Raw genomic sequence first — 72089 nt, 5'->3', positions numbered from 1 at the left:
CTACAGCACACAATGGGAGCGCGCCTGCTCTAAATTCCAGGCATGGGGCGAGGCGCGGCTTTCTCCCAGCTGGCTCGCCGCCACTACGGTTTTGGTTTCGTTGGCGCAACACGCTGCTCCTGCTTTCTGTCATCCGCACAACCCACTGTTGCCGGTGTCTTCGCACCGCGTGCAACTTACCGGAAGAGTCGTCTTTATCCTGTAGCCGACAAAGGCTGCGTTAAACATTCTCGGCGTCTCACCGAAGTGGCGTTCACATCAATGAAATTTTGGGAGATGTGATACCGCGAGGAGAACCTGAAAGAGCTCTAAGACCTAAGCCGAAACAAGGCCTCTGGAATAGACGACATTCCCTCAGAACTACCGATATCGTGGGAAAGCTAGCCGCCGGCCGCGGTGGTCTCGCGGTTCTAGCCGCGCAGTCCGGAACCGCGCGACTGCTAGGGTCGCAGGTTCGAATCCTGCCTCGGGCATGGATGTGTGTGATGTCCTTAGGTTAGTTAGGTTTAAGTAGTTCTAAGTTCTAGGGGGCTGATGACCACAGCTGTTAAGTCCCATAGTGCTCAGAGCCATTTGAACCATTTGAAAGCTAGCCATGACGTACCTTTTCCACCCGGCATGCAGGATATATGCTGCATGCAGACATTCAGACTTCAAGAAAAATTCGATGATTCTAATTCCAAAACAGACAGGTGCTGGCAGGTGTGAATACAGCCGAACCATCAGTTTAATAAGTCACGGCTGCAAAATACCTACACAAATTATGTATAGAAGAATGGGGAAACTGGTAGAAACTGTCTTCAGGCAATATGACTGTTGTTGTTGTGGTCTTCAGTCCTGAAACTGGTTTGATGCAGCTCTCCATGCTAATCTATCCTGTGCAAGCTACTTCATCTGACTGTGTTCCGCAGAAATGTAGGAACATGCGATGTAGTGCTGCCGTGTGACTTAACTTTGAAGATGGACTGAAGGAAATCGAACTTACGTTGATAGCATGTGTAGAATGTTTTTGACAGTGTTTACTGGATCAGACGATTTCAGATTCTAAAGGTAGCAGGGATGAAATGCAGGTGCGAAAGGTTATTTAAAACTGGCAAGATAGACAAATTGCAGTTGTAAGATTCGGAGAACATATAGGGGAAGCAGCAGTTGAGAATGGAGTGAGACAGGGTTGTGGCCTACCCCCCTTGTTAGTAAATCAGCGATATGAGCAAGCAATAAAAAAAAGCAATTTCAAATTTAGAATGGGAATTAAAGGAAAGGTAAATAAAAGAAAAAAGACATTGAGGTTTGCTGATGCTGTTCTAATTCTATCAGGGATAGTAAATCACTTGGAAGAAGAGCGAACAGAACAGATAGTGTCTTGAAAAAATGTAACATGAACATAAGTTAAATAAGAGTAATGGGATATGATTGAATTAAATCAGACGCTGCTGAGGGAATTAGATTAGGAAATGAGACAATAAAAGTAGTAGATGAAGAGTGATATTTGTACATCAAAGTATCTAATGTTGGACAAAGTAGAGAGGATATAAAATGAAGACTGGCAATAATAGGAAAAACATTTCTGAAGAAGAGGAATTTATTAACATCTAATATAAATTTATGTGTTAGGTTCGCCTCCGTAGCTGAGTGGTCAGTGCGTCTGACTGCTTCCGGAGGATCTGGTTTCGATTCCCTGCAATGCTAGGGACATTTCCTTCTCGTGATTCCAACTGAAGAGCTGCTTTAGTGTGAAGTTGGTGCTCCAAGGTCTGGGAAGCTGACACCATGCCCGTCCATACTATTGGTAGAGGGTGTCACGGCGGCTGGTCGGTAGTGAATGATCCAACAGGGTCAGTAGGGAACGTGGACGACAAGCAGTTGAGACAAGAAGAGCACAGAAGCTTTCGAAATGTGGCCCTACAACAGAATGCTGAAGATTATGTGGGTAGATCGAATAACTAATGTGGATGTACTGAATGGATTGATGAAAGAAGAAATTTATGGCTCTAATTAACTAAAAAGAGGAATCGCTTGATAGGACATATCCTCAGGTATCGTCCATTTGCTGATGGAGGGAAGCGTGGGTATAAAAATCGTATAGGAAGACCAAGGCATGAATACACAAAGCAGGATCAAATGGATGTATATTGCTGCAATTATTCAGAGATGTTCAGATCTGCACAGGGTAGACTAATGTGTAGAACTGCATCAAACCAGTCTTCGGACTGAAGACCACAACTAGAGAAACAACAACGTAAGCAACGTGTCAACATGATTTGAGAGATAGTTTTATTTTTACACCTTTTTTTACGGTTCCCATTTCGTGTGTGAGTGATCTGAGTAAACGAATAAATAGAAATATTTTTCCAGCATAAGATTCCTTCTTTTGGGTGCTTTATCGTCAACAGAATTTCATCCAAAGTTGGTAACGTTGTTCAAGGAGCTAGTTACTTCATTTTTAAAAGTTAATACATTGACCTGTGAATTCATCTTGAAGATGATCTTCGTGACGAGCTTGAGAAAACTGGAAAAGTTGATGAAAATGTCCAGAAAGGGCACAGTTTGGCACTGGGCGATAGGCGATTAAAGGTATGTGAAACATCTGACAAGATAGGCACATCAGAAGGAAGAATAAGGTATAGTTTACTTTTTGAGTAATTTTTGGGCAAGATTGTCGCTGCATTTTCTGGCTGCTGATCACAAACAAGTGAATAAATGAATTTCTTGCCAGTATCTGAAAGTTTCGAAAAATACTTATGAGAGCAATGAAACAGAACCCAAACTTGGGGATGGAAGCTGATGCCCCTGCACCAGAAATGGCGAAGTCAGTTTTAGTTGCCGGAGATTATGGGAAGAATTTTGTCAGATGTAAAATCACATCTTACTAATTACCATACAAATGGAAAAACAGTAATTTACAATGACTTCATTTCTTTTCTTTCTGGCACAACTTACGAAAAAAAAAAAAATAAAGCAGGAAGTGATTTGGATTCCAAAAGAAAAATAAATCAGGACAAAGTGCCTGCCCACAAAAGGATATGGGAAATAGCGAAACTGAGTGATTTGTAGCACAAATTGCTGGAACATGTAGCCTGTTGAAGCAGATTTAGCACCCTCTGACTTTCATCGATCTAGACAAGTAACTAAATTTGTGTCTGGGAAAGATTTTGGGGTGAATGCAAAGCTTATGACCGCCATAGATTGGTATTTTGAAGACATTCCACAATCGCACTTCAAGAATCAAGCATACTGACTAGAAAGGGCTAAATCAATTGTATGGGCCTAAAAGGCGACTGCGTCAAGAAATATATGCAGTTTTGACGCAAAAACTGCAGTCCTTCGCAGGCAAGCCGAGAAATTTTCACTTTGCCCTCACATATGGAGAACTTTGCACCTTGTCCTCGTTTCTACACTGGTGTACAAAATTAAATCAACAAAAAGAAAATTTTGCGAGGTTGCGTTTATTTTGCCACAAAACAGTATAAACAGGTAATAGTAAGGTAGAAACAATGTAAAGAATACAGAACGTAATCAAATGCAACATGCTTTTTTTTTTTTTTTTTTTTTTGCACCCTAACGGATTTGCACACACACACTGACAACCGGTTAACGTGCTCAGTATGGGATGTGATCACCTCTAGCATCAATACAGGCCTGACAACGACGGGGTATGCTGTGAATGACTGCATCAATCTCATTTTGAGGTAATAGATTCTATTCTTCCTGCACAGCCGCTCAAAAGTCTTGGAGAGTGGCTGGTGGGTGCTGACGTGAAGCAACCCGTCTCCCTAGTGCATCCCAGACGTGCTCTGTGGGATTCAAATCGGGAGAACGAGCAGGCCATGCCATGAGTGCAATATCTTCTGTTTCCAAAAAACATCAAAATTGAGGGTTATCGTCCATGAGTACGAAGTGTGGGCCCACAGCACCTCGCAACAACCTCGCATGAGATCCCAAGATCTCCTCACAGTACGTGACAGCATTTAAATCTTGTTGATTCGCCTGTACAATTTCATGAAGAGATGTTCGAGTAGTCAACATAATCTTTGCGCACACCACTAAGGATACTCCTCGATATCGGTCTCTTTCCGGAATTTTTGGGTTCAGAAAACGTGTTCCAACTGCCCTCCAGGTGCAAATCCTTCGAGAATCACTGTCCAGACCAAATCGGGACTCACCTGTGAAAAGAACATGGACCCACCGCACGACCGTCCAGGTGGCATGTTGACGGCTCCATTCTAAACGTTCCCTTCTGTGAAGACACGCCAGAGGTAAACAGGCAGCAGGTCTCCAACAATAAAGCCACTCTGCTGAAACCTTCTGTACACCGTTTGCTTCGATAAAACACGTCCAGGGAATGTTGCGAGTTCAGATGCCACTTGCAGTGCAGTAGTAAGGTGATACCGTGTTGCCCTTTCAGCCAAGTAACGGTCCACTCTTTCGGATGTCAGACGTGGTCGGCCCTGTTCTGGTGTCAGGGATACAGTTTCGGTCTCTATAAACTGTCGCCTCATCCGAGAAACAACAGGACGATTCACATGAAGCCATCGGGCTACATTAGTTTACGACTCTCCTGCTTCCATTCTTCCTATGAGAGTCTGTAGGCGTCTTCTCTGTGCCATACTGCACAGTCTGTGATTGTGTACACAGAGACTGTGGATGTGGGACTACCCTGCAACCACTACTCCGCTTGATAGGTCATTGCTGGCGTGGTTGTCCGTTGATCGGAATGCCGCCTTCCGTGCAGAACACGATCGTAACGACATCTGTTGACAGTTCGTCTGATTAAATCGTGAATTAGACACAGGACGGGAAAACAGCAGTTTGTTGCTTTAATTTTGGACACCAGTGTAGTAGGCTGACTTCTTTAACAATGTATGAAGATGGTATCTGTTCTTTCGGACATGTCCGAAGGAACAGCTACCATCGGTGACCATTCAGCGCTCTAGAATGAAATGACAATTAAATCAATACCCTACGCTGCCGACAGGCGTTGATATACATCAACGGGGACAGTTTAAAATGTGTGCCCCGACCGGGACTCGGACCCCGGATCCCCTGCTTACATGGCAGACGCTCTATCCATCTGAGCCACCGAGGGCACAGACGATAGTGCGACTGCAGGGACTTATCCCTTGCACGCTCCCCATGAGACCCACATTCCCAACTTACTGTCCACAAAATGGCTCTGAGCACTATGGGACTTAACTTCTGAGGTCATCAGTCCCCTAGAACTTAGAACTACTTAAACCTAACTAACCTAAGGTCATCACACACATCCACGCCCGAGGCAGGATTCGAACCTGCGACCGTAGCAGTCGCTCGGTTCCAGACAGAAGCGCCTAGAACCGCTCGGCCACCGCGGCCGTCTTTACTGTCCACACACTATATTCGTAGTGCCCCTGCCCATTACCCTGCCCGGATACCATCTTCATATAGTTAAGGCTAACCGGCCATTGACCTTCTTTTTCTTGCGGATGCAAACGTATTGCCCGAACTCTTACGGGACACGGTAAGATTGTCTGCCGTGAGTAATGAGTGTAATGGGCAGGGGCACTACGAATGTAGTGTGTGGACATTAAGTTGGAAATGTGGGTCTCACGGGGGGCGTGCAAGGGATAAGTCCCTGCAGTTGCACTATCATCAGTGCCCTCGGTGGCTCAGATGGATAACTGGCACAGTAGCTCAGCGTATTCAGTCAGAGGGCTGCGTGCTCTCTGTAATAAAAAAACTGAGTCAAGGAATCAACGATCAACTTGAACGGTTGTCTTGTGACGTACGCCCAGACCAAATGCAACGAACTATACCGAAAATAAAGATGGATAGAGCGTCTGTCATGTAAGCAGGAGATCTCGGGTTCGAGTCCTGGTGGGGGCACACACTTTCAACTGTACCCGTCGATGTATATCAACGCCTGTCGACAGCGTAGGGTATTGACTTAATTATCATTTCATTTCCTTAACAATGTGTGAAAGTCAAACAACATGAAGTTCGTAGTTATAGGTAACAACGGAAATTGCAGCTGGGTATACATTCAGCTTTCGTACTGATTGGGGGCTTTTAGCATGAGGTTTTTAGTACTCGTAAATGTGTAATTCGAAGCAATTTCAACATCAATAGCGCAGACATTTGCATATATGCTACTCTAAAAATTTCCTCATAATTTGCACACATCAAAGAAATTTTTCATCTCTCCAGTTCCCAGAACTCTTGAAGACAGACGATGACTGGGGGTATCGTATCATAGATACAGACCCTTTGACTGTTCAGAGATGTCTCTACTCCCGCCCAAAATTGTAAACAACGATGCATGAGCAGCGCATATTAGACGGAGGGGGTCCGACAGCCGATTAATTCCAGTCATTCCAACAGGAAGGAGGTACACGGCTCGTGTTGTCTGTAGTTCAACCATGCCTAGTTGGTCAATACCGCGGTTCGATCGCGTCCGCATTGTTACTTTGTGCCAGGAAGAGCTCTCAACAAGGGAAGTGTTCAGGCGTCTCGGCGTGAACCAAAGCGATGTTGTTCTGACATGGAGGAGATACAGAGAGACAGGAACTGTCGATGACAAGCCGCGCTCAGGCCGCCCAAGGGCTACTACTGCAGTGGATGACCGCTGCCTGCGGATTATGGCTCGGAGAAACCCTGACAGCAACGCCACCATGTTGAATAATCCTTTTCGTGTAGCCACGGGTCGTCGTGTTACGACTCAAACTGTGCGCAATAGGCTGTATGATGAGCAACCATGACAACATGCAGCGTGGTGCAGATGGGTCCAGCAACATGCCGAATGGACCGCTCAGGATGGGCATCACGTTCTCTTCACGGATGAGTGTTGCATACGCCTTCAAAAAGGTAATCGTCGGAGACGTGTTTGGAGGCAACCCGGTCAGGCCGAATGCCTTAGACGCACTGTCCAGCGAGTGCAGCAAGGTGGAGGTTCCCTGCTGTTTAGGGGTGGCGTTATGTGGGGCCGACGTACGCCGCGTTTGGTCATGGAAGGCGCCGTAACGGCTGTACAATATGTGAATGCCATCCTCCGACCTATAGTGCAACCATATCGGCAGCACATTGGCGAGGCATTCGTCTTCATGGATGACGATTCGCGCCTCCATCGTGTACATCTTGTGAATGACTTCCGTCAGGATAACGACATCGCTCAACTAGAGTGGCCAGCATGTTCTCCAGACATAAACCCCATCGAACATGTATGGGATGGATTGAAAAGGGCTGTTTATGGACGACGTGACCCACCAAACACTCTGAGGGACCTACGCCTAGTCGCCGTTGAGGAGTGGGATAACCTGGACCAACAGTGCCTTGATTGACTTGTGGATAGTATGCTACGACGAATACAGGCATGCATTAATGCAAGAGGACTTGCTACTGGGTATTAGAGGTGCGGGTGTGTACAGCAATCTCGACCACCACCTCTGAAGTTCTGTATGGTGGTACAACATACAATGTGTGGTTTCCATGAGCAATAAAAAGGGTGGAAATGATGTTTATGTTGATCTCTATTCCAATTTTCTGTACAGGTTGCGGAGCTCTCGGAACCGAGGTGATGCCAAACATTTTTTGATGTGTGTATGTTTTACTTCATTCTTTTCCTTACGCCATACGAATAATTTGATCAACAATCCGTATGCACACACGTTTATACATGTCTTTCGTTAAAAGTACTCATAGATCTTTTCGTTTTCTATCGCTATCTCCGCGATTATGCAAGCTCACTTAAATATTTAGTTTTTATTGACGTAGAATATTTTATTTTGTGGTCCGGTGATCGTCTTTTTATCATATCGTCACCTAGACCTAAAATGCATCACAAGTCACATACGTCAGCCGTCTTCTATTCGCGTAAACTCTGTACTGCGTGACAGCGTAAATATCAAAATTATAGTTTAACGGCCCGTTGACATAGACACTGTTCAAGACTGAATAGTCGACCAGATATGTAAGGAAATCAGCTGCGGCCTTGTTGAATGAATCATTCAGGACTGGGCATATCTTATTCGGGGAAAGCAAAATTAAGACTCCTTGCAAGAGATATGCACCCTACTTCTTTTGAGCACAGTTCCGGTGTTGCAAACGTTATCTCATCTTGCTGAGTACGTGTGCTTTACGCACAAGCGCGAGTGTGTGGGTGTGCGTGTGCGTACGCGTGTGCATGTGTGTGTGTGTGTGTGTGTGTGTGTGTGTGTTTGTGTGTGTGTGTGTGTGTGCGTGTTTGTTGCTGCTGAAATAGTGAACCACAGTATTTTATTGGATAAAAACTTCAATAGGGCTGCCCATTGTATATGTGTCGCAAAGACTACTTCTTTCGAATAACATTAGTAGTATTTGCTGCTCCCAGTTCACTCCGCTGCGAAAAGATGTGAGATTTAACTGAGGGAACTCGTTCACATCACGAACTGAACAGTATCATCCATCTGCTCCCAGCTGGCGAACCACTGGTAATTAAAATTTCTTCCGCCTTCAGGATTCGATTGGATTAGGCGTTCATGAAATGCCATCACACAAGATTGCGTCAGAGACTTCGCTGAGCTTATTAAATTTTACTTAATTTAACTTATTAAACTATATATAGTTCTTTTTACATTAAAAAGTGATGGATTTTTTTAACTATTAAAATTGTGGAGAGTCTTGTTTGTCATTCACTGAAAGCACAGCTGTCCGACTTAGTATTCTGCAAAAGAAGTAAAACAACAACTTCTAGGAGAACTGTCTTGCTCTCTTCGACAGAAGTAATTTCTACCAGGCAATTTTAACAAAATGGTTCAAATGGCTCAAGCACTATGGGACTTAACATCTGAGGTCATCAGTCCCCTGGAATTAGAACTACTTAAACATAACTAAACTAAGGACATCACACACATCCATGTCCGAGGCAGGATTCGAACCTGTGACCGTAGCAGCAGCGCGGTTCCGGACTGAAGCTCCTAGAACCGCTCGGTCACAGAGGCTGGCCAATTTTAACATATTTAATCTGCTGTACCTCGGCACTGCGCCCATCATCTGAAATTTTCGAGTAAGACCTTTCCTTTTTATGGAAACAAAGTCATTCATTTGAATGCTCCGTGAAAATCATTCAGACGTTGGGACTGGTAGTTCAGTCGGTTATGGCGTTGACGTAGAGAAGGGAAATGTTTGAATTAGAGTGTGTTCTGCCATATTCTAACGATCCGTGTACCAGCCTTGCCTTGTGTTTGTTAACCTAGGCAGGCGAAAAGGAAACAAATATATTCCCTCGTTCAGACTCGAACCGATGTTCCTAAGAACTGTGGCACGACGGGAAGAGTACGAGAAGGTATCGGTGCAGGAATGAATCTCAGGACATCAGAGGTTATTCAGTTTCACGACTGATGCTTTCAATATAGAAAGACAGTAATAAATACTTCCACACACTGTATAGAAATTTATAGAATTTTATTTATTTAAAAAAAATTCTTTATTCAAATAACAATTCATACATAACCAACTCGCTACGTTACTCATTAGTGGGTCCTAATTCTACATTTACATTACAATTGCTGCAGCTACATTATTTACTACAGGTTGTGTGTTGTCTATGTTATTATTCCACTATGGGCGTCTTTAGATTATGCCATTGTTATTGATTCTAGATGTTGCCTCGCTGAGCTACCTACAAGGATAAATCATTGATGTCTGTTTCTAATTTTATACTACGTTGTGCCACTACTTGAACTAGTCTACACTACCTGCAGCGTACCAAGTGTGCTGCATGATGTACAAACCTACATTATCGGCCGTGGCCACCGAGCTAATCCCAGTGGGCATGTCCCTCGCACCGGGCTGGCCCAAGATTTTGAATTCGCTGCAGTTCTATACTAACAGTTTATCCTATCTTAACATATATATAACCTGAAATTCTTATTACTACTATCATATCTGGTGCTTTGTCATAATCTGTGATTTATACATCCTCCCCCCTAAATCCGAGACGTGGCGGATCCCAGCCGTGAGGCGGCTAGCCAAGTAAACTCACCGGCGGAACAGGACGGGTGCATGGAGTCTAGATTGATTTGCTATATTAATTATGGTTGTTCCTTTGGAATTTCTTTAGGACTTTACTTAAGATTTCGTTTGATAGTTCGTTAAGAATTTAGAATGTGTCCTCTTGCCTGAGCAGATGGTACGTGTTGCGATTGGGTAAGTGTTGCCTTAGTTGTGATGCAACGTCATCGAAAGGGGCACTCGTACACCACATGGTCTGGAGTGCCCTGTTTGGCGCCACAGTCACTCAATGGCGTAGCCTGCTTCCCTAACCGGCATAGATATACCGGATACGGTCCATGTCCAATAAGAAAGTACAGCGGTCCTCTGGTTTGTTTGAAATACCTGAACTGCAGGCTCTCCTTGATATTTGGCAGCAACTAATAAGTTCTGCGCTCAGTTTTATCCCCATCCCACTGCTCCTGCCATAATTCCTCACCCCTTCTTTTAATTTCGGCTTTATCACCTATGTGGACTCCCATTATTAGAACCATTTTCTCCCTTTCTCCTTTCTTTACCCAGTACCAAGCTGCCTGCTCCCTGATCCATATATCAAGCGGACAGAGTCCCATTAACACTAACAGTGCCCCCCCCCCCCCAGGAGTTGTTCTGTATGCCCCTACCGAGCGCAGGAGCTTATTCCGCTGCACCCTTCTCATGGCCATGGCAGGCATGAATCTCGTGAGTCTGTGTGCTCAGACTCCTGAACTGTACCCTACGTTGGAAGTTTGGATGCTGTTATGTTACAGCTTTATTAGGCCCGCTGGTAGGTGGAAACGTTTATGGACAATTCCAATTAGATTATTAAGTGTTTCCACGACTTCTGTGTCACGGTGGCAATGGATGTCGCGTAGTTTCACCTCTCTACGACGACTACTCCCAAGTATCGGGCCTCGCGGCGCCAAAGAACTGGTGAGCCGTCTACTCTGACTGTGGGATTTCTGATGAGTTGTCTTTTTAGTAGTAGATAAGTGGACTTGCTAGGTACTATCGTCATCTTTGCTCTGCAGCACCATGCTGTCATGATTGACATGGCTCTTTACATTTTTGACTCCAAATCTTTGCGGCTACGACCACCAACCAACAGGAGGACTTCGCCTGTGTAGGCTATGACCCCTAGCACATCATCACTACTCTTCAATCTGTCCAGAAGAGGTTCCATGTTAACATCCCAAAAGAGTGGTCCCAGGACAGAGCCCCTGTGGACACTCCATTGTTATCCTTTTTACCGATTTTCCCGCCAGAGGACGATAGCCAGAGATGTGTCAGCACAGTATGGAATTCAACTTTTACACAACGACACAGGTTCAGCACAATAGGCTGTGGGGTGTTAGGACTGGACCAAGTGACACATCAGGCAGTCACCATCGATAGTTGCACTGAATATTTATTTGGCACATTTAAACAAGACAAATAACAAATAAAACCATCAACACATTTTTAAAATTACCATTTAGGTGTGAGCAAGTTACTTCAAAATTTAAACATTCATAAACCACGTCACTTATGGCCTATTACACATTTAGTGAAATGAGTTAAAAATTGTTTACTCAAAAGCTATGATCAACATGTTCTGAGGCATCAAGGGATCACAAATTTGGCATTGGAGGGCAGCGTGGAGGGTAAAAATCGTAGAGGGAGACCAAGAGATGAATACACTAAGCAGATTCAGAAGGATCTGGGTTGCAGTAAGTACTGGGAGATGAATAAGCTTGCACAGGATAGGGTAGCATGGAGAGCTGCATGAAACCAGTCTCAGGACTGAAGATCACAACAACAACATGATCAACCTGAAGAACAATTTACTAAAAGTTGACGAGGAAATGTAGTCTTTCGTTACTGCAGTGACTGGTATTACCAAAGCAATTCAGAGTACAGGCAACAACAAATCAGATACCATGTCGTTACTTAAATGGCAGGCACCCTGCCACGTTGGATATAAAATATCAAATTTCATGTGACCAAGCAACCTCGTAGGATTCAACAAACTAGGCCCAGAGGCGGACGCCCGCCCACTCAGCTGTTTCCAATACACGCTCGGCATGGACCCCCAAACGGGGGCAGCAACGGTCACGAATAGGCACGAAAAATCCCAGAACTAGTGGGTATCTACAACAGACTGACATTTGCCTTAAGCAACTAGAAATACAATAATTCATTACAACACATCATCTGTAGAATTAATCAACCTATTAATGAACATCGGCTAAGCAGTACAAATCTATTATCTTATGTGCTTAAGGCCAATTATACATTAAGCCGCGACCGAACTAGATACACGGCCAGCAGGCACGCGCGGGCAAAGGGGGCGGAAAATACACAACAACACAAGCAGGACGAAACCCAGGACCTCGCACCCGCTACCGAGACAAACAGCAGAAGTCCCGATAAAACGAAATCAAATGCAATTAACTAGCGTGCAGGCTAACGGTATATCGAGATCACCCCCGTCCTCCCCTCCCCTCCCCCCCTCCCCACACCCCCTTCCCGATGCGAAACACAAGGCGACTTACAGCAAACAGCCACACTTAAATTTGTGATTAAAGCAGAGTTAATTACCATATCCACATACTGTCATTGAAGGAATTATTGTACTTTCATTAATAGAATCAGTTTCAGACTATTTAAACATACAGTAACAACTGGCCTCTCAGTAACTTGTAAGAATTTATGAAACTACTCATTTAGAGTTAGGCACGTGTCTCTCAGACACACTATCACTTCAGATAGAAACGTAACAATAATGTTATTGCAATTCGCAGCAAAATGTATCCAGGGAAAATTTTATCCAAGTATATCTACAGCAATTGGCCAGCTTAACTCCGTCGTGTGATATAAATACCGGGTGATCAAAAAGTCAGTATAAATTTGAAAACTGAATAAATCACGGAATAATGTAGATAGAGAGGTACAAATTGACACACATGCTTGGAATGACATGGAGTTTCATTATAACCAAAAAAATACAAAAGTTCAACAAATGTCCGACAGATGGCGCTTCATCTGATCAGAATAGCATTAATTAGCATAACAAAGTAAGACAAAGCAAAGATGATGTTCTTTACAGGAAATGCTCAATATGTCCACCATCATTCCTCAACAATAGCTGTAGTCGAGGAATAATGTTGTGAACAGCACTATAAAGCATGTCCGGAGCTATGGTGAGGCATTGGCGTCGGATGTTGTCTTTCAGCATCCCTAGAGATGTCGGTCGATCACGATACACTTGCGACTTCAGGTAACCCCAAAGCCAATAATCGCACGGACTGAGGTCTCGGACCTGGGAGGCCAAGCGTGACGAAAGTGGCGGCTGAGGACACGATCATCACCAAACGACGAGCGCGAGAGATCTTTCACGCGTCTAACAATATAGGGTGGTGCGCCATCCTGCATAAACATCGTACGCACCAGCAGGTGTTGATCAGCCAGGCTGGGGATGATGCGATTCTGTAACATATCGGCGTACCTCTCACCCGCCACGGTAGCAGTTACAAAACCAGAATCACGCATTTCCTCGAAGAAAAAAGGTAGATGTGGTAAATCCAACCCATACCGTGACTTTCTCGTCGTGCAATGGAGTTTCCACGACAGTTCTAGGATTTTCGGTACCCCAAATTCTGCAGTTGTGGGCGTTGACAGACCCTCGGACCCTGAAATGAGCTACGTCGGTCCACAACACGTGACTCAACCAATCGTCATCTTTCGCCATCTTTTGAAACGCCCACACCGCAAATACCCTTCGCTTCACTAAATCACCAGGTAACAGTTCATGATGCCGATGGATTTTGTACGGATAGCATCGGAGGGTACGCCTCAGTGCCAACCAAACAGTAGTGTATGGAATGCCGGTGCGACATGCGACTGCACGAGCGCTGACTTCCCCGTGCATAGACGAACCCGCTATAGTCTCCATTTCTTCCTGAACTGTCTCAGCAGCATTACACCTTGTGCTCGGTAGGCCACTACGGGTCTATCATCTAAACAACCCGTGGCTTCGAACTTCGAAATGATTCTCGCCACAGCTGCATTTGTCAACGGAACTTTACCCGTTCGAATCCCCTTCCTGTGGCGATAGGATCGTAACGCTGAACTAGCACATTTCCCATTCTGATAATACAGCTTCACTAAAAGCGCCATTTCAGGTATCGTCAACATGCTGCGACTGCTGGCGCATCTGATTCACTCTCTTTTTTCTTTTTTTTTTTCTTTATTGTAATTTGAACACCCCATACAAGGTGGGCTGGCAGCGGAAAAGTTTACTCCGCTCTTCAGCCATAAGCATGACAATAAAAAAGAAAGGGAGACATATAAGGAACAGATTGGCGGTTAAAAAACAGTAGATACAATAATTAAAAAACATGAAGCCGTTCACACTCGACGAAACAAACAAGAAAACTGTCGGCACTGTGCACAAACACTGACGAGTTAGACGACACATGTGAACGAAGGAGCGTGGACGGCGAAAAACACTGATGCACAAACACGACGGCACAGACACTAAACCGAGGGCGATGATCTCCGGCGCGCGAATGTTCACTTTGCGTGTGCGAGTCCGGGGACCTGCCAAGAGAGGAGGAGGAGGAGGAGGAGGAGGGGGAGTGGGAGAGCGAGAGGGGAGAGCAGAGACGCCACGGGCAGGGGAGAGAGGGAGGAGAGAGGAAGGGGGAGGGGAAGCCCGGGGGAAGAGGGGTGGAGGGAGGGGACGGGGTAAAAGGAAAGAGAAGGGAAGGGAAGAGAAGGGAGGGAGGGTGCCTAAGGGAAAGGACATCGGAAGTGGGGGGGGCAGGGTCAAAGTTGATAAGAGGGGTAGATGGAGGGGACGAGGACATCATCAGGGTGGGGGAAGGGGATGAGATCATACAGGATCCGCGTGGAGGAGGGGAGACGGATGCGATAGGCAAGGCGGAGAGCATGGCGTTCAAGGATTTGGAGGGATTTATAGAAGGTAGGGGGGGCGGAGATCCAGGCTGGATGGGCGTAACAAAGGATAGGGCGGATGAGGGATTTATAGGTGTGGAGGATTGTGGAGGGGTCCAGACCCCACGTGCGGCCGGAAAGGAGCTTGAGGAGACGGAGTCGGGAACGTGCCTTGGCTTGGATCGTCTGGAGATGGGGAGTCCAGGAGAGGCGACGGTCGAGGGTGACGCCAAGGTACTTAAGGGTGGGAGTGAGGGCGATAGGACGGCCATAGACGGTGAGATAGAAATCAAGGAGGCGGAAGGAAGGGGTGGTTTTGCCTACAATGATCGCCTGGGTTTTGGAGGGATTGACCTTGAGCAACCACTGGTTGCACCAAGCGGTGAACCGGTCAAGATGGGATTGGAGAAGGCGCTGGGAGCGTTGCAGGGTGGGGGCAAGGGCGAGGAAGGCGGTGTCATCGGCAAACTGGAGGAGGTGGACGGGGGGCGACGGCGGCGGCATGTCCGCCGTGTACAAAAGGTACAGAAGGGGGGAGAGGACGGAGCCTTGGGGCACACCGGCGGAGGGGAAAAAGGTGTAGGAAGCTGTGTTATGGATGGTGACATAGGAAGGACGGCGGGAGAGAAAGGAACCGATCAGACGGACGTAGTTAATGGGAAGGGCAAAGGTTTGGAGCTTGAAGAGGAGACCGGAATGCCAGACGCGGTCATAAATTCACTCTCTCATTGCAGCTCCTTTTATACACAATTGTCATGCGCAGTCACTGACGTTTTGCTGTCCAGCGCCATCTGTCGGACAATTGGTGAACATTTTTTTTTTGTTCTAATAAAACCCCATGTCATTCCTAGCATGTGTGTCAATTTTTACCTCTCTATCTACATTATTCAGTGGTTTATTAAGTTTTCAAATTTATGCTGACTTTTTGATCACCCGGTACAATAACCAGGCGGCACTTAGACAAAAACCAGCCGAACTGTTTTCAATGGTGGTGAACACTGACAGTAGCAATCTACAAACAGAATGTATCAGCACTCCACACCTTTGTAAATGTTAATCATCACATCACATACAGCTCTCACTAGAACCTTGCGTACTAAGCAAGTTGACATTAACACATTCGAGGACAGAATCAGTAGGAGTAGCAACGGCCGGCCAAGAAAATGAAGTCAACAGCACTGAAGCCAGTAGCCGATTCCGGCCACAATTTACAGCACAGGCAAGGCCCTTACCCTCTTGTTTGTTCGACGAAGCCTGCCGCCGCAGATCCCGGTGCCAGGAGACATGCAGCAAGCGAAATACACCAACGGCTTCCCAGTAACGTGACTACTTCCAAGCCGGCAATATTTGCTACGGTGCCGTCACCCGGGTAAACAGCCCCATTTACATGTGCTCTTCCTGCTGCCTCGCGCGGCGCCTGTACTGTCCGCCAGACTTCCCAAACGACGTTGCTGCTAGGCGTCCCAAAGCAAAATCCTCGCTACTTGCTAGAGCTTACCCCTCGCTCCCCGATCGCCCGGGCAGGTGGCGCCACCGTGCGCTCTGCGCACACCACCGGAAAGATGACGCATACCGGCGGTGGGAATATCACTGATCGAGTCACACGGCTCATCCAGACCTCTCTTTCTTCAGAATAACTCCTAAAAAAGCCATATAGCGGCCCTGGACACTCCTTCGCTCGTAGGCAGGAGGCGAACTGTCTGTCAAATGGTTCAAATGGCTCTGAGCACTATGGGACTCAACTGCTGTGGTCATAAGTCCCCTAGAACTTAGAACTGCTTAAACCTAACTATCCTAAGGACAGCACACAACACCCAGCCATCACGAGGCAGAGAAAATCCCTGACCCCGCCGGGAATCGAACCCGGGAACCCGGGCGTGGGAAGCGAGAACGCTACCGCACGACCACGAGATGCGGGCCGAACTGTCTGTCATTCATCCCCCCACAGCACACGGTGCGTTGTCAGTCTGTCTACCAACAGCCTCTCAAAAAGTTCCCCCAGAAAGTCAGCAAGCAAGTGAACCGATATGATTTTTCCTCACTCGGGTCTTCGTCTGAAACTTTCTTTATTATCACCACATTTGCCTTTTTCCATATCGAGGGGAATTTTTTGAGCCTCAAACGCTCTTTATACATCTCAGTGAGAGGCCCCACCAACCGGGGGGGGGGGGGGGGGGCGGCGAGGAATTGCACCACATCCGCTATAGTGCCGTCCGGGCCAGACTCTTTGTCCCTCTTTAGTGTTTTCAATTGGGCAGCAACTTCTTCCTCCGAGAAAGGATAAACCGACGTGTTATTCTCATATTCTTGCCGATCCTCCATCGTAATTTGGCGCTGCTCATTGTGTCATCCTCCACGTCCAAATCACACAAAAGGACTCGGAGGAGGACCTCGGCGGTCTCCCGCCAAGATTCCGTCATCCTGTCCCCATTCCTGGCGGTGGACAACTTGTACAGAATGCCCCACGGATCGGTAGCCGATTGGCTTTGTACATACTTCTCCCAGCTCCTTAACCTGACTGCCTGTAGCTCCTTCTGAAACTGTTCTTTCGCTTCTCGATAAAATACAACCAACACTGCTTTTCCTCCCAGACGACACTTCGCGGTAGTACCTCCTTGCCCTCCATACAGACTGACGCATCTGCCCTAGTTCATCTGACCGTGGTGATGGAGAAGCCGTAACGGCTCTCTTCCTGGTTGGTATGGCTGCCTTCACTGACCTGGTAACTGCTCTCACCAGACCCGCCTCGTATTTCTTTACGTTTTCGTCCCCCTCCAGCAATGTCGATATGTCGCACTCCCTCGCTAGGCGGACCCAATTAGTCCTAATCTGTATCTCGCACCCTATGTCCCAGTGGCACTCCTTATTACATAGTGAAAAGGTTATTAAATTATGGTCACTGATGGTAATTTTATCCAAGATCATGCAGTCCTTTACTTTATTCACAAGGTTTTTGTACCCTCGGCTCTTCCACCATTGTGGGTGCGGGCGTCCCCTTGTCTACTGGCGACCATGAGTTTTGGCTCAAATGGCTCTGAGCACTATGGGACTCAACTTCTGAGGTCATCAGTCCCCTAGAACTTAGAACTACTTAAACCTAATTAACCAAGGGACATCACACACATCCATGCCCGAGGCAGGATTCGAACCTGCGACCGCAGCGGTCTCGCGGTTCCAGACCGTAGCGCCTAGAACCGTTCGGCCACTTCGGCCGGCCCATGAGTTTTAGCTCCATGATTGTCTCCTCCGCTTTTTCTCCCCTTTCGTCCCGAGTGCCACTGAAACATAAAGGAGACTAGACATTTATATCCGCCATTACAAAGAATCTACGCCCCCGCAACGCCATGGCCACCTGAACCAGCTTATCTAAAAACTCGTCAATTTCTCTCCTGTACTGAAAGTACATATTAATGAGGCATAATACCCCAACAGGTGATTGAAGCTCCAGGACGTTGCAGTGGTCGTCAGAAAGCTGTGAGGGGGTCGTGACTCTCAGCGCCGTATTTATTACTACACTACTGGCCATTAAAATTGCTACACCAAGAAGAAATGCAGGTGATAAACGGGTATTCATTGGACAAATATATTATACTAGAACTGACATGTGATTACATTTTCACGCAATTTGGGTGCATAGATCCTGAGAAATCAGTGCGCAGACAACCACCTCTGGCCGTAATAATGGCCTTGATCCGCCTGGGCATTGAGTCAAACGGAGCTTGGATGGCGTGCACAGGTACAGCTGCCCATGCAGCTTCGACACAATACCACAATTCATCAAGAGTGGTGACTGGCGTATTGTGACGAGCCAGTTGCTCGGCCACCATTGACCAGACGTTTTCATTTGGTGAGAGATCTGGAGAATGTGCTGGCCAGGACAGCAGTCGAACATTTTCTGTATCCAGAAAGGCCCGTACAGGACCTGCAACATGCGGTCGTGCATTATCCTGCTGAAATGTAGGCTTTTGTAGGGATTGAATGAAGGGTAGAGCCACGGGTCGTAACACATCTGAAATGTAACGTCCACTGTTCAAAGTGCCGTCAATGCGAACAAGAGGTGACCGAGACGTGTAACCAATGGCACCCCATACCGTCACGCCGGGTGATACGCCAGTATGCCGATGACGAATACACGCTTCCAATGTGCGTTCACCGCGATGTCGCCAAACACGGATGCGACCATCATGATGCCGTCAACAGAACCTGGATTCATCCGAAAAAATGACGTTTTGCCATTCGTGCACCCAGGCTCGTCGTTGAGTACACCATCGCAGGCGCTCCTGTCTGTGATGCAGCGTCAAGGGTACCCGAGGCCATGGTCTCCGAACTGATAGTCCATGCTGCTGCAAACGTCGTCGAACTGCTCGTGCAGATGGTTGTTGTCTTGCAAACGTTCCCATCTGTTGACTCAGGGATCGAGACGTGGCTGCACGATCTATTACAGGCATGCGGATAAGATGCCTGTCATCTCGACTGCTAGTGATACGAGGCCGTTGGGATCCAGCACGGCGTTCCGTATTACCCTCCTGAACCCACCGATTCCATATTCTGCAAACAGTCATTGGATCTCGACCAACGCGAGCAGCAATGTCGCGACACAATAAACCGCAAACGCGATAGGCTACAATCCTACCTTTATGAAAGACGGAAACGTGATGGTACGCATTCTCCTCCTTACACGAGGCATCACAACAACCTTTCACCAGGCAACGCAGGTGAACTGCTGTTTGTGTATGAAAAATCGGTTGGAAACTTTCCTTATGTCAGCTCGTTGTAGGTGTCGCCACCGGCGCTAACCTTTTGTGCATGCTCTGAAAAGCTAATAATTTGCATATCACAGCATCTCCTTCCTGTCGGTTAAATTTCGCGTCTGTAGCACGTCATCTTCGTGGTGTAATATTTTTCATGGCCAGTAGTGTATAACTGCTGCTTTTGGCTCCGCTTCACTGTAAATCACTTGCCAATTTGCCGCCGTGAAAGGGATCCGCCCAGAGAGCGAGTACGGCACCTGCAGAGCACGTCCAGACTCCTCTCCTCCACCAGTTTACTGCTGCATTGCATGTTACAAGTTTGGCTACACCCCCAAACCTCACTGAGGGGGTGAGTCTGTTAATTTACATGTACTATGGTTCAAATGGCTCTGAGCACTATGGGACCTTACATCTGTGGTCATCAGTCCCCTAGAACGTAGAACTACTTAAACCTAACCAACCTAAGGACATCACACACTCCCATGCCCGAGGCAGGATTCGAACCGGCGACCGTAGCAGTCGCGCGGTTCCGGACTGAGCGCCTAGAACCGCGAGACCACCGCGGCCGGCTGTTAACTTACATGTACTGCTCGCGATATTTACCTGCTCTCCCTCTGTTAAAATCATATCACTCTGCCTCATCACTGGCCTACTCCCTACCACAGGATGCCTTCTTGACCGTTCCCGATCTTCTGACTACCTTTGTGCCCGGCGTAGAGGATAGGGAGCGTTTCCCTGACCACAGGGTTAAGGTTTGTACATTTACGACCTTCGTCTCTACTTTCCGAGTTAAAGACTCGGCGAACTTTTGTAAAAATTCTTTGAATCTGCTGGCCCTCATTGCATCCCTCCTCCTTTTGCTCGGGGACTTGCTGTTAGGCTTCCTGTGTCCAGGTGTAGCCTCAGTCATCGTCGATTCTAGCGATAAGTCTCTGCTCAAACATCCTATAGGTTTACAGAATGTTGGGATACCTTGGTAAGCCAGAACATTACAACCATTCAAATTATGAGATTTAATTCTGTCTGATGGCTGTATGGGTTATTGACGCGGTAGGTAACGCATTTAAACAGAGCAGAAGCGACTAGGGAACCATTCTAGAGACTATAGGGGGAAATCTATTGATGCAAGAGACTTTGGCAAGGAGAGATTGTTATGGCCAGGCGCATGGGAACGAACATCCTGGAAACGGCAAAGCTCGTCGGCTGTTCTCGGGCTACCGTGGAAAGTGATTGAAGGAAGGTCAAGCCACGCGTAAATGAGAAGGTGATTGACGTACACTCTTCATCACAGAATGTGGCGGTCGGATGCAAGGACAAGGCGGCAAGTGTGACAGCTCTGGTGACAGAGTACAATGCCGGTGCAAGTACAACTAATTAGGAACATACTATTCAATGCACGTGGTTCACCAAGGCCTTCCGCAGCAGACGAAGTCTACGTGTTTCCATGTTGACCCAGCGACAGCGTCAGTTGCAGGCCGGCCGCTGTGGCCGAACGGTTCTAGGCGCTTCAGTCTGCATCCGCGCGACCGCTACAGTCGCTGGTTTGAATCCTGTCTCGGGCATGGGTGTGTGTGGTGTCCTTAGGTTAGTTACGTTTAAGTAGTTCTAAGTTCTAGGGGACTGATGACCACAGTTGTTAAGTCCCATAGTGCTCAGAGCCATTTGAACCATTTGTTTTTGTCAGTTGCGGTGCACGGGATAATCGCGACTGGAAACGTATTGCCTGGTCGGATGAATCACGTTACAGGTTACACCAGGTCGATAGTCGTGTGTCGAGATACGCCATCATACAGGTGAACGGCTGTTCCAGACATGCACTGTCCCACTGACAGACCAGTGAGTGCTGTATCATACAGCGGTGGCATTCATCTGGGTTACCATGGAAACTGTGACAGTAACCCAAGGCACCGCGACAACTGTGGACTAAGAAAGCTTTTTCGGACCATCTGCATCACTTCACTGTCAATGTCTTCTCAAAGGCTATCGCATATTTCAGCAGGATAACTGTGCTCTCACAGGGACGGAAGTGTGCTAAAATGGTATAAGTAGCGTAATAGTGAACTCACGGTTTTGTCCTGGCCACTGAATTCGCCTAGTCTGAACGCTGAAAGACTATCGGGGGCCAGCTCAGCGCCCACAGACCACCAGCCTGAAATTTACAGGTTTGCGTAACCTGTGCGTAGACACATGATGGCACATACCTCAGAAAACCCACCAAGAAGTTGTGGAAATTGTGCCCCGTGAATCGCTGCTGTACTGCGTTTCACAGGTGGACCAACAGGTCATTAAGCAGAAGATCATAATATTTTGGCACATCATTGAAGATGTAGGTAATTAAGTCAAGTACTGGAAACTAGGACGGAAAACTAAGAGTCATGTAGGGAAGTTTTTAGTCTCAATTCTGCTGCAGTATCTTACGAGTGTCCCATGGACAGCACATACACCACGGAAAACGCTACTTTGTAGGGAAACCCGCAGGCGACACGTAAGGCGTACACCCTGCACTATTATAAAAATCTGCACGTCCCTCTTCAGGACCGTAAGTGATTGCTCTGTCTGTTAAAAACAAACATTCCAACTGCAACAGTTTTTCATGATATTTCACTGAAACTTGTTATTATAATTACTATCAAACTGTGACATGAAAACTACAATGAAGAGTTTCTCTGTTGTTAACAACGGTTATTCCTGAGTATAATTCTAAAGCCTTACGTCAGAACCATTCCACATTTGTGGGTGAGCGGAAACATAGGTTCGGATGCGTTCCAATCAGTTTTTTCATACCTGTCGCTGAATGTAAGATGGCACGTTACATTTCATTCGTAAGTGCACTGTGCAGGACTTCAACTCTAGTTATGATTACCACCAGCCACTTTTTGTGCCGCTAAATGTTCCATACGTCTGAGAGAGTGCGCCGCGCACCCGAAGTGAACGAACGTTTTACACTGTCCAGTCATACCTGTCAAAAGCTTCAGTGACCACCTTTTGCAGCACGGTGAGACATGTAGGAAGAGAGTCAATGAGTTTCTAGAAAGTTGTTGTTGTGGTCTTCAGTCCTGAGACTGGTTTGTTGCAGCTCTCCATGCTACTCTATCCTGTGCAAGCTTCTTCATCTCCCAGTACCTACTGCAACCTACATCCTTCTGAATCTGCTTAGCATATTCATCTCTTGGTCTCCCCCTACGATTTTTACCCTCCACGCTGCCCTCCAATACTAAATTGGTGATCCCTTGATGCCTCAGAACATGTCCTACCAACCGATCCCTTCTTCTGGTCAAGTTTTGCCACAAACTTCTCTTCTCCCCAATCCTATTCAATACTTCCTCATTAGTTATGTGATCTACCCTTCTAATCTTCAGCATTCTTCTGTAGCACCACATTTCGAAAGCTTCTATTCTCTTCTTGTCCAAACTATTTACCGTCCATGTTTCACTTCCATACATGGCTACACTACATACAAATACTTTCAGAAATGACTTCCTGACACTTAAATCTATACTCGAGGTTAACAAATTTCTCTTCTTCAGAAACGCTTTCCTTGCCATTGCCAGTCTACATTTTATATCCTCTCTACTTCGACCATCCTCAGTTATTTTGCTCCCCAAATAGTAAAACTCCTTTACTACTTTAAGCGTCTCATTATCCTAATCTAATACCCTCAACATCACCCGACTTAATTCGACTAGATTCCATTATCCTCCTTTGCTTTTGTTGATGTTCATCTTATATCCTCCCTTCAAGACACCATCCATTCCGTTCAACTGCTCTTCCTGGTCCTTTGCTGTCTCTGACAGAATTACAATGTCATCGGCGAACCTCAAGGTAAGGACAGGGATATGGAACCGTGCAGCCCCCATTGCCGTGGCCATCTGTGCATGGTTTCTCGGTTGAAGTCCGATCGATGTGGTCTCTCACATTCTCGACTGGGCTTAAATCCGGGTAGTTTGGTGGCCATGGCAGATGGGTAAACTCAACCTGTTGCCCTTCGAGCCACGCAAGTACGAGTACATGCGAGCTGTGCGATACGTTACACTGTCCTGCTGGGGATGCATCGTGCCAAGGAGAAACAAACAGACTTTAGGGGTGTAAAAGGCTCCAGAGGCAAATACATACTTGTGTTAATCCACTGTGCCGTCCGAGATCACCTCGGAAATTCCCTCCGGCCTGGACTCTTACGACGATTGTTGCAGGGTGTTCAGACGTTTCACGCCGTACACGCCAACGGCCTTCTTCTCCATGGAGCATAAAACGCCATTAATCTGAAAAGACCACCTATCGCCACTCAGTGGACGTCAATTTGCGATATTGATGTGCAAATTCCAGCCTTCGTCATTTATGAACAACAGTCAACATGGGCGCATAAACCAGTTGCGGAGACCCATACGCAGCAATGTTCGCTGAACGGCCATTGAGGAAACACTATTGGTAATACACTACTGACCATTAAAATTGCTACACCACGATGATGACGTGCTACAGACGCGAAATTTAACCGACAGGAAGAAGATGCTGTGATTTGCAAATGATTAGTTTTTCAGAGCATTGACACAAGGTTGGCGCCGGTGGCGACACTTACAACGTGCTGACATGAGGAAAGTTTCCAACCGATTTCTCATACAAAAACAGCAGTTGAACGGTGTTGCCTGGTGAAACGTTGTTGTCATGCCTCGTGTAAGAAGGAGAAATGCGTACCATCACGTTTCCGACTTTGATAAAGGTTGGATTGTATCCTATCGCGATTGGGGTTTATCGTATCGCGACATTGCTGCTCGCGTTGGTCGAGATCCAATGACTGTTAGCAGAATATAGAATCGGTGGGTTCAGGAGGGCAATACGGAACGCCGTGCTGGATCCCAACGGCCTCGAATCACTAGCAGTGGAGATGACAGGCATCTCATATGCATGGCTGTAACGGATCTGTACAGCCACGTCTCGATCCCTGAGTCAACAGATGGGGACGTTTGCAAGACAACAACCATCTGACGAACAGTTCGACGACGTTTGCAGCAGCATGGACTATCAGTTCGCATACCATGGCTGCGATTACCCTTGACGCTGCATCACGCACAGGAGAGCCTGCGATAGTGTACTCAACGACGAACCTGGGTGCACGAATGGCAAAACGTCATTTTTTCGGAGGAATCCAGGTTTTGTTTACAGCATCATGATGGTCGCATCCGAGTTTGGCGACATCGCGGTGAACGCACATTGGAAGCCTGTATTCGTCATCGCAATACTGGCGTATCACCCGGCGTGATGGTATGGGGTGCCATTGGTTACACGTCTCGGTCACCTCTTGTTCGCATTGACGGTACTTTGAACAGTGGACGTTACATTTCAGATGTGGCTCTACCCTTAATTCGATCCCTACGAAACCCTACATTTCAGCAGGATAATGCACGACCGCATGTTGCATGTCCTGTATGGGCCTTTCTGGATACAGAAAATGTTCAACTTCTGCCCTGGCCAGCACGTTCTCCAGATCTCTCACCAATTGAAAACGTCTGCTCAATGGTGGCCGAGCAACTGGCCCGTCACAATACGCCAGTAACTACTCTTGATGAACTGTGATATCGTGTTGAAGCTGCATGGGCAGCTGTACCTGTACACGCCATCCAAGCTCTGTTTGACTCAATGCCCAGGCGTATCAAGGCCGTTATTACGGCCAGAGGTGGTTGCTCTGGGTACTTTATTTCTCAGGATCTATGCACCCAAATTGCGTGAAAATGAAATCACATGTCAGTTGTAGTACAATATATTTGTCCAATGAATATCCGTTTATCATCTGCATTTCTTATTGGTGTAGCAATTTTAATGGCCAGTAGTGTACTTTGGTCTATCTGGGAGGTGAGTTACTCAACAGATGCATATCTCTTCGCCCGTACACATATGCGCAGCAGTCGTTCATCCCCGTAATCTATGGCCCGTGGTGCACCACAGTTTCCTCGGCGCCGGTTTTGGATTGCGCCAATTAGTCGTGCGCGACATACTTTAACCACGGCGGCACACTACCAGTTTACAAACTTTGCTGTTTTCGAAATACTTCCATCATTGACTGGAAAGCCAATCATCATGCCCATTTTGTTGTCAGATAAATCGTTCCTTTTCAGCATTTTGACAACGACTGCACTGTTACCCGCGTCTTCTCGAAACGCTTTTATATCCTCCACTGCTAGTGCTGCCACCTGCCATCTGTGAGTCATTACTGCAAGTTGACCTCTAACATATGCGGTGGTTACATTAACTTCTTGCTGTAAAAGATTAAGCTTGTTCCCTGGTGATTTTCCACAATTCTTCTGTTTTATCCAAATATTAAACATGAGCAGTAAGTTACACTCCTGCAATTGGGAAACAGGATAGTATTCACCTCAATTTGCCCGGAAATTGTCTTAAGAAAGACATGAAGGCTGGGTGAAGAGCCTGTTAGGGAATTGAATAGAATATTCATACAAAATGGTGATTCAATCGTGATAGGTGATAAAATAGTAGTGAAGCGTCATACATGTTCAAGAGATCGGAATATAGGAGTCCAACGTGTTGGTGTCGCAAGGATATGACACAGTGCACAGATGTTACGAAAACACCGAAATGTGCTTTTAGTACGCGAAAGAACTTGCCCCCCTTCTAACAGCCGTGTACCGCAAGTCTATAGAGGAACGGAAGGTTCCAAATGATTGGAAAAGAGCACAGGTAGTCCCAGTTTTCAAGAAGGGTAGTCGAGCAGATGCGCAAAACTATATCTCTGACATCGATCTGTTGTCGAATCTTAGAACATGTTTTTTGCTCGCGTGCCGGCCGGGGTGACCGAGCGGTTCTAGGCGCTACAGTCTGGAACCGCGCGATCGGTACGGTCGCAGGTTCAATCCTGCCTCGGGCATGGATGTATGTGATGTTCTTAGGTTGGTTAGGTTTAAGTAGTTCTAAGTTCTAGGGGACTGATGACCTTAGAAGTTAAGTCCCATAGTGCTCAGAGCCATTTGAACAATTTTTTTTGCCCACGTATCATGTCATTTCTAGAAACCCAGAATCTACTCTGTAGGAATCAACATGGATTCCGGAAACAGCGATCGTGTGAGATCCAACTCGCTTTATTCATTCATGAGACCCAGAAAATATTACAGGCTCCCACGTAGATGCCATTTTCCTTGACTTCCGGAAGGCGTTCGATACAGTTCCGCACTGTCGCCTGATAAACAAAGTAAGAGCCTGCGGAATATCAGACCAGCTGTGTGGCTGAATTGAAGAGTTTTTAGCAAACAAACACAGCATGTTCTCAATGGAGAGACGTCTACAGACGTTAAAGTAACCTCTGGCGTGCCACAGGGGAGTGTCATGGGACCATTGCTTTTCACAATATGTATAAATGACCTAGTAGATAATGTCGGAAGTTCCATGCGGCTTTTCGCGGATGATGCTGTAGTATATAGGCAGTTGCAGCATTAGAAAATTGTAGCGAAATGCAGGAAGATCTGCAGCGGATAGGCACTTTGTGCAGGGAGTGGCAACTGGCCCTTAACGTAGACAAATGAAGTGTATTGCGAATACATAGAAAGAAGGATCCCTTATTGTGTGATTATATGATAGCGGAACAAACACTGGTAGCAGTTACATCTGTAAAATATCTGGGAGTATGCGTACGGAACGATTTGAAGTGGAATGATCATATAAAATTAATTGTTGGTAAGGCGGGTGCCAGGTTGAGATTCATTGGGAGACGGGTTGACAGAGGAGATCCAAAGAAGAGCGGCTTGTTTCTTCACAGGGTTATTTGGTAAGCGTGACAACGTTACGAAGTTGTTTAGCAAACCCAAGTGGCAGACTCTGCAAGAGAGGCGCTCTGCATCGCGGTTTAGCTTGCTGTCCAGGTTTCGAAATGGTGGGTTTCTGGAAGAGGTATCGAATATATTGCTTCCCCCTACTTATACCTCCCAAGGAGATCACGAATGTAAAATTAGAGAGATTCGAGCGCGCACGGAGGCTTTCCGGCAGTCGTTCTTCCTGCGAACCATACGCGACTGAACAGGAAAGGGAGGTAATGAAAGTGGCACGTAAAGTGCCCTCCGCCACACACCGTTGGATCTTTCACACCATTTCCACCCAATCTGGTTTGTGTACAAAAGTTCCCAAGCAAACCTAGGGTGTTAAGTGCTGTAGAAAATGGAGACAGGTCTGTGTCGATATGGACAACAATATTACAGTTCAAAATGGTTCAAATGGCTCTGAGCACTATGCGACTTAACTTCTGAGGTCATCAGTCGCCTAGAACTTAGAACTAATTAAACCTAACTAACCCAAGGACATCACACACATCCATGCCCAAGGCAGGATTCGAACCTGCGACAGTAGCGGTCGCTCGGTTCCAGACTGTAGCGCCTAGAACCGCACGGCCAATATTACAGTATTCCATTAATCCATGACTCACACTTAAAGAGAAACAGGTGTATTATGTACTACAGGAATATAGTGTCTCAAAATGGCGGTGACCCTATACACACATCTAGAGTTGTTCAGTCTAGTGATTAAGAAAATGAATCAAAAATGCAGACGATAGTCATAGCACTTACATGATTTCAGCGTTAGTCAACTATTTTTGTCTTGTCACAGTAGCTGAGAAATAAATTTCACGAAGGATGGTATTCGTAATTTAAATTGCTCTTTTCCTAGGCTGAAGATAGCCGTAAGAATACTCAGTACTCAGTCCTAGTGAAAAAGTAGAAAGGGGAGAAGATTATAAGAAAATGGGAAAAACAACTGAAAGCGGACAGCAAACTCGTCTCCTGAGTAATCAGTAACTGGGTCATCACGAATTTTGTCCCAGTCAAGTTCGGTGTTGCAAAACTGTGGGCATACGTGAGAAGGTTAGGGTACATGACGACATGGAGGAACTCGATACAGGAACTGATATGCGAAAAAGTAGGCCGGTGGAGGCGGGGCAATGTCAGGAGCAGAGCGCGTGGCCGTGCTACTGATTATGCGCCCTTACGTAAGCCGACCCGCTAACTGGACGCACCTGGCTAATGACTTGTGCACGGGATTCAGCAGCTTCTGCATCTCTGTTCTCTTTAAGGAAAACTGCACCAAAGCTTACGGCATTAGTGGTGTTCCCCACTCTCAGCGAGCGGTAATAGACCCTCCATGGTATACAGTCACTGTAAAGAAACTTCTAAAAAAATAGCGACTGCAGCGTAAATAGATGTAAAACCAAGTATAATGTTACAGATAGAGAGATGCTGAATGAAATGCGTTTAGCTGTCAAAACAGTAATGTCTTCGATGACTGCCGTAGCTGAATCTTATTGAAAGATCTCCGTAAACCCCAAAGAACTACGGGTCATATCTAAAGGCACCAAAGTTGTGTCCAGACTCTCATGAATAGCGCATGAACTGAAATTTAGGATGGAAAAGCTACAGGAGAAATTATGATCTTTACTAAGGTAAATACAGAAGAACTGCCGTAGTTTACTTGTGGCGCCACTACTAAGATGAATGGTAGAGACATTAGTGCCAGTGGCGTTGAGAAACAGTTAAAATCGTTAGAAATAAACAAGGCTCCAGGACACGATGGAATCCGTGGCAATTGTAGCGAAATGCAGGAAGATCTGCAGCGGACAGGCACTTGGTGCAGGGAGTGGCAACTGACCCTTAACATAGACAAATGTAATGTATTGCGAATACATAGAAAGAAGGATCCTTTATTGTATGATTATATGATAGCGGAACAAACACTGGTAGCAGTTACATCTGTAAAATATCTGGGAGTATGCGTGCGGAACGATTTGAAGTGGAATGATCATATAAAATTAATTGTTGGTAAGGCGGGTACCAGGTTGAGATTCATTGGGAGAGTCCTTAGAAAATGTAGTCCATCAACAAAGGAGGTGGCTTACAAAACACTCGTTCGACCTATACTTGAGTATTGCTCATCAGTGTGGGATCCGTACCAGATCGGGTTGACGGAGGAGATAGAGAAGATCCAAAGGAGAGCGGCGCGTTTCGTCACAGGGTTATTTGGTAACCGTGATAGCGTTACGGAGATGTTTAACTAACTCAAGTGGCAGACTCTGCAAAAGAGGCGCTCTGCATCGCGGTGTAGCTTGCTCGCCAGGTTTCGAGAGGGTGCGTTTCTGGATGAGGTATCGAATATATTGCTTCCCCCTACTTATACCTCCCGAGGAGATCACGAATGTAAAATTAGAGAGATTAGAGCGCGCACGGAGGCTTTCAGACAGTCGTTCTTCCCGCGAACCATACGCGACTGGAACAGGAAAGGAAGGTAATGACAGTGGCACGTAAAGTGCCCTCCGCCACACACCGTTGGGTGGCTTGCGGAGTATAAATGTAGATGTAGATGTAGATGTTATACAGAATCTGTAGCGGAAGTAGTTCCCACTGTAACCGTAATGTACCATACGCCCCTCGAACAAAAACTGTGCCCAGTTACTGGAAGAATGCACAGGTCACATACGTACAGAAGAAGGATAGCAGAACTGATCCACATAACTTCTGTCGAAACTCCTTGACGTCCATTTGCTGTAGAATCATAGCACACATTTTAAGCAAATATTAAATGTGGTATCTCAAACAGCGTGGATTCCGAGAACATCGACCATTTGAAACCCATCTTGCCCTTTTCGTATATGACATCCTGAAAGCCGTCCGCATTCGTAGCGCAGCGGTAGTGTTACCGCCTGGCACGCAAGGGGGCCCTGGTTTGATTCCCGGCTGGGGACTGGATGTTGTGTGCCTTTCATTATCATTGACATGCAAGTCGCCTAAGTGGCGTCAACTAAAAAGACTTGCAATACGGCGGCCAATAAATGCCATACGATCATTTCATTCTGACAGCCATGCATCGAGGCAATCAGGTGGATGCAGCACTTCTTAACCTCCGACATAGATTTGAATTGGCACAACATCTACACTTATTAACGAAAGTGCGATTATATAGGGCAACAAACAAAATTTAACACTGAAATCACGACGAAGGGCGAAACTTGTTCTCTTAGATGCAAGGTCATCGACAGAAGAAGTAACATTAGTCGTCCACCGGGAAGTGCGTGAGATTCTTTCTGTGCAGAGTATATATTATAGACCTGGCAGACTATGTTAACAGTGATATCAGATTTCTCGCAGATGATGCGGTCTTCTGTAACTTATCTAATGGTTGTTCAGAAAGGATAGATTAATACAGTTGGTGGTGGAATGTTTATTGCTGTCAGAAGTTGTTTACCCTACAGTGAAATTTAAGTAGATAGTACCTCTGAATCAGTATGGCGAGAGTTTATACTTGAGAAACGGAATAAATTATTAATTGGTTCCTTTTACCAACCACTCCACGACTCAGATGCTACAGTTGCTGAACAGTCCAAAGAAAATATGAATCATTTCAAATAAGTACCGTACTCATACAATCATAATTGATGGTGACTGTCTCGATATGTTTGCGAAAATACTTGTTTAACGTCAGGAGTAGGCATAAAACATCACCCGAAATCGTACTGTATGCTTTCTCCGAAAATTATTTTGAACACTTAGATCAGCAACCCACTCGAAACGTACATGGTTACGAAATCATACGTGACGTCTTAACAGCAAACAATCCTGAGCAAGTAGGGAGCATTGTATTCGCATACAGGGATTACTTACCACAAGTCGTTGTAGCAAGGCTCAATACCATAAAACACAAATACATGAAAAAACTGCAAGATACATCTGTTTACAAAAAGCGGATAAAAATTCGCTTGACGCCATCCTAAGAGACAGCCTCCTCTCCTTCCAAACTTACTATGAAAGCGTAGAGAAGATATGATTTAAATTCAGAGGAATAATATCGACGGTCACAGAGAGAGATATATCAAATTAATAACTGATAGTACTGATCCACAGTGGTACCAAAACAGGCCAGAACACTGTTGCGGAAAACATGCCAAAATTAAAAGAACGCAAAATCTCCAAGATTGGTGATGTTTTACTGAGGCTCGAAACTCAGTGCGGACTTCAATCCTAGATGCTTTTAACAGTTTCCACAACGAAACTGTGTCTCGAACTCTGTCTCGAAATCCAAAGAGTTTCTATTCGTTTGTAAAGTACACGAGCGAAAAGACACAACCAACACCTTCACTGTGTGACAGCAATGGTAATGTTACTGATGACAGCGCCACAACAGCAGATTCGCTAAAAAAAGGTTTTCCGAAATTCTTTCACCAAAGAAAACGAAGTAAATGTTCCAAAATTCGAATCAAGAACAACTGCCAACATGAGTAACTTAAAAGTAGATATGCTCGGTACAGCGAAGTAGCTTAAATCCCTGTGTACCAGTTAGGTTACTTCGAAAGTGTGCTGATACAATCGCTCCATATTTAGCAATCATGTACGACAACTCACTCGATGATAGATCTGATTCTAATGACTGGAAAGTTATACAGATCATACCAGTAATTAACAGAGGACATATGAGTAATCCTCTGAATTACAGACCCATATTGCGAACGTCGTTTTACACTGGGATTCCCGAACATTTGTTGGGCCCGAACATTTTCAATTACTTCGAAGGCAATGATTTATTAACGAACTGCCAACTTAAATGCAGAAAACATAGTTCTTGTCAAACATAACTAGCTCTGTATTCACGTGAAATAATGAGTGCTAACAACTGGAGATCTCAACTTGATTCCATAATTTTCTATTTCCAGAAGGCTTTTGACACCGTTCCTTACGAGTGGCTCCTAGTCAACGTATGTGCCTATGGAGTATCGTCTCAGCTGCACGACTGGATTCTTGATTACCTGTCCGAGAGGTCACAGTTCGTAGTAACTGACGGAAGGTCATCGATTAAAACAGAAGTGATATCTGGCGTTCCTCGGGGAAGTGTTATAGGCTCTGTGCTGTTCCAGATCTATCTAAACGATCTAGAAGACAACCTGAGCAGCCCTCTTAGAGTGTTTGCAGATGATGCTCTCATTTTCCGTCTCGTAAAGTCATCAGATGATTAAACCCAACTGCAAAACGATTTAGAAAATATATCTGTATGGTACTAAAAGTTTCAGTTGACTCTAAATAATGAAAAGTGTGAAGTTATCAACTTCAGTACTACAGGGTGTATCACAATGTTTTGATGATTTCAAAACAGCACACAAACCAATCGCGAAACGAAGATGAACATTTTGCACAAGGTACAAAAGTTATTCAAGGTTACTTATGAAATACTAGATCAGATAAATGACGGACACATGGCTACGCAGTACTCAAGGCGTTTCACCCAGTTTTTCAACACCTATTTCGTAACTATTGGAAGAATTCTGGAAATTTCATCATGAACTCGATCTTTTAACCGCTGCAAACTTCTCGGCCGCCTGGCGAGCGAGGCGGCCATTCGACACAAGTGCGTGTGATAATTATGCTGTTACCAATCGCTTCATGGAGAACTTGCAGCGTTTTTTTATATGTGTGGCATGTCATTTAGTCGTGTGGGAACCAAGTTTTCGTAACGAACGACGAGGGCTTGCCTGCAAACTGCTATGCACACGTTCGATGTTCACGGAAGTTCGTACGGTTTTCCGAGGGACGGTTGACTTTCGATTCGATGCACTGGCATTTGCACGGAAGTTACTTACCTAATTCAGCATTGTTCCACAAGCAGGAAATGGATATCGCGGCTGAATATTGAAACGTTTACGAAAGGTACACCGTAGCGAAAATAGCACTCCACCGCGTACGCATCATGTTGATTCGACAGTACGACATGGCTACTGACCTGTGACCTGTGACCTGTGACGTCACCGTCACCGTCACTGACCTGTGACATCACCGTCACTGTATCTTGGTTTTAGCGCGCTATTCAAATTTGAAATCGTCAACACATTGTGAAACATCCTGTAGGGAGATTCTTCTAAATTTCGGGCAACACAAAATCTGAAGATTGTGAATTCAGCTAAATACTTAGGGATCACAATCACGAATAACTTAAATTGGAACGTTCACGTAGATAATGTTGCGTGGCAGGCAACCTGAAGACTGCGTTTTACTAGCAAAACACTCAGAACAGGTAACACGTCTACGTAAGAGACTGCCTACACTGCGCTTGTTCATCCTCTTTTGGAGTACTGCTGCGCGGAGTGGGATCCGCATTAGACAGGACTGACGGAGGATATCGATAAAGTTCAAAGAAGGGCAGCTCGTTTTGTATTATCGCGAAACAAGAGAGAGAGTGCGACGGATATGGTACGCGAATTGGGTTGCGAATCACTAAAACAAAGGCGTTTTTCGTTGCGGCAGGATTTTCCCATGAAATTTCAATCACCAAGTTGCTCCTCCAAAGGCGAAAATGTTTTTTTGGCCTCCACCTATATAGGGGTAAATGATCAGAGCTCGTACAGAAAGATTTAAGAGTTCATTTTTCCCGCGCGCTGTTCGAGAGTAGAACGGCACAGAAATAGTTCGAAGGTGGTTCGATGAACTCTCTGCTAGGCACTTAATTGTGAATTGTAGAGTAATCATGTAGCTGTAGGTGGAGATAGTTGAAAGTCTGTCAGTTTTTGATAAAATTTCAGAGTGGTGTACAGTTTTGTAACTTGTTGTGTTCAAAAATGGAAAACTAAGTAACCTACAGAACTCGAAAAACGAGTGTCCTATTACTAAAACACTGGAGTGTCACAGCTGGAATCAGTCAACTCGTCAAAATACCTGGGTATAGCAGTCTGTAGGAACATGAAATGGAATGGTCAGAGGGCCTCAGTCGTAAGTAACTCAGGTCGTAGACTTCGATTCGTTGGCGGGATACTGAGAAATACAGTCCGTCCACAAAGAAGACTGCCTACAAAACACTCTTGTGACTGGTCTCAGTATATTGATGAAGTAAATGGAAGCCATACTAAATTGGACTAACAGGAGATATGCAAAGTATACAAAGAAGTGTGGCACGAATGGTGACAGATACGTTTGACTCACGGGGGAGCGTCACGGAAATATTGGAGAACATGAACTGGTACACACTTGAAGATAGACGCCAATTATCCTGCGAAAGACTATTTGCGAAGTTTCAATCATCAGTATTAAGTGAAGAATCTACATATAGTCTTCACCTTATCGTGAAAACATGATTAGACTATTTGTAGACAGAGACACTTAAGTAGTCATTCTTCCCGCACTTCATACCCGATTGGAACAGATCGAAACCCTAACACCTAGTGCGATGCTAATTACCCTATGCCATGCTTCTGGCAGTGGTCTGCAGAGCATGTCTGTAGATATAGATTTAGCACCTAACGACAGATTTTTGAAACTATAATGGAAATAGAGCAAACGTAACCACGCCATACCTTATTTTTCGGAGGCATTTAGAATACAGAGCTAAAAAACCGAACTCACAAAAAAGGACACGAGACTCGAATGCTGGAAGTTCTAACAACGAAAATTTACCAACAAATGAAACTGTAGGAACTTCCCTTGAATTCTTTCACTCTTTCAATTTAGCATGGAGACTGAAAATCGCTACCTAGCAACATAAAGCAACTCACAACGCCACATTTGGATGTGAAGCATCCTAATGTTTTTGAAGCTAATTGGCTGTGTATCGGACTTCAACAATGGATGACGCCTTGTACTCTAAGTCATCTGAAACTGCTCTTGGACGACTTGGAAGTGTAGGAAAGTTATCCCACGATGTTTCGTTCTGTCTTGTGGCAGAGCGACTGAGACTGCAAGCAATCTTAGTAGCTCGCCGCGAAGGACACTACCCCTCAGTTCCGAGAATCTCTTGCACTCCTAATTCTAAGCGACATTTAAATAAATTTTTTCTGCTTCTAAGAACTTGGGGATAATTGTGGACCATTACTTAGGCTGGACTGAACACACAGCTGCAGTATACTTGATTATGGTGACTGTATTCTCCAAGGACTTTTGTATGTGAGCTCACGCCGGCTGGAACTGTCGATGAATACTTGTATGCCATACATCTGTGACATCCGCTATTTAGACCGTGTCACTCCAGCCGACAAACAATTATCATGCCCACGTGACGGTAGGCGTAGAGACTATCGCATCTCCTGATTGTCCTATCGTCTTCTCAATTGCTGCAATACGTCTTACGAATCTTAACTCTTCCACTACTATCTGGACAGCACAGCAGAATGTATACCTTCTCAACAACATAAAATCTTATCTGTACCACTGTATAACACAACCATATCATCAAAATCATTCCTGTACTGGGAATCTGACTCTGGAACAGCTGCCACGAGGGTTAGCCGCGTGGACTTAGGCGCCTTGCCATGGTCCGCGTGGCTCTCCCCGTCGGAGGTTCGAGTCTTCCCTCGGCCGTGTGTGTGTGTGTGTGTGTGTGCGTGTGTGTGTGTATCCCCGTCGGAGGTTCGAGTCTTCCCTCGGGCGTGTGTGTGTGTGTGTGTGTGTGTGTGTGTGTGTGTGTGTGTGTGTGTGTCGGACGAAGGTTCGAGTCTTCCCTCGGCCCCGTGTGTGTGTGTGTGTGTGTGTGTGTGTGTGTATGTGTGTGTGTGTGTCTCCCCGTCGGAGGTTCGAGTCTTCCCTCGGGCGTGTGTGTGTGTGTGTGTGTCCCGGACGGAGGTTCAAGTCTTCCCTCGGCCCTGTGTGTGTGTGTGTGTCTCCCCGTCGGTGGTTCGAATCTTCCCTCAGGCGCGTGTGTCTATGTGCGTGCGTGTGTGTGTGTGTGTGTGTGTCTCCCCATCGGAGGTTCGAGTCTTCCCTCGGCGGGCATGTGTGTGTGTGTGTGTGTGTCTCCCCGACGGAGGTTCGAGTCTTCCATCGGGCGCGTGTGTGTGTGTGTGTGTGTCTGTGTGTGTGTGTGTGTCTCCCCGTCGGAGGTTCGAGTCTTCCCTCGGGCGAGTGTGTGTGTGTGTGTGTGTGTGTGTGTGTGTGTGTGTCTGTCGGAGGTTCGAGTCTTCCCTCGGGCGTGTGTGTGTGTGTGTGTGTGTCCCGGACGGAGGTTCGAGTCTTCCCTCGGCCCTGTGTGTGTGTGTGTGTGTGTGTGTGTGTGTGTGTGTGTGTGTGTGTTGTCCTTAGCCTAAGTTAGTTTAAGTTAGATTAAGTAGTGCGTAGGCTTAGGGCCGATGACCTCAGCAGTTTGGTACCGTAAGACATTACCACCAATTTCCAGTTTTCTTTTCTGGAACGGCCTTCTTCAACACATCATAAAAACTAAATTAAAGTCTGCAACAAAAAAATTGATAGATGTGATTTACATGTGCAAAGAAAGAAATATAACAATTTCAGAAAAATTTGATTATTTATTCAAGAATAAGATCTTCGAAAATTGGGCCAGTTAATAACACGTTGGTCCACCTTTGGCCCTTATGCAAGCAGTTATTGGACTCGACATTGATACATAGAGTTTTTGGATGTCCCTCTGACTGAGATCATGCCAAATTCTGTCCAATTGGCGCGTTAGATCGATAAAATCCCAAGCTTCTTGGAGGGTCCTGCCCATAATGCTTCAAACCCTCTCAAATGGGGAGAAATCCGGCAACCTTGCTGGCCAAGGTAGGATTTGCAAAGCACGAAGAGAAGCAGTAAAAACTCTCTTCATGTGCAGGCGGGTATTATCTTCCTGAAATGAAAGCCCAGGATATTTTACCATGAAGGGTTACGTAACAGGGTGTAAAATATTTTCGACATACCGCTGTGCTGTAAGTGTGCAGTGAATGACAACCAAGAGGGTCCTGCTATGAAATGAAATCGCACGCCAGACCATCTCTCCTTGTTGTCGGGCCTCATGACAGGCGATAGTCGAGCTGGTATCCCACGGCTGCCCAGGGCGTCTCCGACACGTCTTCGGAATCCAGTTGACTGGAGTGGAATTTTCTTTGGTGATGAATCCTGCTTTTAACTGAGCCCCAATGACCACGGAAGACTTGTATGAAGGCACCCTGGACAGGGGTGGGATACCATCCTGATTTCCCGTTCGCCCTACTACCCAATAACCAGGGGTAATGATCTGGGATGCCATTTCATTTCATAGCACAAACTCTTTGGTTGTAATCCATGGCACCCTTACAGCACAGCGGTACGTCGACGATATTTTACGCCCTGTTTTGTTACCCTTCATGGCAAGCCATCCACGGCTTACATTTCAGGAAGATATGCCCACCTGCACACGATGAGAGTTTCTACTGCTTGTCTTCGTGCAAGGTTGCCGGATTTCTCTCCATTTGAGAACGTTTGGAGAATTATGGACAGAACTCTCCAAACAGCTCGGGATTTTATCGATCTAACGCGCCAATTGGACAGAATTTGGAACGATATCCCTGAGGAGGACATCCAAAAACTCTATCAATCAGTGACAAGTCAAATAATTGCTTGCGTAAGTGCCACGGATGGAGCAACGAGTTACTGACTTTCTCAGTTCGTGAAGTTTTTTCTCTTGAATAAAGCATTCAGTTTTTCTGAAATTGTGATCATTTGTTTGTCTGTACATTTACAGCATATCTACCCATTTCCGTTCCATTCGGATCATTCCTTCGAGGTGCGTCGTTTATTTAATCTTAGAGTGTATTTTGAAAATGTAGGAGACAGTTAATGGTCTGCCCCCCCCTTTTCCTCCCAAACACATCTTCCTACTCCTTGTCAACAGAATCCTCTAGATAAATCTGTTCTTTCTTAACAGCTATTGTCACTGCCAGTCCAGTCTTCTCCTCATTTATTGTCCCTTACGTTTCTCATGATGCTAGACACGACTAAACTAAAGAATATTATTGTTATTTTTACTATCATTCTTATTAATGTCAGTTACTATTATTATTATTATTATTATTATTATTCACTTTTACTATTTGTGTTGGGAACTACACTCCTGGAAATTGAAATAAGAACACCGTGAATTCATTGTCCCAGGAAGGGGAAACTTTATTGACACATTCCTGGGGTCAGATACATGACATGATCACACTGACAGAATCACAGGCACATAGACACAGGCAACAGAGCATGCACAATGGCGGCACTAGTACAGTGTATATCCACCTTTCGCAGCAATGCAGGCTGCTATTCTCCCATGGAGACGATCGTAGAGATGCTGGATGTAGTCCTGTGGAACGGCTTGCCATGCCATTTCCACCTGGCGCCTCAGTTGGACCAGCGTTCGTGCTGGACGTGCAGACCGCGTGAGACGACGCTTCATCCAGTCCCAAACATGCTCAATGGGGGACAGATCCGGAGATCTTGCTGGCCAGGGTAGTTGACTTACACCTTCTAGAGCACGTTGGGTGGCACGGGATACATGCGGACGTGCATTGTCCTGTTGGAACAGCAAGTTCCCTTGCCGGTCTAGGAATGGTAGAACGATGGGTTCGATGACGGTTTGGATGTACCGTGCACTATTCAGTGTCCCCTCGACGATCACCAGTGGTGTACGGCCAGTGTAGGAGATCGCTCCCCACACCATGATGCCGGGTGTTGGCCCTGTGTGCCTCGGTCGTATGCAGTCCTGATTGTGGCGCTCACCTGCACGGCGCCAAACACGCATACGACCATCATTGGCACCAAGGCAGAAGCGACTCTCATCGCTGAAGACGACACGTCTCCATTCGTCCCTCCATTCACGCCTGTCGCGACGTCACTGGAGGCGGGCTGCACGATGTTGGGGCGTGAGCGGAAGACGGCCTAACGGTGTGCGGGACCGTAGCCCAGCTTCATGGAGACGGTTGCGAATGGTCCTCGCCGATACCCCAGGAGCAACAGTGTCCCTAATTTGCTGGGAAGTGGCGGTGCGGTCCCCTACGGCACTGCGTAGGATCCTATGGTCTTGGCGAGCATCCGTGCGTCGCTGCGGTCCGGTCCCAGGTCGACGGGCACGTGCACCTTCCGCCGACCACTGGCGACAACATCGATGTACTGTGGAGACCTCACGCCCCACGTGTTGAGCAATTCGGCGGTACGTCCACCCGGCCTCCCGCATGCCCACTATACGCCCTCGCTCAAAGTCCGTCAACTGCACATACGGTTCACGTCCACGCTGTCGCGGCATGCTACCAGTGTTAAAGACTGCGATGGAGCTCCGTATGCCACGGCAAACTGGCTGACACTGACGGCGGCGGTGCACAAATGCTGCGCAGCTAGCGCCATTCGACGGCCAACACCGCGGTTCCTGGTGTGTCCGCTGTGCCGTGCGTGTGATCATTGCTTGTACAGCCCTCTCGCAGTGTCCGGAGCAAGTATGGTGGGTCTGACACACCGGTGTCAATGTGTTCTTTCTTCCATTTCCAGGAGTGTATAATTGTTCTCGTAATAATTTCTCCTACGTACGAAGTTCTGTATATTGAGCTGGTAAACAGTGAAACAGTGACATAGACAGCTCAATATACAGAACTTCACAGTGAAGAAGATGAGGGAAAATGAAAACATGACATAGTGTGAAAGAAAACAGGTAGTTTAAAATCATAATACATCAGGAAAACCACACCATGTGATAAAAAGACATAAAATAAAAGTCCACTGATGATGCTGCAACTATAGTGAAACATGTTTGGGATTTTAAAAAAAGTTGTGTTTTGCTAAAGGCAGATCGCATCCAAAAACATATGCATTTGTGAGGGATTGGGGTCACTCTCGTTCTTAACAGTTTACTCGCGACTGGCTGCTGTTCTTAGCATACTTGAACTTTGATCAAATGTCAGAGTTATAGTTTTAAGCTACATAGACTAAACGGACCACAGCGACCGTTTGGTAATGAAATTCTTTTATGTTAGGTGACTCACCCTATATATATATATATATATATATATATATATATATATATATATATATATATATATATGCTGCCCTGTTGCAGTGCGATATATGTATATAACATTACCGCTGGATATATTTCGTATATATATATATATATCGCACTGCAACAGGGCAGCATTAGTCACCAGCGACGCACAACGCATAAACACAGGCTCTTCTATAAACAGTGACAGGGCACGAAGCTAGTTTGTGAATACTAGTTACTCAATACTTACACGTGACCTGCTCATAAAACAAGGAACGTAGAACTTTATTCTTGTTCGTTGATAAGCACCCTCAAACCAGTTTCCCGTGGAGTCCATAATTCAAGTCCTACAAGAAAAAAAATCAGTCATCCATAAGCGGCGCGCCGCAGAGGAATGAACAGAAAACAGGCAGGGTGGTAACGTTGGCCGAACGCAGTACCTCAGTGACACTGCATCATCCAGAAGCAGTCTTCAGATCCAGCCCGCGTGTTATACTCATTCCGGTACGCCACTTGCTCGTCCACAACACAACTCCAGCACTCCGCTGCGTCCACCGCTCCCTTTCTCAAGTACCACCGCCAGGACTCTTTCTCCAGCTGATATCCCGCGACCCCACAAGAGGTCGCCTCACCGACGAGAGGAAGCATGACCAACTTAGTCGGCTAGTGCTAATCTGAACCCATAGTGCCGTACACGGCACACGTGATAAACGCACTCGATTTCCGTGAAAGTGACAACAACTAGGGAGACAAACCAGATTATTACTTGCACTTTCAATGCTCTGCGCAATGGCAGTATGGGTGAGTGGTGAAGTGGGAAGCCTGTTGAGCTGCTTATGGCACTTCTAAGGTGCCGTAAATACGATCATTAGTGACGGACAGAGATGGGACGCTCCCCACAAGGTCATGCACATTTTAATGAAATACCAATGTCGCGCAAGCGAATGTCTTACTACAGGGTAACTAATAGGAGTGGCCATTCAAACATGAAAATATGGATACCAAACCACACATGGATATACAGGGTGAGTCACCTAACGTTACGGCTGGATATATTTCGTAAACCACATCAAATACTGACGAACCGATTCCACAGACCGAACGTGAGGAGAGGGGCTAGTGTAATTATTTAATACAAACCATACAAAAATGCACGGAAGTATGTTTTTTTAACACAAATCTACGTTTTTTAAAATGGAACCACGTTAGTTTTGTTAGCACATCTGAACATATAAACAAATACGTAATCAGTGAAGTTTGTTGCATTGTAAAATGTTAATTACATCCGGAGATATTGTAACCTAAAGTTGACGCTTGAAACATTTTCCTCACTTCATTCCAGGGGCCCAAACAGCTGCAACAGCGTTTCTACAGAATGATCTGTCAACGTTGCTCGAAAATGTCCCACTGGAAACGTGTCGACGTATGTGGTATCAGCATGGTGGTGCACCTGCACATTCCGCAATTAATATTAGGCTGACCCTTGACAGGATGTTCGACGGGCGTTTCATAGGACGTGGAGGACGCATAAATTGGCCAGCCCGTTCTCCTGATCTTACACCTCTGGACTTCTTTCTGTGGGGTACGTTAAAGGAGAATGTGTACCGTGATGTGCCTACAACCCCAGAGGATATGAAACAACGTATTGGGGCAGACTGCGGCGACATTACACCAGATGTACTGCGGCGTGTACGACATTCATTACGCCAGAGATTGCAGTTGTGTGCAGCAAGTGATGGCCACCACATTGAACATCTATTGGCCTGACATGTCGGGACAATAATTGAAAACGGAAACCACGTGTGTACGTGTACCTCACCCCTCATGGTAATGTACATGTGCGTCAGTGAAATAGACCAATAAAAAGGTGTCAGCATGTGGACGTAATGTGCTCTTCCAGTCTCTTCTGTACCTAAGGACCATCACCGTTCCCTTTGGATCCTTACGTAATTCGGTGCTCTCCGATACACACGATCGAACAGCGGAGGAGTGGTACTCAAGCGTCAACTTTAGGTTACAATATCTCCGGAGGTAATTAACATTTGACAATGCAACAAACGGCACTGATTACGTATTTGTTTATATGTTCAGATGTGCTAACAAAACTAGCGGGGTTCCATTTAACAAAACGTAGATTTGTGTTAAAAAACATACTTCCGTGCACTTTTTTATTGTTTGTAGTAACCAATTACACTAGCCCCTCTACTCACGTTCGGTCTGTGGAATCGATTCGTCAGTATTTGATGTGGTTTACGAAATATATCCAGCGGTAATGTTAGGTGACTCACCCTGTATTAATGAAGTGTGTCATGTATCTACAATAGAAAGAAATGGCCACAATAAAATATAGGAGCCGGCCGGTGTGGCCGTGCGGTTAAAGGCGCTTCAGTTTGGAACCGCGTGACCGCTACGGTCGCAGGTTCGAATCCTGCCTCGGGCATGGATGTGTGTGTGTGATGTCCTTAGGTTAGTTAGGTTTAATTAGTTCTAAGTTCTAGGCGACTGATGACCTCAGAAGTTGAGTCGCATAGTGCTCAGAGCCATTTGATTTGAAAATATAGGACATTATCGTGAAGCATCGACGGAGGAACTACCACTGTGATGAGCAAGTGAACATTTAAGGGATAAGGGATTATAATTGTTAAATATAACCTAGGTACACGTGAATGAGCACAATAATATCATAATCATGAGAATAAATCGTAGATATGACCAATGATTGCAAGAAAGGTTAGAGGTTTACAGAAAGAACCTGGACAAATAAGTATGAACCCCAGCAGACTCGCCAAAGGGCGTGGTGGAAGCAACAAACTGGTTTTGAATGTTAAAACTGCGGAGTTAGCCCCTGACGAAAGTTAACTAGAATAGAGTCCCCCTCGACTCGATGACTGCATCGCCGACTTGTTCTTACACTCCTACGGAGTGTGTCGGAAGGTGGCGGCAGTAACAACAGGCAATTCCGAGTTAAGGCCGCTCCCTGTACTCAGTACTAAAGCGGAGGCATCCTTCTGAACGACACCAAGTCTCATCTGATCGGTTGTCTGGCCACTATTCTTTACTTCTTCATCTCCCAGCAGCAAGTGTTGTCTATCATAACCCTCTGAAACGTGGGTGTTTCTGCCAGTATAGCGATCTCGATTGTCACTTTCAGCAGACTTTGCGAGCTCTGACCAGCAATAATTTTGTAAAAACAAACTCCTACTGTTATAGAGTTTTCTGTGATTAATCAATGATGCCGTGGCCTCGGGAGGAATTCGGAGAAGCTCTCCCACACCATAACAAGATTCTGAATATGGCGAATCGGGGGGCTTGCACGTAGGCACGCGTGGGGAAGCATGCTTTCTACGGAAATAAATATTGTGAGACAGTCAGAAGGATTTCAAACAAATATTCTTCCGTGGCCTGGCTACCGATAAAGATGATGAGTCTCACGCTCTAACGTATCTGAAAGCTTCCCCTCGCGTAGATGATATCTTTCCTAAAAGTATTCCTCCCAGGGTCTTGATCTGTACTGTTTTAAGTCAGATAACCGGTGTGCGGAGGTGGAATAAAGCGAAATTTGCTTCGCCTATCATGTCTCAAGGACAGCTTTCATCTCTGAATAAATGTATAACTCTCCCTGGTCTTTTTATGTAAACTCATGTGTTTTGAGGCAGTTAGAAAAATCTCTACGAGGCTCCAGAAAATGACAGGCCCATTTGCGTAAAAGAAAAGGTAAAGGGAGAAGTAAATTAACTGGGCACTCACTAGTAGTATTGAATACTGTCTGCAGTTATTATGCAGCATTAAACAGTTGACTAGGTTGACCATGAGGATATGCATATAACATTACGACTTACGTTGCATGAGATTACAGGGATAAGCTGCCACATAACGTCACCTCCTCGTTGTGAATAAAATGGATGTCAATCAAATTGTGCTGAGACTGAGCTTTAGCACAAGTTCATCAAGAATATTTTGACCGTGTTATGGGTTCTATTTTTGTTTTCTGTGTCATTCATTCATTATTTCATGAGTATCAAGCCAACTGAAAAGGGTTAGTCTGGTGCCAGGGTGAACAACATGAAAGCACACGAGCACCATTATATTCAAGACACCGCACATCCATCTGTCTCTAATGGTGCAAGAACATATTTATTTGTGGAATAATGAGAAGGAGAAACAACAGCTATTACAATATTTCATGAACATACTAAATGTTCTTACTATGCTCAGGAATGAAATCATTGCCTTGATAGACTTACACACATGGATAGTTTGTTATCAAGATCCACAAATACTCAAGTCAATCTGCAATTAGTTACTCCATCCACATTTATTATACTGCAGCGCCAAATCATTCACTCCACTATAACCATACCCTACTATACAGGGTGAGTCACTAACTATTGCCACCAAGAATAACTCCGAAAGTATGATAGGAGCTGAAAAGTTTGTGGGACAAAAGTTGTATGGGACAAAGGGGTCATAATATGACGTTGGTTTTTTGTTGCTAGGTGGGGTTGCTTCAGAGATATTAAGGTAGACATTTTTTTTTAAGTGGGATGCTATAGCTTGGTACTTATTTTCTGATAGCGGCTATTGAGACGAATCCAATGATGTGTAATAGTAAGGTCTTCGAAAGGCAACGAAGGCCACAAAGGTGGCATGAACGTCTATTTATAGAAGTCCCCTGCTCGTGGTCTAGTGGTAGCGTTGCTGCCTCTGGACTACGGGGTCCCGGGTTTGATTCGCGGCCAGGTTGGGGATTTTCTCTGCCCGTGGACTGGATGTTTCTGTTGCCCTCATCATTTCATCATCTTATCATCATCATTCGTGACAGTGTTTACATTGGACTGTGAAAAAATTGGACTGTATAAAAATTGGGACTTTGTACAGGCGCTGATGACCATGCCGTTGAGCGCCCCACAAAGCAAACATCATCATCATCATCATCCATTCACAGAAGGTGTTCGAAGTGATGAGCATTGGTATCAATGCAGTGCTGCAATCTTCTTATCATGGACTGAGTGGTATTCCTTATCACATCGGCACTTATCGAAGCACATGCTCTGACAATTTTCTCTCGCATATCTTCAGGTGTAGTTGGAACGTCTTTGTAAACAATGTCTTTTACGAATGCCCACAAGAAAAAATCTAGAGGCGTCAAGTCTGGCGAACGAGCCGGCCACGACGCATCTCCTCCGTGTCTAATCCAACGATTTGGGAATTGTCTCTGCTACTCATTCTGGCCATCAGCGAAACATGTGCTGGACACCCATTGTGTTTATACCACATTCTCTTCCTTGTTCCTAAAGGTATTTCTTCCAATAACATACCTAATATTTCTCGCAGGAATGTGGTGTACTTCCTACCATTAATATTTCCTTCGATGAAATAGGGGCCTATAATTCTGTCTTCCAGAATCCCACACCATAAATTCACCGACCGCGGTTTTGGTGTACAACTTGCCGCAGTCAACATGGATTTTCAGTCGCCCAATAATTATTTTTTTAATTTTTTTTAAAATCTTATGGGACTTAACTGCTAAGGTCATCAGTCCCTAAGCTTGCTCACTACTTAACCTAAATTATCCTAAGGACAAACACAAACATCCATGCCCGAGGGAGGACTCGAACCTCCGCCTGGATCAGCCGCACAGTCGCCCAATAATGCATGTTATGCACATTAACATTTCCATGGTTCGTAGCCCCGTCAGTAAGTAAAATCAAATTAATAAATGTGTCATCCCTCTGAATCTTAAGTTGATACTATCGACATAATTCAATGCGATGCATTCAATTCGTACCAGTTAATTCTTGGTAGAGACTGATATGGGATGGATGATATTTATGGCGATGCAGAACACGAACAACACTACTCTGACTTGTGCCAGATTCCCTTGCGATTTGACGCAAACTAACACAAGGATCTCGAACCGCAGTGGCAAGAGTACCAATTTCTGTTTCCTCGTTAGTAACTTTCCTTTGCCGGATATGTGTCCAATGCGTTAAAGATCCATTTGTTCTCAATTCATCATACACATATTTAAATGTACGACGTGTAGGGTGAGTATGTCGAGGAAAACTTTCAGCGTATGTCTCTAGCTCTCACTGAATTTCGTTGGCATTCTCCGTAAATGAGAAGCATATCGACTTATTCTTCGAAGGAATACATCATTCACATTCACTTGATTCGACGATACTAGTCTTACCGTTCCTATTAGTGTTGTATTGCAAAACCGTCGAATAGTGTTTACATGTCAATGGCCAGTTAGATTGATACGCTGTATTCCCCGAATATTTACTATTAGCACAATATACGAGAGAGAATTGTCAGAGTATGTGCTTCGGTAAGTGCCGAAGTGATAAGGAATACCACTCAATTCATGGTAAAAAGATTGCAGCACTGCATTGATACCAGTGGTCATCATTTCGAACACCTTCTGTAAATGGACGTTCATGCCACCTCTTTGACCTTCGTTGACCTTCAACGACCTTACTGTAACACATAATTGGATTCGTCTCGATAGCCGCTATCAGAAAAGAAGTACCAAACTACAGAATCCCATTTAATAAAACAAAGTTGACCTTCATATCTCTGACGCGACCCCACCTAGTAACAAAAAACCAACGTCATATTATGGCCCATGTTGTCCCATGCAACATTTGTCCCACAAACTTTTCAGCTACTATCATATTTTCGGAGTTATTCTAGGTGCCAATAGTGACTCACCCTGTATGATATATCACACTGAACAATAATAATGACATTTATAGAAACATGTGTACAATATATCACATTGGACAAAAGGAATGACATTTATAGAAATGCACGTTCAAGAGAAACAAGACATTAGAAAAGGAATTCAGACAACACTTGTGTTTTTGTATGGTTGTGTAGCAGCACAAAATTACAAATTATCAAAGGAATGTAATCTTGACTTTATACAACATGTGTAAATGAGAAATGAAACTATAGGTTAATTTCCACAAGCAAACGCTTGTGTTACTCTATGTACAAACTGATATACATATCGGTGAATAAGTACCATTACTATGAGATCGACGTACACTGCATCAAACAATGAGTGATATAATTATAGCATGTCTTCATCATAAATATTATAAGTACACCAGTACACATATATTCCGACACCACTGATGGTGGACATCAGAATTAACGCGTAAGTACAAAAGTTATAAACATCAAACAATAAATGCAGACAACTTTGCAGCACTGCTGATGGTGTGTATCAAAACTATTGAATGTATGTTAATTGGGCCTACCAGCCAGTGTATAAAATATATAGCAAAAGCACCAAAAATCATACACTTGACTGTTCCCAGGCACTACACTGCTCGCCATATAGATTGTTTTTATGAAAGGTTCGACACACGATAGAAACACGAAACGCAAGAGTTAGTGGTTTTACTTTTTATAATTCTTCTTACGGAAGTGCGACTTGTTTGACAAGTCCAAATTATACACCCTGACCATAGTTAATACAATGACTGGCATAAAGCTGATGTCTATGGCTTGCTCATTACAACAGTTGGTTTCTTCCCGCATTACAAAAAGTGTCCATCATAACAAAGTTCAGGAGTTCCCTGCTCTAATGTGGGATCCATCTGTTATTAGTGAGGAACAGTAAAAGTGTCCTTGACTCACAAATAAGTTGATGTTGCGGCGGGTGTCATTAAAATGTTTATTCTTCCCCACAATCAGTGAAAAAGTATGATATTGTCTGCAACAGTAATTTGCCTGTATCTGAAGTGCATGACTCAAGGTTTAAATGAATAACCAAGACAAGAGTTCATTTTCATTGACAGATGTGTAATGTATACATGTTTGTCATGACATCTCAATGTTCATAGGAAGTTCCTCATACAGATCTCCCACATAGGTTTGCTAATGATTGAGACAGACTTACAGTGTGCTTGATAATTTATTTTGTCTATGCAGGTTAAGTGATATCTGCGGCATCGCATCGTAGTCACATGGATGACTGGCGTGACAATTGTGTTAAGTCAGTCAAACATGCAGTAATCTTTTGCGGCGTTGCCCCAAGCCGAAGGGGTATAGGTGTCGCTCGCTCATAGTGAGTAACCGGTCACAGAGGAGCAGCACACACACACACACACACACACACACACACACACACACACACGCTGATAGATATGTTGCTCTCGTAAGCAGGCTGATGCGGAAGTGGGATCGCTCGATGAGATCGATCTACGGGGCGTCTCCTCCATAGCTTGAAAGTCAGTCAAGGCCACAGTGCCTACACTAGTCAACTTCCTGTCGGGTTAGCCATTCCCCTCGTCTTCACATGTGGGTCTAGTCGCTCACGTTACATGTAAAATCCTCGAACAGCATTACACGACAATATTAGACATATAAAATTTACATAAAAACCGTCAATACAATTACCCAATTTACACGAAACCATTGCCCTCAACATATTTGTTTCAAGCAGATACCAATTATTGCTCTTCAGCCTCAGAAACTGAACAATTAATTAAATTCTGTGGCTTTTAGGCCCTCAGATGTTATAAAAGTATTTACGAAGTGTTTACAAATGTGACTGGGTTCCAAGGCATCTATAATTGAAACAGGCTTCTGGGTCTCTTAACAAATTATCAGCACATTTAAGGATAAAATTGTAAGTATGACGCTATATCAATCAAACTACGAGTATTATAAATCTTATCTATGAGGTACACTGGAAAATAGATACAAAATTAGTGTTCTCAGCAGCCATTACTGGGCATGCAGTTAATACAAATCGCATGCAACTGTCATTTTAGTTTTCTGGGGTAGCCGCGGATGCCAAGTGGAGTATCCTCCACATATTTTTAACGTGTATTATACATAAGTTATTGTTGCGCCCTACAACTAACTACTGCGAGAGTACAGTTCGTTGACATACTCCCTTGTTATCATGATGGGCTTTCTTCTCTCTTACTTCCTATTGTTTACCATTGTCGACTTCTGAAAGTGTACGGTTTAGTCTGTGACCTGTAAAACTGTTCTCAAACACACAAAGATGCTCAAGCGTTAAATATGGTTAGCAACATTACAAGACAGAAACCTTTAATATTGTATTCATTACAACTGCAAAATATGCACATACCCAAGTTACTGTACACGTATATGTGACCTCATATGATCTCTATTCTTTAAGCTATAATATTCTTCACCAAATCGTTTACATCCATGGGCGGTATTCGTACTGAGGTAAAACTTATTAACATCATAATCTATAATAATATAATAAAATAAAAATAATAAAATAATATCAATTCTTCTACTAGATGGTGAGTCGCATCCCCTGGAAACAATACACGCAAAATACATCAACAAACGTACATCTTCATTTGTTTGTACTCACGTATCTTAATGTGACATTTAACTAATCTAACCTTTCCTACACAGCCACTTAATGTATCGCGCTAATAGCGTATTTAACCAAAATAATTACAACAAAAATTCTTATAGTTTCTGTACTCCATCGTATCCAGCAAAACATAACAACTCTGGCGCTCCACAGTTACCAGAAATTATAGCTCAGAGCATCTCGCTGATGGTATCGAATATCAACTATAACACTCAGTTCATCATTATAGAGTAAACGTATCCATCTTCTCGTCCAGTGCACTAATTATTGCGATCTTACAATACTGTCTCAATGCTTTAAAACTTACCAGGAAGTCATCCACATAAAATTAATCTCTTTTATTCTTCGTAGTACTGTCGTGTCCTGACATAGGTGGCAGAAGGAGAAAAGGGGTTACTGGTCAGTCTGCGCTCCCGAGTGGTACAGAGCAGAAGGCAGAAGGCACTTGGTTGTTTTCTTCTATCTGAGCCAACATTGGTACAGGCATTTACTAGAAATGCATGTGGTGAGACTTGGTAGGGAACTCGTTGTGGAGACTCTCGGACAAACAAGGTTTTGAAATAGTTGTTTATTCCACACAGGACTACCTAATACACTGGAAGGTAGTTCTAGGATTAGAAAAAGCATGAATAACACTGTTACGATAGAAGCCAGTGCAGAAGTCCCAGGAGTCGATGCTAACCACAGTAGCAAACACTAGCAGCATCCTAAGGCAACAACTTAGGTGCAAAACAAAACATACTGAATGTGACACTGTTCACTGAGGCACTCCAAGTGAGCGAGCTGACTTACGCGGAGCTGGACCGAGGCTGGAGTCGACGGATGTGGATTCGGCGCCCAGATCGTGTGACTGAGAACTCCGCCAAAATGCGGAATCTAGGGGTTTTAAAGAGTCGCGTGGGGGCACTGTTTTTCCCACTTAAAGCCACCAAAGCCAATCCCGCAGGTCTCTTGCAGGCGCCTGCCAATCACGGTTTAGTTAGGTCCCCTCTACTGCTCCTAAGGCGGGGATGTTAATTCAGTTGTACTAAGTGCGTATTTGGTATCAACATTGTTCAGCTGAAAGTTAAACGTATGTTTATGTAATGTAACATACGTCATTTAGCCCCGCCCATCGGGCCCTCGGACTAGGGACTGCTAGATCAACAGTTTTTTGGCGTTTTCACTTTCTCTCTAACCCTTGTGAGCCTACTGACGTTGCTATTCTCAGGGCTGGTATCAAGTTGGCCTTGTACGCTAATACGTGCCTGTTGGTTACAAAGATCCACGGAGGCAACCTACCACAGCCTCTAGACGAGATATGAAGTCAAGTGTTAATCCTTTGAAGAGTAACTAGCGCCCTGGGACCTCGTCTGGGGGCTTCTGCATTTTCGCAAACCTCTCCCCTTACGGTTTACCTCATGTAACAATGTCTCTCCTAGTTTCGTCTGCCCTCAGCATCGTCTCTGCTTCCGCGCCATGGAGCGCCTGTCCTCCTTTCTCACAGCTTCTAGGTAACACTACAGTAGCAAGGAATAATCAGTATATTACAGTATATTCACCCGCAGTTATGGAAGTGTTTGAAGGTTATCTCTATCAATATCTATTCAACAAATCTCTTGAGATGCTAAATGTGTCACAAACCTTTCAGTTTGCGACTCCTGAGGGTCCCAGTTTCAGTAACGCTATTATACGTATAATTTTCCTCACTCTTTACGGTCTACAATATATGTAAAAAAATTTATAACTTATAAATTTGCTCTCATAAGATCTATTCGTATCTTTAGTATGACTACATTCTCATCAGCAAACTCGCTTCTTCTCGAAGCGCTCTGCTGTTATTTTATGGAGTCTCAGTGTTCATTTCAAATCAAACGTTTATTTTCTGCATACACATACATTTCCATATTCCGATTATTCAACACTAGTCATCTCTCCTAGCATACTTCCAGTGCCTAAAATACTTCCTGATTACTAACTCACAGAACACCATTAGCTATAGCTTATCAAATTACCATGATGGATCCTGTGATAGCAACTAGCATTTGCTAGTTGATCTCTCTTCACGTTCCTTTCTTTGTCATTCCTTCGTGGATTTTTTCGCAGACCTGGGCCACGTATTTCTACGGTTTCCACACCCTCACGTCTTTGATCATTACGTCTTTTGTGATCTCGCCTATCATCTACGAAATGGTTGTGCCATGAATCACGATGATTGTCACTAATCCACCTGTTACCATCCTTGCGCAGTGAGTGCTTCACTCGCCAGCTCACTTTCGGCGTCGGATGTTGTGGTGATCCGTAGTGTGTTTGCAGAAAATGTACTGGTTCTCTGACATTGATTTTGCAACCACAGGCGACCTCGTCAAGGAAATGCAACAACACGCCTGCGTCATTCACACCACATTCGGCTAACGTAATATCTTTTTGGATTCGGTTTGGTAATTTGGTTTGGCAGATCCCTATTAGCTCCTTCTGCTCAAATAGTGCGTCCAAGAACTGATTTCTTATGACAGATTCTTTAAAATATTGCGTTGGACTTCAAAACTGCGATCCTGCACTAGGCTGCATCATCAAAACGCCTATTTTGACACGCTCCTGTTTCTCCTTCACGAGAAATTCGTGCTGACACGCCTGTTTAAACTCCTTGTAAGTTCTACATCTACATCTACATCCTACTCCGCAAGCCACCTGACGGTGTGTGGCGGAGGGTACCTTGAGTACCTCTATCGGTTCTCCCTTCTATTCCAGTCTCGTATTGTTCGTGGAAAGAAGGATTGTCGGTATGCCTCTGTGTGGGCTCTAATCTCTCTGATTTTATCCTCATGGTCTCTTCGCGAGATATACGTAGGAGGAAGCAATATACTGCTTGACTCTTCGGTGAAGGTATGTTCTCGAAACTTTGACAAAAGCCCGTACCGAGCTACTGAGCGTCTCTCCTGCAGAGTCTTCCACTGGAGTTTATCTATCATCTCCGTAACGCTTTCGCGATTACTAAATGATCCTGTAACGAAGCGCGCTGCTCTCCGTTGGATCTTCTCTATATCTTCTATCAACCCTATCTGGTACGGATCCCACACTGCTGAGCAGTATTCAAGCAGTGGGCGAACAAGCGTACTGTACCTACTTCCTTTGTTTTCGGATTGCATTTCCTTAGGATTCTTCCAATGAATCTCAGTCTGGCATCTGCTTTACCGACGATCAACATTATATGATCATTCCATTTTAAATCACTCCTAATGCGTACTCCCAGATATGGTATTAACTGCTTCCAGTTACTGACCTGCTATTTTGTAGCTAAATGATAAAGGATCTATCTTCCTGTGTATTCGCAGCACATTACACTTGTCTACATTGAGATTCAATTGCCATTCCCTGCACCATGCGTCAATTCGCTGCAGATCCTCCTGCATTTCAGTACAATTTTCCATTGTTACAACCTCTCGATACACCACAGCATCATCTGCAAAAAGCCTCAGTGAACTGCCGATGTCATCCACCGGGTCATTTATGTATATTGTGAATAGCAACGGTCCTATGACACTCCCCTGCGGCACACCTGAAATCACTCTTACTTCGGAAAACTTCTCTCCATTGAGAATGACATGCTGCGTCCTGTTATCTAGGAACTCCTCAATCCAATCACACAATTGGTCTGATAGTCCATACGCTCTTACTTTGTTCATTAAACGACTGTGGGGAACTGTATCGAACGCCTTGCGGAAGTCAAGAAACACGGCATCTACCTGTGAACCCGTGTCTATGGCCCTCTGAGTCTCGTGGACGAATAGCGCGAGCTGGGTTTCACATGACCGTCTTTTTCGAAACCCATGCTGATTCCTACAGAGTAGATTTCTAGTCTCCAGAAAAGTCATTATACTCGAACACAATACGTGCTCCAAAATTCTACAACTGATCGACGTTAGAGATATAGGTCTATAGTGCTGCACATCTGTTCGACGTCCCTTCTTGAAAACGGGGATGACCTGTGCCCTTTTCCAATCCCTTGGAACGCTACGCTCTTCTAGAGACCTACGGTACACCGCTGCAAGAAGGGGGGCAAGTTCCTTCGCGTACTCTGTGTAAAATTGAACTGGTATCCCATCAGGTCCAGAGGCCTTTCCTCTTTTGAGCGATTTTAATTGTTTCTCTATCCCTCTGTCGTCTATTTCGATATCTACCATTTTGTCATCTGTGCGACAATCTAGAGAAGGAACTAAGTTCTGCACATTCCCGCAATCACGCGCATAGTTACGTCTGCTTCTTCTCGCTGATGTGCTCAAATGGAGTTGATTTTATAACTGGCAGACCATGATCTCAGAAGACCATCCTGGAACTGTTCAACCTAAATTTTGGGATGCAAACTGTTCGATTTGTCTGTAAACAGCGTGTCCATCTGAGCGGAAACAAAGTTTCTTTTCTTGTTTTGCCTTCATGAACGTCCTAATAATTTATTCCTATGGACACAACTGTTGGTACAATCACGGGAGGCGGTACGGGATCACCACGTATGCAACAGACACTGTCCTTAAATTCATGTAATTCTTCCTCTTTCTTACGCCCATCTTCTTCGCTCATCAGTATCTCCCTCATCCGTGTACTGTTTGCTGCCCCTCCATTATGTTTTTTTCTCTTTAAACATTTCCACCAACGTTTCATGACTGCGACGGTTTATGTCTATTTGTATATATTTAAATTAAAACAACTTTTATTTCTTGTTGATCTTTTAAGCTTACAGGAATGGTCCTATCTGAACTCGTATAGTCACTTCGTCCACCTGTTCGTCACACAAATGTACGTGACCTGTTAACAGCTGTTCTACTCTCTTAAACTGATCACTGTTTTCTTTGAACTGTTCTTCAATTTTTTTGAAAGGTACATCATTTTTCTGGCCTTGCCTTTTGAATTTTTCGTCGGTATTTTGAAATTTTCATCTGCCTTTTTGAAAATATCCTCTGTAGTATTGTAACGCTCATCAGTAATTCTATTACGTTATTACGTTCTTCTGACTTTTAACGTCGTTCATTCGCATTTTTGTAACGTTCTTCTGCTCTTTTATGCTGTTTCTTGTATTCTAACGTCATTTCGATTCACATAGACTGCAGAGAGAAAGGTAGCGATGAAGCAGAAGTTGGTGCACTACCGGCCGCACTCTGTGTCACGTTCTCACGACCACAGATTCTTCTGCTGTGCATGAGAATGTAACATTCTCTTCACAAACAACTCAGGTTCAAATCATTCCACGTTATTCTGCAAGTTGTTTGATTCTCTATCCGTCACTAATGACATGTCAAATTACTTTCATGAATATCTCTCATCTTAGACCTATTTCTTCGATTTCCATGTTAATTTCGTGGTTTACACATACCGACTAACTCGCTTGTTCCCTATCAATAGGCCGGCCGGTGTGGCCAAGCGGTTAAAGGCGCTACAGTCTGGAACCGCGTGACCGCTACGGTCGCAGGTTCGAATCCTGCCTCCGGCATGGATGTGTGTGATGTCCTTAGGTTAGTTAGGTTTAAGTAGTTCTAAGTTCTAGGGGACTGATGACCTTAGAAGTTAAGTCCCATAGTGCTCAGAGCCATTTGAACCATTTGAACCCTATCAATAGTTGTCGTTTTCTCTAATCTACGTGGAGGAGCATAGATTCATTTTAGCATAACCAAATACTGAGACAAAAATTCAAACATTTCCTTCTAATAACAAAATTCCTAACATACATATAGCAAAACACTATAAAATCCTTACAAAGCACAAAAACATAAAATATTTCCCCCGAATTTCAAACACATCTCCTTAATAATCAAATTCCTAACATACACTCCACAAACACTGTAAAATCCTAACAAAATACCAACACACAAAACATTTCCCCCAAAATCGCAAAGAGGCAATTCAGGATAATGATCGCTTTTACCCACTGACCTTTCCTTTAAAAAGCACAAATTAGTAAAACGCAAGCAGCTTACATTTTTAAAAAAATTCTTTGTGTTCGTCTTTACTTTTACAGTCAAAACTCAATCAATAAAAATTTAACTACACGCAAAAGAGATTCCACTGTTTGAAAATACTAGTTAAGGGTCGACAAATTCGGGTGTAAGGAATTTGTTCACCTAAGAAGTGACTGTAAATTAGAAGATCGCGGGAATTCGTAAATTAATCGTTTACAGGAGACGCCCAGTTAGTATTTGCGGTGGCGGTTGAGCTGTTTATGTAAGTACGATCATTCATGATCTTCAGCGATGGGAAACTCCCCATATCGCGCAAGCGAGCGTCTTATTGAATGATAAGTAATAGAAGTGGCCCATTCAAAAATGAAATTATGGATACCAAACCAAACATGGATATATTAATGAAGGGTCTCATCTATATACTACAGAAACCAGTGGTCACTGTAACAATATAACCTAGGCACACAAGAGTGAGCACAATAAAACCATAGTCACGAGAATAAGACTGCAAGAAAGGATAGTTCAAAATGGTTCAAATGGCTCTGAGCACTATGGGACTTAACATCTTAGGTCATCAGTCCCCTAGAACTTAGAACTACTTAAACCTAACTAACCTAAGGACATCACACACATCCATGCCCGAGGCAGGATTCGAACCTGCGACCGTAGCAGTCCCGCGGTTCCGGACTGCAGCGCCTAGAACCGCACGGCCACCGCGGCCGGCAAAGGATAGTTGTTTACCGAAAGAACCTGGATACGAATGTTAAAACTATGCAATTAGCCCTGATGAAAGTCAACTGGCTTCGTGTCCTCCTCAAATCGATGATTGCGTCGCTGGCTCATTCTTATCACTGTTGTACAGTGTGAAGGTGGAAGACGGCGGCAGTAGCGACTGGCAATTTCGTGTCCAGGTCGCTCTCTGTACCAAATAATAAAGTGGGGGCAGCCTTCCGAACGACACCAAGTTTCGTCTCACTGGTTGCCTGGCAAGAAGTCTTTACACCTCCACAGCAAACGTTGTCTGTTTTACCCTCTGAAACTTGGCTGTTTCTACCAGTATAGGATTCTCCCTGGCCGATTGCAGCAGATTTGTGAGTTCCGAACAGCGATTAATTTTGTAAATACACTGCACAATAAAACTAAAGGATCACTCTTTGGAATCCCCTTAAGTGTCTCCCATTGCGACCCATAAGTTTGAAAATTAGCTCAAAGATGTGTACAACGTTCCTCAATAGCGCGGCGTCCTGAAATGTCCGCCTTGAACTCGGCGACGCTTCTAACAGCATGGTGTCGACACATGTGAAAAGAAGGCCACAGCTCAGAAGTGATGCGAGCTGTAAGGTGGGTTAATGGTGTCACAGTTCAGCAGTAGGAAGTTAGGAATGTACTTGTCAGGAACTTCGACACCAATCCAACCTGACGGCTGTCCTTGCGCCCGAAGTTAGGCAAACCCCACCTACGTGGTGTCGAAGGGGTTTCCTGACCCTCAGACACTGGAGCAGCCTCGAGGCTGAATTAGTGTCAAAATTTCTCACAGGTACATTTTTGATGAAGAAAGGTGCGCGGGTGGCACAGAGTGTGTTATCGAAAGGGAGGGGGGGGTCTTAGAGAGCCCCTTTCCCATTTTATTCGCGCATATGTTAATGTTTCCCTCATGCTCACGTCACAGGAGGGTGCAAAATAAGAGTGTTGACGAACTGTAAGTACCGTTTGCTGCTTTGGAGAACCGCGCTACTGCTACAGTCGCCGGTTCGAATCCTGCATCGGGCATGGATGTGTGTGATGTCCTTAGGTTAGTTAGGTTTAAGTAGTTCTAAGTCTAGGGGACTGATGACCTCAGTTGTTAAGTACCATAGTGGTTAGAGCGATTTGAGAGCCATTTGCTACTTTGGACCACGTTAAAAATTTTCACTCCAAAGGTATGGAAACATTTTCATTGGGGATGCAGCTGCACAGTGTCCGTAGATAAGGATTCAAGCGTACGAGAGTGTCAACAGTGTCAAAAGTTGCTGCTGTGGCTACCAACTTCATACATCGTAGCTCCTGCTGGATTGGCATCCCACTGCACGTGCAACCAACAAGGGATGCCTGCATCACAGGGCGTATATTCACCAGGAAAACCTACGTCGTCTGATATGCCAATACAAATATTTACCGGCGGCCACAACACAAAACAACAACACCAGGTCTGCACCAACGGCCGCCAGAGACCGCTACCCGTTAGCAGAGCCTGCAGAAGAGCTTCACCAGAGGTCGGAGGTAGCCCAGGAACTACTTTGATACGCCAGACACGTGATCGTAAATAGTTCTGGCAGATACATCCGCCAAACGAGCTTTATAGGACGACGCATTGCCGGCAAAATGAGTGTTCTACAGTGAGTGTTCTACAGTGAGTGTTTTACAGTGAGTGTTCCGTGTTGTGTTTTTTTGGGAAGTGTTGCGAACGGCCATCATACTGTCGCTGGGTGTGCCTTTTATCTCTTGCGAACAGAAACCAGACTGTCGCCGTGTTTTTTTAATTGTGTGTGTACTATGTTACTTGTCTGATTCCTGTGTCTTTTATTAAAGTTTCCAACCCCTTTTGCTTTCTGTTTTAACTTTCGGCATTTTTCCGCCATTTTACACTTGACGTCACCGTTTTATCGCCTGTTTTTCTTGTTTCTTTTCTTCTTCCGTTTTTTAAAATAAGAGTCTGTAGGCTGTAGAGCATAGTACTAAGCTGCTGCCAGCCCGCCCCCTTCGGGGGGAATTGAAAATCAATAAAGGAAAAAAAAAAGGTCGGCAAAAGGCAGTTCGACGCACCTCTTGGAAGTTACAGTCCTGTTGCCCCGGCAGCCATGGCCAGACGCCTCTTCTAGCTGGCCGATCTCTTGTAGATGGGCCGGCCGAAGTGGCCGTGCGGTTAAAGGCGCTGCAGTCTGGAACCGCAAGACCGCTACGGTCGCAGGTTCGAATCCTGCCTCGGGCATGGATGTTTGTGATGTCCTTAAGTTAGTTAGGTTTAACTAGTTCTAAGTTCTAGGGGACTAATGACCTCAGAAGCTGAGTCCCATAGTGCTCAGAACCATTTGAATCTCTTGTAGATGGTATAGTCGATGGACCTCTTGACATTAGAGCATTGTTTATTGTGACCGCTCGTCGTAAAGAGTCGGGTCTTTTCTATTATTATTAGTTGTTATTTTATACACGTGTCGATCCGCAGTTGATATCGAGTCTGTTCTTCGTTTGGAGATTGTATTATTGTTTCGTTTTGGTGAGTCCAACAAATTGTTTTCGGACTTGTGTTTTCCGAATTTCTATTCAGCTAGCGCAGATAATTCATTTGACAAGAACGTTTTCCTGTTGCTCACCGCACTACGAACTGTCGTTTTCGACCGCGAAATGTGTGGGAATCGACACCGCATGATTTCAACGCTGAGTGTCATTGTTGTGACGTCCATTGCAGTGGCATCAGAAGGAGGCGTAAAATGTAGGTAAGACGGATTGTGACTTTGTCATCCTGTGACACGCCAACGGTGGCGTTGGGCAGAACAGTAGTGAAATTTAGTTGCAATGTCATATCATTATTTCACATTACAGCTCACATGAACTTCTGAACTATGACCTTGTTTCCGCACTTGTCAGCCCCTTGGGGTTTGGAGCATTGTTGAGGTCGAGGGTGATGTTGCAGGGCCCCACGCTTTTCACCATTACATAGAAGCATTGTACGCACTTTTGACCCAAATTTCACACTTATCCATCACAGTGAAAGGCAATTATGTGGTTTAGAAAAAGTGATCCTTTAACTATGTTGCCCAATATAATTTAAACAATGTCCTACTACTGCAGATTTTGTTATGATTTACCAATGATGCCATGGCATGGGGAGGAAGACAGAGAGGTTTTCCTGGTCCATGACAGCATTCTGAATCTCACAAATCAAGGGGATTATGTGTAGACACACATGGGAAAGTGTATGTTCTTCAGAAATATTATGAGCTAACCAGAAAGCCAGTTGCAAGGATTTTAAACGAACGTTCTTCCGGGGTATAGCTGCCGAGAAAAATGGTGGGGTCCTGTAATGTACCATTTCTGTAGGCTATACCTGATTTGGATTCCACCTTTTCCAAAAGTGTGCCTCCTAACGTCTGGAACAATATTGTTTTAAGCAAGATAACTGGCCCTCCCAGTTTACAGAGTTCAAAAGAAGAGAATTCTTCTTCGCCTACCTCTTCTCAAGAGCAGCTTCCAGCTCTAAACAAATTGTACCCCCAAGCGTCGTTTAACCCTCAAGCGGGTGCGTCGTTTTTTATAACATGAGTGGGTGCGCGGCGTACTTTGTAAACATATCAAGACGAGTTGTCACTGTTACCGAGGTAAACATGTATATAAGCAACATTACAGTTTGATTTTAGTTTAATTAATCAACGACAAAATCAACTTCCATTATATAAGTTCCATAACTGATTAATTAAACAATAATAAAATAAGGTTTCATTTTATCAGTTTGTTGTCGTGTACAAGTATTATCTCATAGTAGTTGTGGTGACTACTCCAGAGAGCACCGCACCACAATCAATAAGCAGTACTCGAAACACTTGTAGCGCAGCAGTTGTATAGATTGGCAGTACGAACTACTCGTACACTGACAGGGACCGTAACTGCCAACCCATTGGAATCACGAGTGTGGATAGCGACTGGTCGATGCCACGTTAAATACCTGAGCACTGAGCTATGGTGCACTCTTCAGTGCGTCAAGTTGTGTGCAGCCTCCAGTTACCGCCGACCAAGCGAGGTGGCGCAGTGGTTAACACACTGGACTCGCATTCGGGAGGACGAGGGCTCAAACCCGCGTCCGGCCATCCTGATTTAGGTTTTCCGTGATTTTTTCCAAAATAGTTTCAGGCAAATGCCGGGATGGTTCCTTTGAAAGGGCACGGCCGACTTCCTTCCCTAATCCAATGTGACCGATGATGTCGCTGTTTGGTACCTTCCCCCAAGTCAACCAACCGGTTACCACCGTGTCTACAAGCTGCGGTGTTCGTCCGTCGTCTCGGAGATTTAGGTTAGGCATCGTTGGCATGTTCAGAGGCACAATGACTGGACTTTAATATTTTAGAGGACTTTTAATAATTTCTAACATCTTCTTGTGAAATGTCCAGCTCAATTAGATGTTACAGTTGAGTAGTTCTTGGTATTTAATAAATATCATTATTATTACTAATTGTTGGGAATCTTTGTGATTGAATATAACCCACGCTTTCCTCCTGGATTCCCAACAGTAATGACCCACTCAAAGCATTGAAAAGCGCAGTTACATCAGATGCCAGCTAACTGCTTAATCGATTTCTATTTACTTCGTACACAACTGCATGATTGTGGGATTGTGCTGCTAGATTGGAATCTGGATCATTTCATTGCATGGATCGTAATTTTTTCTCACCTAGCTCACTGTTTATTTTATATTTTTTCTGCTCTTTTGCACGCTTAATAACACAACTTATCACAGGGTCAGCTGAAGCAATAATAAAGAACAGATATGGACTCATAATTGTAAAAAAAAAAAAATGGAAAGGTTCAAGAAAATTTTATTCATGTTTGGAGCACTTTATACATAGGCGCACCCACTCGAGGGTTAAGTAAACTGCTGTGTTTTGAGCCAGCTAGAAAAAGCCTCCAACGCTGCAGAAAATGGTAGCCACTCATTGTAATAAAAGGGAGGGAAGATAAGAAGTAAATTAACTTGGCAGTCACTCGTAAAAATGAATATTGTATGGAGTTATTATGCAGCACTAAACGGTCGATTTCATTAATCATGGGATGTGCATATAACATTATGAAATATGTTGCTTGCCTGCTTGGGGATAAGCTGCCATGTAACAGTGAGAATGCTCATCGAGGTTTGAAATAGTGCTGGACTCAAAGCGATTTCGAAGCAACATAAGGTTCCACCTGATTTGAGTCATACTGCCTCTGACTGCATAAAGCCAATAGAGGCTTACATTATTAGAATGAAATTGGATGCTTTTTCTCTTGTTATGCCAGAAGATTTTTAATGGATATATTAATGGGTATTTTCGAGGAAAGCAATAAGCAGCTAAAATTACTGCTATCTCTGTAGAGCTGATGGGATCATTGGTTAGAAAACTCATTGGATATGAAAATGTCACTGGGTTTTCTGGAACTAATGAAGTTTCTATTCTCTGAATGCATTCGTTTCGACTTCCCCTACACCACCGTTGTACATTGTAAAGAGCTATCGTAGAAACACTGTATTTCTGCTTTTTATCTGAAAAGAAAATCTCAAATTTTAGAAGCAATTGTTATTTCCTATCCTTTGACATAGCATCACATTCACCATGTACTGTTGGCGATATTGTGAGTCACACTAGTCATGATCTTTAGGCACGACTTTCCTGCTATCAGGCTATATTCACCATCCAAAATGATTATCAATTTCTCAGGCTAATACTACCACTACACCTATCCCCATTGAGCATGTCTGAAGCATGACAGGATGACGTCCAATCTGACCTGCTTTACTGACAATATTCGTGCACCTTTTTGCACCAACCGGACGCGAAAATCATTAGGAACACCCATGTGATAGCCGCCTGTGATGCTGAGGAGTCAACGCGATGTCGATCAACCATCAGACAGCCATTCGCGAGTCTGGCGTTGAACAACTTATCAGCACTAGTATTTAGATGGAAAGAGGACAGATATTAGCTTGATGTTCCTGATCAACAGCCTTTGCGCCAGCATTCTGGATCAAATTTCCAACCTGTCTCTACTGACTGAAGGAATAAAGGCATCTGACACCATTGAGTTTGATCCCTCTGCCCATCCGTAGGACAGAGGTCAAGCTCGGCTTGTCCAGTTGGTGGAATTTGAAGTGAGTAACCCGTGTGCTGGTTCAGAATTTCATCCTTTTCAGTTCTTTCGTACTTCTCTCTTCCATAACAACAGGATCACGATGCTGGGGTATATATGCCCTCATCACAGTCACCAATGCTGTACAGCTGCACACCTAATGTATTGAGCATACCATCCGCCAAAATAGCGTCCCTTAGAGAGGTAATGAGACACATGGATGTATTTTACTCTTAGTTATCTCCAAGGACGCTACAAATTGTTGTCGAAATCAGTCTTTCCATATATGTATTACCCTCTTATTTTGTTCGTGTGCAGCAGTTTTTGCTGTTCGTACTGTGGCGTTTCCCCTATCTGTCCTGAGAATCATAATGTGCCCATTCCTCCTCAGTTCTATGGCGATTATTTCTTTCCGTGTAATGAATGGTAGTTTTCCTGAAAGGTAAGGTAATGTCTATAAAACAGGTGAAGAATAGTATAGTATATGATTACAAGGTTAATTGTGAACATCTGGAGCACTTCCCATTATATACTCATTTAGGGGTAATACTAACAAGTGATATACAGTGGGGTCATCAGGCAAGATCACTATTACTAGATGGTGATTAGTGGGTTTATGGGATTTCTGGTGCATTTTTGATATCAAATTGATGTATAATTAATTATGCAAATTAATTACAATGCTCAATTTATTACCCCCACCCCCTGATGACATCATAGGTTTTCCCGAGGCCACCATGTGGGGTACCATCCTCCTCCCTTCTCCTTGTCCTCACCACCCCACCCCTTGAAGTGGTGGGAAATTGGAATTTGGGAGAGAAATTAGAAAATAGTGGGAAATTCAAATTTATTGTTGGGAATATCGAATTTTGTGTGTTCATTGAGATCTGGAGACCAGCTGATCTAGTTCACAGTACCACCACCAGAGGGCGCTCTTGGATCTCCCCCACTGCCCTCTCCCCCAACCGCCCTCTCCATCTGTAAATTGGCAGGAAAATGGTCTCAGTCTGTGCTGGGCCACCAGATAAGATAGACATAAATCTTCATTTTGGATGCGGTGCGGAATATTCTTTATTTAAACTATTTGAGTTGCCATTGATCGAGCACTAGACAGTAGTTCCATCCAGATTCGTCACTAACTGCTAGCTGTGGAGTGGATATTTTTGCTATTAGTCTAGCACTGGAAAGTTGCTCCAGCTAGTCTAACCAATAGCTGTGTATGGGAAGGATGGGTAGTGGTAATAATAACAGAACAGTAAGCTATCACTGAAGCACAAGGGAGTAGCCTCCCGTCGATCTACAAGTGAATAATTGCTGGATATGGAGGAGATATTTTCGCTTTAGTCTAGCGCTAGAGAGTTCCTCCATCCATTCTAGCCAATAGCCCTATAAGTGAAGGATGGGTAATAACGATAGGGTGCCGATCTTCAACTGATTAACTGCTGCTGAGAGGAACATAAAGATGGGTAGTAATAATAATAATAATAATAATAATGGAACATACCAACACAAAATTACACATTTGCTATACATGGATGATCTAAAACTACTGGCAGCAACAACTCAACCAATTACTAAAGAAACAGAAGTATTCAGCAATAATATAAATATGGCTTTTGGAACAGACAAATGTAAGAAAAATAGTATAGTCAAGGGAAAACACACTAAACAGGAAGATCACATGTTGGATAACCACAGCGACTGCATAGAAGCGATGGAAAAAACAGATTCCTATAAATATCTAGGATACAGACAAAAATAGGAATAGATAATACAAATATTAAAGAACTAAAAGAAAAATATAGACAAAGACTAACAAAAGTACTGAAAATAGAATTGACAGCAAAAAACAAGACAAAAGCTATAAATACTTATGCTATACCAATATTGACCTACTCATTTGTAGTAGTGAAATGGAGTAATACAGACCTAGAAGCAGTCAATAAACGTACACGATCACAATGCCACAAATATAGAATACATCACATACATTCAGCAACAGAAAGATTCACATTAAGCAGAAAGGAAGGAGGAAGGAAATTTATCGACATAAAAAACCTACATTATGTACAGGTAGACAATTTAAGAAAATTCTTTATAGAACGAGCAGAAACTAGCAAAATACTCAAAGCAGTCACTCATATAAATACATCGGCTACACCATTGCAATTTCATAACCACTTCTACAACCCTTTACACCACATAACATCAACAGATACGAAGAAAGTAAATTGGAAAAAGAAAACATTACATGGCAAGCACCCGTATCATCTAACACAGCCACACATCGATCAAGACGCTACGGTCGCAGGTTCGAATCCTGCCTCGGGCATGGATGTGTGTGATGTCCTTAGGTTAGTTATGTTTAAGTAGTTCTAAGTTCTAGGAGACTGATGACCTCAGAAGTTAAGTCCCATAGTGCTCAGAGCCATTTGAACCAACACATGGCTAAGAAAAGGCAATATATATAGTGAGACGGAAGCATTCATGATTGCAATACAGAATCAAACAATAAACACCAGATATTACAGCAAGCATATTATTAAAGATCTGAATTCCACAACAGATAATGCAGACTTTGCAAACAACAAATAGAAACAGTAGATCACATCACAAGCGGATGTACAATACTAGCAAATACAGATTACCCCAGAAGACATGACAATGTAGCAAAAATAATACATCAACAACTTGCCATACAACATAAACTAATAAAACAACACGTTCCCACATACAAGTATGCACCACAAAATGTACTGGAGAATGATGAACACAAGTTATACTGGAACAGAACCATTATAACAGATAAAACAACACCACATAACAAACCTGACATCATACTCACCAATAAAAAGAAGAAATTAATACAGCTAATCGAAATATCCATCGTGCGGTTCTGGCGCTGCAGTCCGGAACCGCGGGACTGCTACGGTCGCAGGTTCGAATCCTGCCTCGGGCATGGATGTGTGTGATGTCCTTAGGTTAGTTAGGTTTAAGTAGTTCTAAGTTCTAGGGGACTTATGACCTAAGATGTTGAGTCCCATAGTGCTCAGAGCCATTTTAACCATTTTTTTTTAAATATCCGTACCCAATACAGCAAATATACAGAAGAAAACAGGAGAAAAAATTGAAAAATACATCCAACTGGCTGAGGAAGTCAAGGACATGTGGCATCAGGATAAAGTTGACATTATACCAACTATACTATCAACTACAGGAGTCATACCACACAATATCCACCAGTACATCAACGCAATACAGCTACATCCAAACGTATATATACAACTACAGAAATCTGTAATTATTGATACATGTTCAGTTACCCGAAAGTTCCTAAATGCAATGTAACATATATCGTACAGTCAAAAAGAAGTCACGCTTGCTCAAGGTCCACGTCACTTTCCATTTTTTAACCAGGCATAACGTCTGAGAAAGGAAAGAAATAATAATAATACTCGAACAGCAACCCACTGTCCCACTGCACCTGTAACATACTGTCCTTATACACAGGACTTCTGTAACATCGCTTGGGAATGAAACGCACTTATACCTATTTAAGAGTCGTAAGTCACATCCTATCCCATACAGAAACTTAGGAAATATATTGTACGATATTTGTTATAAATGAATAACAGTGTTTCAAGACGAAAAAGAAAACTGAGTAGCCACCTCCAGTCACCTACAGTCTAGTCCAGCAGGCCACACTAATCCGTGACTTCCTGTCGCTTCTTGACCCCCCTTGTGACTCGCTCCGCTGACCAAAGCACAATGCTAGTCAAGCTCAAGCGGCGTGGATGTATCCAGTAATTTCATCCGTGACATAGACTCCTCAGTTTAAAAAATCCAGGACAGGAATGCTGTTGACCATATACCCCGAATTTCCACGTGTAATGGAAATTTCTCCCTTTCATAGGAGTTATTTTCGAAGATAGAAGAAACTGGGAAATACACGGGTTTTCATTTCGCTTAAGTGTCGCTAGTTGTTGTGAAAATCCTGTAACAGTATGGCGTAGGCTATATTTCCTCTTATCAGGAAAGAAGATCTGTTCTAATCAGCTTTATATCTGTAACGTCCTGCATGACAGCGACTACAATATTAAATTCATTTTTGGCTCATGACATGCTCACGACATGCTACCTCTGTCGCATGACGTCTCCTCACTTTCTAATTCTCTTAAGTAAGCCAATGTCTCGACACATACGAAGTCTCTCAAGGTAACAGCACAGGAACTCGTAAACATCAAGTTTGTATTACGTATCACTTTATAAATTCGGAAATACATTTAATTATGTTAAGATGGTCACCTGCCCCTGTGTAGGTGGGAGACTGAAATTTTGTTAAAAGATCTCGCCACAACGAAAAAACGCCAGATTACTGCTGCAACTCTTTAATCATATCCGTCGTACTCTCGCCCTCATTTCTACCCTCCTGGAAAAATATCATTGATATCAAATTGATAGGCTAGTTAATTAAATTGTCCATGAGAGCCCCTTTTCATGGTGAGTAATTTTTTTCGTGCTATCGGATTACACTAGTCAGGTAACCGTTAAAGACGCTTCCGTGACGTGTCTGGAAGCTTCCAGAGATCCACATGTATTCCGTTTGGATAGCACGATCATAAGTATAGCAAAAGTCACTTTGTATCTATGTGAGGTTCAACAACTGGTGCAGATAATCAATGTATTGGAAACGAAGTCTGAAAACAGTCCTATATATTGTCCGACCCATCAGAGAGCTTGTCTGCAGACTCATGTAGTGCTGCACTTGATGAAAACTCAAAGTTTTGAAAAAGTTCTACATGTTCATTTGACTTCCACTCCATCACGTAAGGATCTTCAACGTGGCTCTGACATGTGCACGCTGTTGATTTGTGTTGCTGCTTAGATTTTTTCCATATGTATATGCTCTTTTTGCTTACCAGATGTCCTTCGTTATTTCTGTTTTTTACCTTCCAAGTCCGATATGTACCCATCACCCTGTCAGGGAATCTACAAACTATGGCTTTTGGTTATTTATTTTTATTACCCCCAGTAACAAGTTACCCGTTAGTCTGTCAACTGCAGGTAACATATTTGTCCCATAAGAGTTTCCCTTCTCTACCTACAGACTGCATCTTCGCAGCAGCGTCATTTATAGACGAATAGTTAGCAAGTTATATGTCCGAACCACAACCATCCTCCATCGACAGCTCTACACATATACACATAGACTCTGCGTGCATATTACCAATTGCGAAGTCTCGATTTCAACCACTTGTACGTTATTTTCGATAGTGCAACAGCTCTGCAAGTAGCGGAATACTCTTTGTAAAACGGTACTGCAGAGTGTGTAAGCACATTTAAATCATTCTGCTAAAGAGCATAACATCTTAGACGTAAATGATATTACCAATATCTGTAACAAGATTGTCTATATTCTTCAGTAATAACAAACGTCCGAGGCGTCCCGCTGCACCTATCATACCTTCTTTTATACTCTGAAGTTCTACGATGATGCCACGATCCCCAATCACGCTATTTTGCGTGCCAGATCTCCATTGGATGGAGGGAGGCCGCCCTTCCTCAGTATCATTCTTATGTACGAGATAGAACAGCTCAGTAGTCAGACGGTATACTACAGCACTGTTGTTGAATGCATCAAGTGTCTTCCAACACATATTCTATAGTTGCAGTGCATTTGCTGTATTTTATGTATCTCTGTGTCGCGGATGGCTCCCATTAACCTGACCCAGTCCTCCCATTGGTGGCTCCACTTGCAGTCATAGAACACATCTCTTGACATAAGGTGTGATGCTTCTTCTACACCCATCCCGGATGTAACGCATTCTGGGTCCATTTCCAGACATCATTCGGGATGTAATGCATGGCAGATCCACCTTCAAATCCTATCCCAAAAGTAGCGTATTGTGGATCTGTCTCCGAACATCGCTCCAGATATAATGTGTAGCAGATCCACACTCAAACACTAACTTTGGTCTACTCTGGGTCATCAGAGCCATCCACAACACAGACATACAGTTAACACGGCAAATGCAATGCAGCTGTTGAATATGTAGTTAGAAATGACTAGATGCATTCGAGTACAGTGCTATATTATACCATCCGACTATTGTGCTGTTCTATCTTGTACATAAGAATGATGCTCACGAAGGACTGTCTTCTTACATCCAATGGACATCTAGCATGCAAAATTGGTGTGATCATGTGCCATCATCACGGACCTTTAGAGTACAAGAGGAGGTGTGATAGGTGCAGTGAGACGCTTTGGGTGGTTGTTATTGGTTCAAATGGCTCTGAGCACTATGGGACTTAACTCCTGAGCTCATCAGTTCCTTAGACTTAGAACTACTTAAACCTAACTAACCTACATCACACACATCCATGCTCGAGGCAGGATTCGAACCTGCGACGGTAGCGGTCGCGCGGTTCCAGACCGTAGCGCCTAGAACCGATCGGCCACCCCGGCCGGCGGTTGTTATTACTGGAGAATCTAGACAATCTTGTTATAAATAATGGTAACATAAATTATATCGAAGATGTATGCTCTTTAGCAGAATGAATTTAAATGTGCTCACACCTGCTGCAGAACCGTTTTGCGATGGTTATTTCGCTATTTGCAGAGCTGAAGTATTGTCGAAAATAACGCACAAGTAGTAAAAATCTATACTTTGCGATGGGTAATAGGAATGCAAAGTTTCTTTATGTATGTCTGTAGAGCTGTCAGCGTTGGATGGTTGTGGTTCAGATACATCGCTTGCTAACTATTTGTGTATAAATGACGCTGCTGTGGAGATGCAGTCTGTGGGTAGAGAAGGGACACTCTTATGGCCCAAGATGTAATCTGCAGTCGACACACTGTCAACTAACGGGAAACTTATTTCTGGGGTAATAAAAATAAAAACCCAAAAGTTATACTTTGCAGATGCCCTGAAAGAGTGGTGGGTACATATCAGAGTTGGAAAATATGCCGCGCGGAGTAGCCGCGCGGTTAGAGACGCACTGTCACGGATTGCGCGGCCCCTCCCGCCGGAGGTTCGAGTCATCTCTCGTAGCATCAGTTAGTTTAAGTAGTGTGTAAGTCTACCGACCGATGACCTCATCAGTTTGGTCCGTTTACAATATTCACAACCATTTTATTGGAAAATATAAACAGAAATAACGAAGCACATCTGGTAAGCAATAAGAGCATATACTTATGGAAAAAAAATCTGAACAGCAACAGAAATCAGCCCTGTACACATGTCAAGTCTCTGTTGCAGACCCTTACATGATGGAGTGGAAGTCAAATGAACATGTAGAACTTGTTTCCATTAAGTGCAGCAGTACATTAATCTGCAGACAGGCTCTCTGATCGGTCAGAGCAGTACATGGAGCTGTTTCCAGGCTTCGAGTTTCCAATACATCCATCATCTGTACCACTTGTTGAACTTCACATGTACAAAGCGACTGTTACTGTACTTTTCATGATCGTTCTATTAAAAATGCAAGCATGTGAATCATCGGGAAGAGAGGAAGTCTTCCGATTTTTTAGCTGGGTGGTGTATAGGACGTGAAAATATTCTCGTAGAAAATGAAACGACACATGGGTATGTCAGCAATATGTCCATACACATAAGGAAAACTGTCGAAAAATATGAAAAACGACAAAATCGGTACAATTCGAGGAAAACCTGCTATAATAGCGAAAAACTGATGTTAATTACGTAAAAATTGAGAGCAATACGATGAAATATGTAAAATCGAGAAGTTACGGAAACTGATTGAGAATAAACAAAAGTGAGAAAAAATAACATGAAATGATTACTGAGAGAAATCAAGAAAACGGCTTGTTGTGGAGGAGGAGAGTGGACTGATGCTGCATATACACATCTTTAGAGTGGAAAGAGGAGGCGTTCTAGAGACGTGGTGTCAAGACAAAAGACACCACTTAACATTGGCCCATGTGGCGGTGGTAAACTGCGATAAGACTGTTACATCTCCTCTGGATACTGACCGTGGCATTTATTCCCTCGTAAGATGTGGCTATTTCTTCGTACGCATTTTCAGCTGCCGACAATAATTTTATAGGACTGTTGTGAACATATCATAATTTCCGAACCATAATTGGGCTTGAAATTTATAAACAGCAGGCGTCAGACACCTCTGGAAACCTACGTAGTGTTTGTATTACAAAACATCGTTTTTTTGTGGGAAAGGTAGTGGTTTTATCACCTTACGGTTTCTCGCCACAGTTTATGGGAGACAAACTTCGTGGGGGAACGTATGTCATGTGCTGGAAATAAATTTCTTACATTGGAATATTAATAGCGTTGCATTCCACACGACTAATAGGTCGAAAACCACACAGATCTAGCATTATAGGATGTTTAAGTGCAGAAGTGCGTAGCCTTTGGAATGTGTTTATGTTCCATGATCATTTCTCTCTTTCCAATATCTTCTTTGTATGGACATCAAACACTGGAACAATACTTCAGAATTGTTAGCGCAAAACATTTCCTTGACTGTTGTCCTGCTTACGGAGTTAGTGCAGCATGGTGCGTAATTTCACATGTCAAACACCCCTGCTAGGCATTCATTTGTCTGTTTCCTTATAAGATGCATTTTCCATTGCTGGCGATCATTTATAGGACTAATGCAAGCATAGCATAATTTCTGAATCATAACCGAATGTGAACACTAGGCGCTATACACCTTCGGAAAGTATATTGTTCATGTATCACAAGGAATCTATGTTTTTCTCGCAAAATTGGACATTGAAAGATCCCACCCTCATTGTCTTTGACCAACCCTCCCTGCAACACTGCCGGCCGGAGTGGCCGAGCGGTTCTAGGCGCTACAGTATGGAACCGCGCGACCGCTACGGTCGCAGGTTCGAATCCTGCCTCGGGCATGGATGTGTGTGATGTCCTTAGGTTAGTTGGGTTTAAGTAGTTCTAAGTTCTAGGGGACAGATGACCTCAGCATTTAAGTCCCATAGTGCTCAGAGCCATTTTTTGAACCCTGCAACACTGCGTCAGTTTAATTTACAACTGACCAGAAGTAGGAAGGTACAATACCCACTACATCCCATGACTTGTGAAGGAGCAGAGTGAGCTGAGTCGTTAACTGCTGTTCAGTGAAGATTGTTCTGCTGCAATCTTACTGACTGCACCCATGTAAGTACACAAGATCTCTCCAGTTGTGTGCATGTCATGGAGGTTAGCACCCCTTATCGGTGTATAGTAGATATTGGAGTGTTGTGGTTATATAACAGACGATTAAGGAGAAACGTGTGGTCTATGCATCACGGAGCTCCAGATGAATGGAGTTTGAAGCATTTTACGTAAATCAACTGCTCTATCAATTATGAAGTATTGCTGTAGTGTCTGCAGTCAGTACCAAGAATGTATGCTCGTAGAACATAAACATATGCACACCTAAGGCTACAGTGTTCAGCACTGCAACATACTATAAAGTTTAAGACATGTGAAATGTAGAATGCAACGATCTTAAGGACACAGATATCCACACTGCAAGACCCACTCACAACAGAGAATA

The sequence above is a fragment of the Schistocerca cancellata genome, chromosome 4, assembly GCF_023864275.1.
Source record: "Schistocerca cancellata isolate TAMUIC-IGC-003103 chromosome 4, iqSchCanc2.1, whole genome shotgun sequence".
In the NCBI taxonomy this organism is placed as follows: Eukaryota; Metazoa; Arthropoda; class Insecta; order Orthoptera; family Acrididae; genus Schistocerca; species Schistocerca cancellata.
The sequence above is the reverse complement of the archived record's forward strand: the minus strand, read 5'-3'. Positions refer to the sequence as shown.